This window comes from Mytilus galloprovincialis, chromosome 12 (assembly GCF_965363235.1).
Source record: "Mytilus galloprovincialis chromosome 12, xbMytGall1.hap1.1, whole genome shotgun sequence".
NCBI classification, from domain to species: Eukaryota; Metazoa; Mollusca; class Bivalvia; order Mytilida; family Mytilidae; genus Mytilus; species Mytilus galloprovincialis.
Genome location: NC_134849.1, coordinates 5168996 through 5241084, shown reverse-complemented (window position 1 = coordinate 5241084; position 72089 = coordinate 5168996). Strand labels below are relative to the sequence as shown.

Genomic DNA, 72089 nt, shown 5'->3' with positions numbered 1-72089 from the left:
AATGCCAAAAATAAATGTATCAACAGGTAGTAGGATAATTAGGAGTGACTTCTTTATAGATAAAAATGAACGTGTGTGTGTGTCTCTATACATCCTGTTTGAAAAGAAATACACATTTAGTTATTTTCTAAATTGCTAATGACAAAAAGTGCCAATGTAAACTATATTCAGAGATCTAATTACAACATTGGTACGATAACCCTTACTAATAAGTTGGTTTAAAAGGTGTACACAGATCACATAGTGATTTTCGCGCTTTAAGCACAATATTACCGTAAATATTAGGAAGTGATATACCATTTGTAATAAGTTTTCTACAGGTACAGGCAAATTTACTAATCAAATCTTTGTGTCTATAAAATAATTTAGTAAACGTTTTAAGTAATTTATGATAACGAAATCCCTGAAACTACTTGGTAATTTCGTAGTGTCTGTATGAGAAAATGTTGTATTACATATCAAATGTTTATTGTTGGAAAACAGTAAAATTTGAGATTGGAAGAGACCAAAAAGTGTATATGATTACCAAATCATGTTCTAACCTTGATGAACAAAACTTGTTCATCTTGATGGAAATACTTTCTCACCAAAAACCAATTTTCGATGAAAACCAAACGTATGAACCTGTAGTGCCAGAGGACATTGTAATATCGAAGAGCAATTAGTATACCTTGAAAAACGTTTAAAATGTTAACAACGTTAATACACACACAAACAGTAGAAATATAGGACATTGCGATTAAACAAAGGAGCACAATAAACTTCTGAAAGATTTACTTTTTTGGATAAAAACACTGCAAATGTTAAACAAGATAATTATCATATCGAAATACAAACCTGGACGTCTTGTAAATCCGACATATATGAGAGTATTGACAGAGTTGCCAAAACCGGGTATTGCCCAGCTTAGTGGAAAGTACTTGGACAACGCGGGTTTTACTAGGTTTTATTGGGTAATACTGCGCATTATTGGGTATTGTAAAGTACCGAACATAATTTGAAAGAAAATTCAAACACAAATACCATGCATTTCAGATAAATTGTATTTATAAACATAATTTGATCCTTTAGATAAGTTCAATTGTTGGAGAGTCTTATAATACAAGTGTAAAAATTTGAGAAAGTATTATGCTAGCATATCTGAGACAAGTTTACATGAGGACACATTTGACAAATATTGATGGTAAAAGCATTTCTCGATAATTATCATAAATATCACTCTGTCTAGATGGGTCAAACTGTTAACATAAATCCCACAAATTATTTTTTTAAATGGAAATAACGTATATCAATAATGCATATATATGTAAGAACATTTACTTTATATAATTTATATGTACATAACTGATATCAATAATGAACATAAATATTAAGAAAATTTACTTTTAAATGATTTATATGTACATTTATCTAGTAACTATTCAGATTACATAACGACAATCAGCCTTTCCCTATCTTGATGACATTACCCTGTTAGGTGTTTTTAGCAATATGATTGCATAACAATTTAAATTTACAATTCACTTAAACACTGCAGTAAAATACATTGTTTTTCAAGTCTGGATTCTGAAAACAATGCTTGAAAATTAACAAGGTATCATAAATTTTGCAAATCTTGTATTCGGGTTATACTTATATGAATCTTATATAATTTACGTAGCCACAAACACTTAAATGTGATTGGTCTGGTAATTTCCTTCCTTGTTTTACTCTTCGAACAACCATTTAGCTAAAAAAAACTTTTGTAAACTTATGTTTACACTGCGTTGATTTGAAAAAAACGATATGCATGTGCGATACGTTAAAGGTGAAACAATAAAAAAAAAATTGAGAATTTTTCATGTCAAATATCTAGACGGGTGATAATTATAGAAAATGTATAACCATGTCCAAGACAGGATAAAAACGATACTTTTTACCTACAAAACACAGGACTTGTCAAAATAGTTGTTTACAAGAAAAAATATTTTTGTTTTTAATAAACAAGTCGTTCTTTCAACAGGTATACAATTACCATTCCATCGCAAACACATACCCTTCCTACTGAAGATCAAGTGGTCAATGTATGTTTAAGGTGGTACCCAATAAATAAAGGCAACAGTAGTATACCGCTGTTCAAAACTCATAAATCCATGGACAAAAAACAAAATCGGGGTAACAAACTAAAACTAAGGGAAACGCATTAAATGTAAGAGGAGAACAACGACACAACATTAAAATGTAACATAAACAGAAACGGACTATAATAAGCATTAGAAAAAATCCAATGAGAATAACAAATACTTCATCAAAACAAAATACATGAATTTGGGATATATAAGTACCGTGACACGTCTTATAGTAATGTGAATTCACACTAAAAAAAAAAGAGAAAACAAACAACACAACATAAAAATCTAACACACAGAAACGAACTATAATATAACAATGGCCATATTCCTGACTTGGTACAGGACATTTTTAAAGGAAAAAATGGTGGATTGAACCTGGTTTTGTGGCATGCCAAACCTCCCTATTTTATGGCCATGTGAAATATAACATTAAAATGACAACACAACACTACAGGACTACACCTTCACCAAAATTTATATCGCTCGTTTAATTTTCATAAAACTTTGGCAAAGTATTTACTTTGAGCCCGCAGCAAAAATATAAATATTTCCAAAAAAAAAAATGAACCAACCGTTTTATCAGAATTTAGTTGATTTTTCACCGTTATCTCCCTGTAGTTTTAAATACCGACTAAATGTTGCTAGGGCGTCTTAATTAAAATTGATAAAAAGATTTGATGTCAAAATGAAGTTTTTATCTCGCCTTTTTTCAAAAATATATTAAAAGTAGGGGCCACCAGCCTTTTTTTCACGCTACAGGTTGTGCAGAATTGTCAGAGTTTGTATAGATTATGCATGGAAAATCTAAATTTGTGTGATAAAAAGAAAACGTACTATCAGAACTTTAAGATAAAAATGTGAGAAGATTGATCTTATAAAATGCTTTCAGAGAAGAAAAAATGGGGCCACGGAACTTGTTTTCATATCAAAATAGGTTAATTAATATATCTGAGTTATCTCCCCTTATTTGGAAAAGTTGAAAAAAAATTCAATCAAACACAAACAAGGTGTTTTTGAGAAATTACAGTCGTGATTATGATAAAAAACACAATTTTCTATGTTTATATCAAAAGTATTTTACAAAATTAAATACAACTCTCAAAACTGGTATATTTCATTAAATGTCTAAGTTATCTGCTTCTTCAAAATCCAAGATGGAGGAAGACATCGAAGCCACCTTGATCATGATTTTAAATGAGCAATTTTTGAGGTTTTGTTATATATATTCGTTGGGTTGTTGTCTCTTTGACACATTCCTCATTTTCAGTTTCAACTTTATATTTAAGAAAATAATTGTATCGTTAACAATATGATTATGATAATCTTAACTCAATATATGAAACGTCATTGAATATTTATGATAAAACCCACCGTCTTACTATCTTCTTGTATGCCGGAAAAAGGACGCCATTGAACATCAACTACGTGTAGTCAAAATATGATTTGAATTACATGTAAAAATTTACTTTTTACAATAGGAACTTATTAGAGTTAAGTTTAAGAAGTTGAGTACACTTCCACCTCACTGAGTTTAGATCAATGTGAAAAAGGCTTTATCTGACATTAGTGTTTTGACATTTTATGGTTAATATTAGTGTAACATACTTAATACATGTGCGTATAAAAGAATTGTATATAACTGCGTCTAAGGGATACATGTGTGCTATTGTTACACTCTAGATTTTCATTATGTAACAATTAGGAAATGTTATTGTTATATTTTTATTGAATACAGTAACTCCTGTAAATTTCCCATTTAAGACACAACTACTTAACTTCACGTTATGCCCTGAGTGTCAGTTTGAATACAGTTATTTTTTTTGTATCGAATGTTATTTGTTAAAAAAAATATATTTGAGATTGGAAGAGAATAAAACGTGTATATGATGGCCAAATCGTGTTCTAACTTTGATGAAAATACTTGTTCACGACAAAAAAACTTTTGATAAGAACAAACCGTATGAAACTTTATTGCCAGTGGACTTATCAATATCGAGGAGCAGTTATGATACCTTGCAAAACGAACAAAAATCAAACAACATTGTTAAAAACACGACCAGTAGAGCAATTGACAAAAGAGATGGTATAAAGGAGCACAATCAAACTTCTGAAAAAATTACTACTTTGGATAATAACACAGCAGAGGTTAAACAAGATGTCTATTATAGCGAGATACAAACCCGAACTTTTGTAACTCTGACACATACGAGAGTATAGATGATCAAGCAGTGATTCCTACTAATTGCGCTTTACCACATTTGAACAACATTTGTAAAAACCAAATAACTGTCAAAGGTCGGCGAGAAAAACATTTGGCTTGTTTCTTATTTGGATTTCTTTTGGTTGGTGTCATAGCTGGAACATCTATAATTTTGTTGCTGAAAAACAATGGTATTTATCAATTTTAATAGCATATTTGTTTACCACTCATATATTACTTGCATACCGATTTTATCCTTTTTTTTTAATAAGAATAGAATTAAGATTTCACCAGTTTCTAAAGTAATGTAATAGAGTTTGCAATTGAAATAAAACTATTTGCCTAAATTTCTGTACCGTCCATTATTTACTAGGTACAAGGAACTAAAATTAGAAAGAAAGTCTTCCGTTAATTTTTAATTAAAACATTTGAACAAAGTACCTCATTACCCCATGGAGGCTGGCTGTTATTTGTATTGTAAATTGTAAAACTATGTGTATATTCAGGTTGCACTATAATAAACAAATATATAGATGATATCTTCATCATTTGAAAATGAAGCACAATCCCTTCCGTTAGGGGTTTAGTATCATACCCTTATAATATGTATGATCAGAACATTACCCGTATTATGCCAACAACACTCTAGAAAAAGGGGTCTGAGTGGCCGAGTGGTCTAAGTAGTTACTACTGTAACCACTAGCCAGTCAACACTAAGGTTGTGAGTTTGATACGCATTCGTGCGGGTGCAATGAACTCCATATTTATTTGCTACGATTGTCAGTTTTCCTAGATTGTTGTTTTTCTCCGGGCACGCAAACAATAAAATACTGGTAAAAATTAGCCCAAAAAGTGGTGCTTATAAGTGGCGTTAAAATACCACAAAAAAACATAAAACCAAAAACAATCTAGAATAACATTACTGTGTTTATTTCTGATGCAAAAATTAACACCAAACATGACATCTTACATGACCTGACAACAGTATCGTCACTATATCCATTCTTAATAAAAAGTATTTTTAAAGTTTTGTTTAGCTTTTGGGGTGAATGCCGACATGTATGTGCTTAGTATAGAATATAAAGATTGGATGTGAAACACGTTAGTGTAAAAGCTGTCTGCATTGCTGATTTATAACTTTCTTTTCGGCGACAGTCTTAATTTGTCTCTGTATTTTCCAATATAACTAATTTGACCAGCGCCACATGTAGGACAGATTCTGTTTACACTTCCGGAGCATCTCAGATCACCCTAATCTTTAGTTTTCTATAATGTGTTTTTATATCACTGTTTTTATGTTTTTCCTTCTTCGCCATGGCGTTGTCAGTTTATTTTCGAATTATGAGTTTGGGAGTCCCTCTGAAATTGTTTGGCCTCTTTCGAATCCTATTTCTAAGTGCGTTGCTGTTTAATCTGTTCAGGTCATGGCTATGATTTTACGATTATCAGGATGGTTGCATGTTGATCTTGTAAATTATAAGCTGTGAGTCACAATATGAAGCTTTTTGTTGAGTTAACGCATTGAACGTGATCAATAAGCCTTCATATTGTGTCGAACAGCTTAACTGATAATCGATTAATCGGGCTGTATTTGCATCTTTTGTAAGCGTGTTCTAAGTTTCATCAGCAACCGTAAGTATACTTGCTAATGTGGTGTCAAAGTTATGAACGGCGGTTCAAACAGTATGCCGTCGTTGATATGCCTAGGTCAAAGCGGTCAATTGCGGAAAATGACAAACAGTTTAATGATATGAACATGTCTTTTTATGAACAAAGTTTTTACAAAAGTTTTTGTTGAAATGAAACATAAATGAAATGGCTACTTAGAACGTAATAAGACTAATGAAAAATACCAGGCTTAACAAAACACTGATAAAGCTCATCTTGACAAGTTTTATCCGGTTTTGTTTCTAAAGATTAAATCGTTATGATCATTGACCTTAACCTTTTGTTGAAAGTCGTTAAAGCTTATTTATCAGTTGTACTGATTAATTTATGTGTTTTATTGAATCTTACGAACAACTTTTAAAAACTTTAGTTAAACTTTGAATTTAATTGAACCTTTATTTAATTGATAATGCATAATTGAGTTTGACGACCAAATTCTGTACTTTCGTTTTCAGTAAGCATTCTGTTTTGGTTTATTGCCACGTGTTCAGATGCATTATCAACTTTTGTTAAAATTTTCTATACATGAAAGTATTTCAGATTTAGCTTTCTCTAATTTTTGTGCTATTTTCACATTTCCTGACCGGTGTGAAAAAATTTTTTCTTCTCACTTGTGAAAAATCTGTTCTCGTCAAATGATTAGTCGAAATTTGTTTATGACGTCAAAATGTTTTGTTTTATTCTGAATTTTCGTATTGTGACGTCATGGAAAAAGCCGACCTTGTCTTATGACGTCACATATAAAGAACACAAGTTATTGAAAATCTTTGAAAAAAGAATGATAAAAGTCATCAGAGAAACAGATTCCGACACTATAACTCGTCTTTACGACATTTCTCCACTCTCGACAGTAAAACTATTATTTAATTTTTTTTAAAAGCTCGGCAAGCCTTGCGCTTCAAATAATAAAATATAACTGTCTCGAGTGGAAAAATATCGTAAAACACTTGTTGCAGTGTAGGAATCTATATTTTCATGATCATATGTATCTTTTTACATCATTTAAAAATTGGCTATTTTTAGCAAAATATATTTGTTAATTTCGTAAGTGTTTAAAAATTCATTTCTGAAAACAGCATAAGCGTTTATGCCTTTTTGTTTATAATTTGATATATGAGTACTTTTATGAATATTTTAAGATAGTTAGGAAGAGATTTATATCGTGATACATAGGATAAGGTATTTTATAGCCCAGTCCTAAAGTTCTTAAATTAAATAAATGTGACCAAATCTTGCTTTTGCTTACAAGTACATATACTTTCTTCCAAAATTCATGGAAGAATTGATATTTAAGAAAAAAGTGTTCGTTATCTTCAGTCAGGTTACACATGTCACACATATTTGTGTTTTGTATGTTCCATTGTAATAGTAATTGTTTACATGGGAGGATATAAAGGAGTAATTTCCATCTTAACATTTTATATTTGTTATTAATTAAATAATTACATGTAAATTGTAACATATAATTTATTGGATTGATAGATTCTAGTTTAAAGATATTTTTCCATTTGGAGAATCATACGGGTCTCTACACATTAATGTAATTTAAATGGTTGTATATGTCTTTGAATGACATAGTTTCAATTAACTCTGTTTTTTTGTTAACAGTCAAAGTCAAGTTAAATTTTGTTTTTACAAAAGTTTCAACGATTTGTCAGATTTTAATGTATTAACCCATCGTTTTGGAACAGAGTTTTTCTATTTTAACAGTTCAAAGATCCAATTAAGTTTTGATGTTAATTTCCTTTATATAACTTTTTGTGAGCTATTCCCTTTTTGATCTATAATGTCATTAATGAAGATAATACCGTCTTTAATAAAATTTAGGTAAACTAAACATTTCCTTTAAATTTTATATTTGTACTACCCCACAACATTTGCTGCCTAATATGTATTTAGTTCATAATTGATGTGTTGTTTGTTGATGTTGGTGTATTGTTTGCTATATACCAGCTCTTAAATATGTTGAAGTAAAAAGAGGGTAGTGTATTACTTAAGTTAGGTACTGAGTTTATGTTATCTGGCATCATATGAAATACATTTGTATAAGGTTGTTTTTACCAAATTTGTTGAAATAATATGTTTGAATGACTTTCCAATAGGCAAATTCCCTTTGCCGTTAATCTTTTAACCAATGTATACAAGTTTTTTTAAATCTTTTATGTAGATTTGGGGTATCAAAACAACCGAAGCTAAAAGTAAGGTTGGGTTAAAAAAAGTGACTTAACAACTGTACTTCGACCTATCATTGTTTAATTTCTTTTTTCCCAATCAAGTATTATCTTTTTTGACTGTTTCATTGTTTTTTCAATATTTATTTTATCACATTTATTTTTATTTAATCCAAAGTAGACGCCTAAACTTTTAATTGGGTCTTTACTCCAGTGTGTATTTTTTTTTTATTTTTCTTTACAATGTTTTAGTCTACCTAACCAGATATCTTCTGGTTTAGATTTATTCAGTTTTAAACCAGAAAGCGTTCCAAATATTTCTATTAGGTTCAATGCTTGGTGAATTTCAATTATAGAATTGAGAAAGAGGATTGTATCATCAGCCAATTGGGAAATGTTTAGACTATGTGTTTTTCACAAGTTTAATTTGAAATCCTTCAATGTTAGAATCTTGTCTCACTCTCCAGGCCAAGATTTCAACTGTTATTACAAAAATAAGACAACTTAACGGATATCCTTGTTTTATTCCACGGTGAAGGCTATAGGATCCAGCCGTCATTAGATAGGCATCCTTTAGTATCATTATATAAAGTTATTACCCATTATAAGAATGAATGTGGTACTCCAAATTTTAATAGGGATTGTTACATAAAGGGCTTTTCTAAAGAATCAAAGGCTTTGGATAGTCTATGAACAATAAAATTCCATCTATATTAAATTTTTTCTGAGTAGTCTATTATATCTGGAATCTAGCGAATGTTAAAACCTATGTATCGATTTTTAATACATCCGTGCTGATCACTTTGAATAATTTTGGACAACACTACCTATAATCGCTGCGCTAAGGCATAAGCTTAGTATCTACATTTAATAAAAAGTAAAAACACAAAAATATTGAACTCCGAGGAAAATTCAAAAAGGAAAATCAAAAATCAAAAGGCAAAATCAAAAGTCCAAGCACATCAAACGAATGGATAACAACTGTCATATTCCTGACTTGGTACAGGCATTTTCTAATGTAGAAAATGGTGGATTGAACCTGGTTTTATAGCTAGCTAAACCTCTCACTTGTATGACAGTCGCATCAAATTCCATTACAAATTGATTGGCCTACAGTTATCTAATGATGATGGATCATTCTTTTTTTATATAAAATAAGGTAACACATATTTTTTTCATAACATGTATTATATACTTTCACTGCGGATTCTTTTATGTATGACTAAAAGGTACGATAAAATTCTACACTTAAACCATCCAGGGGATTTATTTAGTTTCATATTAAATATAGCATTTGTATATTCTTCTACTGTTAGGTTGCCACCCAATAGTTTGCTCTCAGTATTGGATAGTGAATGATCTATCTTTGTTTCACTTATATAATAGTTTATTTCTGAAGGGTCTGGTTCAGTACTTTTATACAAATTGTGGTAGTAGTTTTACCAAGAATAAGAATATCATATGCATCTGTAACTATATTAACTTGATCATTTTTAAGGGCAGAGATAGTTTTCTTAGTTTGTCTTGATTTTTCAAGACTTTAAAAATATTTTGTGTTTTGTTCCCCCTTCTTCTGCACATCTGACTCGGGATCTGATTTGTGCACCTCTAGTTTCTTTTATATATAAATTTTGTAAATTGTTTTCTACATTATTTATTTCTATTTTCGAATGTTCAGAATTACTTGATTTTTCGTATAAGAATTTTAACTTATTTTCTAAATGTTTAATTTCATTTTTACTTTCAGCAGCCTTTCGTTTGCAGTATGCAATGGTTATCTCCCTTACTTCAGTTTTGAAAATGTCCCAAGTAACTCTAGGATTATTATCTGTGGTGAGTATTTTTTCTTTATGAGTGTCAATTAGTTTAATCATTATTTCCTTGTATTTTGTATCATTCAGTATACTGTTATTTATCTTGAAGAATCCTTTGCCTTTATTTTGAGCTTTAAGTATTGTATTATTTGTGTCGAGATTGCTTGATGATCTGTATGAGATATTAGTGCAGGTCTTATGTCTGCAGATATTATGAGAGGTCTTATATCTGGGCTTATTATAAAAAAAATCAATTCTGCTTGCAACACTTTTATTGTTTTTTCTTCTCCATGTGAACTGGCTAGTGTTTTGATTTAATTGCAATACTCATATAAGAAGACCCTATATCAGTACTGAACGAATACCAATGAGATGAAGAACAACGATCAAAAGTTGTTGACGTATTTTGTAAACTATATTAAAAATTAATCTAGAGTTGTCTCTCTTTGTTTGTTGTTAATTATAATTCACAAAATTAAAATACTACAGACTTTCTGTATATCATACTCATTTGTGTAGAGGTTCCATCCTCTGTATTTCAATTACAACTTATACAAAAACAATCCTTTGAATTAAACAAACATTTTATTACACCTACTTGTGTTTACATTTTCATTACTAGAATATACATGTTTACTTTGTGGCATTACTTCGGCTACAGAGTATTCTATAATATTTTATTGAGGCGCCAGGGTGACTACCGATTACCTATACACAATGGCTATCAGCTGACCTATGTTGACATAGTGTCGTAAAACCCCTGGTAGTTAAACACGGTTACACCACCACCTACCATGGGGAGTGACCGAGGAAAACACTCGTATTACCAATGCTCCAGTTATTAGTGCCCCACCTGTTGGCAGATGTACGCCTCCCCTCTAAAAGATGAGGTGGAGGAGGTCCCAGAATCACCAATCTGTAGACCCAACCGTTACCACTAACCACATTTCCAAACCTGCAAATTTTAGAACTTATCAGGCCCAGAGCAAGGGCCGAGTGAAATAATTCCCCAATCACTACCAGTCTCCCTGGACCTCCCCCCCATTCAAAATTGACTCTGCGCCTAAGGATAGTAGAAGATAATTAATTTCTTTAAAATGTCTTGTTTTCTTTCCACTTAATAAAATTGTTAATTACTAAAAACTAAAATTAATTCTGGATGCTTAAATCACAATAGTCCATAATATGTTAATAAAGTGCTTAATAACGGAAATGTCCAATTCATAAAAACGCAAGTTTATTCGAAATTATCCTGTATTGGTCCAATACTATGAAGGTCCTGCTTGGATACTGGTAACCATAATATTCCAATCAAATACAGCAAATAAGTGTCTGAAAATATAAAACAAAAACAGCAGCAACTATTCTCATAGGGAGGGTGGGCGGGTTTTAAAAAGTTTAACTTATTTGTGTAACACCTGCTTTCTAGTCGACAGCAAATTAACAAGTGCCCGATACGGGAATACCAAAATTCTAATTCAAGCTGATACGGGAATTCCAAATTTCTTATTCAAGCTGCGAGCGCCCTCTATGGCCATGCCGAATATGGAAATGAGCTACAGGCTGCAACACCCACGCACCCACACAAATATTTGATTGAATTAAACCAGATTATTGAAAATATAAAATTTTTATAATCTCTATTAATTACAGTACTCATATAAGAAGACCCTATATCAGTACTGAACGAATACGAATGAGATGAAGAACAACGATCAAGAGTTGTTGACGTATTTTGTAAACTATGTTTAAAAATTAATCTAGAGTTGTCTCTCTTTGTCTGTTGTTAATTATAATTCACAAATACCAAAATAAAAATACTACAGACTTTCTGTATATTATACTCATTTGTGAAGAGGTTCCATCCTCTGTATTTCATTTACAACTTATACAAAAACAATCCTTTGAATAAAACATACATTTTATTACACCAACTTGTATTTACATTTTCATTACTAGAATATTCATTTTTACTTTGTGGCATTACTTTGGCTACAGAGTATTCTATAATATTTTGTTCAGGCGCCAGGGTGACTACCGATTACCTATACACAAGGGCTATCAGCTGATCTATGTTGACATAGTGTTATAAAACCCCTGGTAGTTAAACACGGTTACACCACCACCTACCATGGGGAGTGACCGGGGAAAACACTCGTATTACCAATGCTCCAGTTATTAGTGCCCCACCTGTTGGCAGGTGTAGGCCTCCCCTCTATAAGATGAGGTGGAGGAGGTCCCAGAGTCACCCATCTGTAGACCCCACCGTTACCACTAACCACATTTTTTAAACCTGCAAATTTTAGAACTTGTCAGGCCCAGAGCAAGGGCCGAGTGAAATAATCCCCCAATCACTACCAGTCTCCCTGGACTGCCACATGAGAGCCCAAGTCAGCTACCAAATTCTCACCTCCACAAAATTTTCATTATTGAATCTTTGAAAAAGTTGATTTTGTTGTGCGTAGGAAAGACTCACCCCCCCCCCCCCCCCCATTGTATATTGTATATTATTTAAGAAAATCTGATTTCCAGTTTGTGACAAATGAGGTCCATCTCTTCTGTATAAAGACACTTCATTTGCCCTAAAGTTCTCATGTAATATAGCTTTACCCCCGTTTTCTATAGCAAAGTTTTTGACCACTAAATTCCTCTTTTTCTGTTCTGTTCTATAATTGCACCCGCATTCAAAGGTGCAAAATGCCAGTATCGCACTGTAGCATTGAAGACCATATTATAATAACCTTTTTGAATAAAGCCTGGTAACCTAGGGTAGACTATTTTACATTTTCAATTAAACCCTTCCCTGTCAATTCTAAATCTGTCAACTCATTAGCTCCACAGTGAATAATAATAAAATGAGGAGATGGTGAAAAAAAAAAGATTCTCGTTTGCATCCAGTAGGGAGGGAGTCCAATTCTTAAAGAGACTATAGATAATAACAAGAGGAAACAAGGAGTTATCGTTCATAAACTCGGAACAGTAACTTATCAAGTCCAAGTTGGAGATTTAGTATGGAAGAGACATATTGATCAGATTCGTGAATTCGTACCGCAGGAAAACAAAGACATACCAAACATACTTGTAATTACCATATCTGATATTGACACTGGATTCATTTCAGTACCAACATGTTATTCAAACCGCGATACCGAAAACTCCGAAAATAACAATGAATCCGAACAAACTAAAATAACCTAAAATAAAACAGTTGAAAATGCTAATGACACTAGTACTATCGTTACTAACCGCACAGAAAGAGTAAGAAAGGCACTAGAGAGACTTATTGAAAACATGTGACTGTAAATATTTGTGGTTAAGTTAGTGTAGTGATATAACTGTAGGTTTAGGATTTCATAATTGAACATTTAATATATATACAGTAACGCTTGTAGCTATCTAGTTCAATATTGAGTGCCAATTGAATTTATTACTTTCATTCACTTGAAATTAATCTTGTTTATCTTGATCTTCTTGATTAAAAGGGGAAAGATTATTATGTTTACATTATACGTTATCACTATTATAGTTTAATTGGCTCATAATTTAAAATAATGACAGTTAGGAATTTATAATCATCAAATTAGCGGGTGTTGTGTATTTGTCCTATAACCCTGTGATTGCACTGACACACTGTTTTGTACTGTGGGAGATGTTATGTGTAATAGCCAATATTCACCGTGTATATTTCCCCAAGATAAATTTGGATTTTTTTTCTATTTTAGCCTAAATTGCTCGTCCTAGGTGGCCCAGTTTTCTGACCTCGTTGCCGCTTATCTTATATCGCGTATATATTTTAACAATTCCTGTGTCCGTGTACTGTATTTCTCAATGTAGACACTAAAAAGAACTATGAATGCTGAAGTCCATTCATTTATGGACAAATAAACACTCGACGATCTTTTTTCAATGCAAATTTTCCCCCTTTTTAATTTCAAATCGCCCTCGTCTACCTCTTCCATTGCTTTTTGCGTTCTCAAAAGAGAATGAAGCTCAATAAACTTTCCCTCCCAATTTTTTCCCTTAATTTTAAAAGGCACGTATTCCCCCACTGTGTCATGAATGCTAGATTCTTGTGACGGAGTGAAATCAATGGAATTACTTGCAATTTCAAAGTTTTGGTGTAACGGGTCGTGCCTTAAAGCGGGGAACGCTCGTGCATCCTCCTCCGACTCATTACCTGATGGAAATCAGTAGTTTCCACCGGTCCTTCTGCCACCACGTGTTCAACCCCTTGTGTTTTCTTGGCAGTTCTTTTCCGGACAGCACCGGGGATTTCTTCGTTCTGCCCTCTCTGTCCTTCTGTCCTGCTAGCCGCTCTACTCCTCCTTCCCATGGTCCTTGATGGCGATCCCATGGCATTTCTCTTGTTTGGCATCTTTTCTTTTTCTTTTAAAAAGTTTAACTAATTTGTGTAATACCTGCTTTCTAGTCGACAGCAAATTAACAAGTGCCCGATAATATGTGCCGGAATTCCAAAATTCTAATTCAAGCTGATACGGGAATTCCAAAATTCTGATTCAAGCTGCGAGCGCCCTCTATGACCATGCCGAATATGGAAATGAGCTACAGGCTGCAACAACCACGCACCCACACAAATATTTGATTGAATTAAACCAGATTATTGAAATATAGAATTTTTATAATCTCTATTAGTTCTCTCCAAATATCAATAAGTTTATATATTTTTTTTATTAGTTGCTTTAAACTGTTGACAGGTTTATTTTGATTATTACAGCTAATACTTTTTCTATCATATGATAAGTTAAACTTTCATTCATGTCACCCCCCATTATTAATATTCCTAAGCGGTTATGATTAATGATATTGTTTACTTTTTTGAAAAATTAGTTTCTAATTCGACGAATGTTAGGAGCATACACATTCAGTAGTTTAAAGATATTACCATCAAGTTCTATATTAATGAGTATTATTCTTCCATCATTATCTGTAGTTTCATTTATAGTTTTATGTTTTATGTTCACTTTGATAAGAATTGATACACGTTCGGTTGTGAATTTCCGAAACTATGGTACAGTTTGCCTTTTATCTCATTGTTTATAACAATTCGTTTTTTTTTTTTTTAATAAATTGTGATTAAAATATGAATAAAATATTACACTTTTGATTTTTGTACCATAGGTTTAATCTTTCTCTTTTTTCTTTTTGCCCTAAACCTTGACAGTTTAGGGAACATGTTTTTCTATGTATATATTTTTAGTTTTTCACTAATAATAGACGTAAATCATTTCTATATTACACATATCTTCAGAATTATACAATAGAGACAATAGGTCAAGCTTAAATAATAGATAATGGGTGATGTCATGTTGTTTATACACAAACTTATAATGTTTACATACACATATAAATTATACAAATTGGGTTAACTTTCTAAATAACATAGTGTCATGCGTTTAAAACCAACATTAATAACAATCAATATTATGTTGTATGAGATAGTCATACATGTATACTTTATATTCCAAAAAGGAAGAAAAATCCACCTTATCATTGTTACATTTATTTTTATTTTCAGGTTGAGTCTGTTGCATATAAGAAATTTTTCCAATTGCACAAATTTACATTTTGGAGTTTACATGATACGCAATTCGGAGAATTTTTCCTCGGTATAAGGAAAACTGTGAATTTGGATATGAAGTAAAATCTTAGTGATATGACAACTTAACCAGATTGACTGGTTTTTCCTATTCTCCTTGCTTAACAATTGTAGTTCGATTTTAAATATCCTGTGAAAAAACAAGGAAGAAGAGCACAAGAAGATGAAATGAGTGTGCAATGTACGACGTACGTTTGTTGGAATTTAACAGACATAATAGTCTTGGATTTGTGGTAGTGATTGGATTATGTCTGCGTGAAAATGTGATTCTAAAATTTTCCTGATCTAATCTGAGTGTCTTTGCATAAAGAACTGCTAATGTATCATAACATTTTTTTGGCATAAAAAATTGTTACAGATTTCGTTAACAAAACATTTGACAGCTTTGATCCAGTTTTTGATATGACATATAATTGGTGGATGATGTATGGAAAGGAGTAGGTTCAGTAAGACCCCTTTTTGGCCCCAAAATATAGCTGTTTTACAAAATTGTTAAAATGTAAACCTTTATTTATTTATTGGACAGTAGAATGCTTCTGCTACATAAATATGGGCTGTTTTTGACAATACAATGCACATATATCCGGTACTAGCACCATTAAGTCATGCTAAATTACTGAAATCCTCATAATTCTAGCATTTTAGTTAAATTTTAGACGGTTTTCGTGTAAAACGAAAGTGGCCGCATTCGTGTTCATCCTTAATATTGAAATGTAAGTTGTATTTTATGATAATACATAACATATATAAAGGTTGAGGATGAACACGGATGCGGCCACTTTCATTTTTACCAAAAACCATCTGAAAAGTGACATTTTTCGGCATATTAGGTAGATTTTTCATATTTGAGCTTGAATCGGATCGTTTTTAATGACTAAATCTGTTAAAATCATTCACATAAACTAATTAATTCAAATAAAATAGACACTTAAGTGTTTAAAAAGTGGTCAAAATCTTTCGTCAGATGAACCTGAAATTTGAGGCCAAAATCGGTCCTTACCGGACCTACTCCTTTGTTTGTCATAAAGTTAATCGCGGATTTTTAAAAAGATAATGCTATTTAGTATCAAAAATAAATTACATCTATATCTATAATTTTGTATTACTCTTTCATGGGAATATGTATAATCTACTATTATACCATATCCGTTTTTTTTTTATATAATATAGATAAAAACAACAAAAAGGACAAACAATTACATATATAAATTTCCAAACACAATGATTAATTAACAGATATTTGGGTGTTATTTACACAACATAAGGGGGGATATAAACAACAGTTTATGTTTCTTTAACTTAAACTACATTGACCTGAATTTGTATCATCATCAATTGAGTTTATGCCCGATTGGTTTTGAATAGAGACAGATCGTTCATGTACTTCATCAGTTGGTGTTGTTGCTGGACGCTTTTCACTACGAGAATCTGGTGTACCTGCGCTAAATTGAAACATCGTTGTCTGTATGTTTGACTTTTTACCTTTAGCGTCTCCTGTTTTTTCCCTTCGTTTTGTTGATTTCTTTTTTTTTTCTTTTTGAGGTTTTCGACTTCCTCCAAAATATCATTGATTTTATTATCAAAGGTAAAAGTAGATTTGGTTATTTTCTTTTAGGCCTTTCCGAGCGCACTTGATACCTCTTGTGTATTGGTATGTTTTGATGTTGATCGTGGAGTTGCTTCATTTATGCTTTCTTCTGGTTGATCATCAATATACTCTGTATTTGATAGATCACTGTCAGCGTCACTTTGAGAAGAGCTGCTACTTTTTGTATCATTATCGTGAGGCATGCTGTTACTCTCCTTGTTTTGAGCATCAAAACTTGGACAGTCTGCCTGCTTATGACCTGGAAGCCTGCATTGCTTACAGACCCAATTGTTCTGACAGTCTCGAAATTTTTGACCATTTTGTAAGCATTTGTTACATACTAGAGTGTCGTTTGAAGATTGCATTTGGTCTTTGTGAAAGACCATAGCTCTGTATGTTCCTAATATGATTATTCTTGGTAGTTTTTTTTTCTAAAGGATCACTAAAAAAGAATGCGATCTCAAGTTTGATAGTTTGTCAGTGACCCATCTACACGAAGTCGTTCTCTATTTAATTTATGAACATTACATTTGCCTTCACTTACGATAGCTCTCAAGATCTGAACGTCGTCAGCAGAGCAAGGTACACGCTTTACTCTGACACGTAGGTAGAGTAGTGTTGAGTAATAACTTGATTTTGGGTTGGCACTATAAACATTAATTAGCTTGTGTCGCACAGTTATGTTATTGGTGATGAGAGTTTCTCTGTCTATATCAGAGTCTGGATAGATACGCCACATAGCCCTAACTCGATGTAGACCTTTTAGGTTGCTTTTTGGTATACATGAGTCAATGGAATTGTAAAGCTCAAGGTGTGTAAGATATTGATCAGGACTTAGTGTCACATCGCCAAAGAGGTCAGTTTCCAGAATAAATACGGGTTTTACAGAACTGAGTGTTTCGTGAGTATTGACATGAGGTCCACGAGTCAGATAGTCTTTTGGTATAATACCTGCTTTGACTGCATCAGTGTAAGCTTTGGATGAGTTTGTGTTATGCCTGACGTCATTGTCATTTTGTTGTTTACTTGTGGTAGCCATGTTGAATTTTTTTTTGTCTTGATTACACATTCAATTTTAATAATCACACATTATATGTACATCACTACACTTTCATAAGTTTGGTTTGTCAAAAATGTCTTTAGAAATCTTGTATTTACGATTATATCGAAGTTTTTGTCAGAGTTCAAAATTTTCCGTGGATTAGCTTGAGGCCGCTTACGTCATGTGGTGATAGTCGAAGACACAAATTTTTTTATTTTTTGGGGGGGGGGGGGGGGTGTAGAAAAAAGGTAAATTTTAAACGAAAAATATACTTATGATAAAAATTATCAAGTGGCGAAAAAAATATTGTTTAAGCGAAAGTGGTGGCGAAAAAATAATTGACCCAGGGGAAACCCTGTCCCGTATATAATGTTAAGGCTTGCCTGGTTACATATCCTAAATACAACCACATCAGTCCCGTACACAATGTCAAAGCTTGTCTCGTTACATATTCTAAATACAACCACACCAGTCCCGTACACAATGTGAAAGCTTGTCTCGTTACATATTCTAAATACAACCACACCAGTCCCGTACACAATGTCAAAGCTTGTCTCGTTACATATTCTAAATACAACCACACCAGTCCCGTACACAATGTCAAAGCTTGTTTCGTTACATATTCTAAATACAACCACACCAGTCCCGTACACAATGTCAAAGCTTGCCTCGTTACAAATCCTAAATACCACCTTACCCGTTTCGTACACAATGTCAAAGCTTGTCTCGTTACATATTCTAAATACCACCTTACCAGTCCCGTACACAATGTCAAAGCTTGTCTCGTTACATATTCTAAATACAACCACACCAGTCCCGTACACAATGTCAAAGCTTGTCTCGTTACATATTCTAAATACAACCACACCAGTCCCGTACACAATGTCAAAGCTTGTCTCGTTACATATTCTAAATACCACCTTACCAGTCCCGTACACAATGTCAAAGCTTGTCTCGTTACATATTCTAAATACAACCACACCAGTCCCGTACACAATGTCAAAGCTTGTCTCGTTACATATTCTAAATACAACCACACCACTCCCGTAAACAATGTCAAAGCTTGTCTCGTTACATATTCTAAATACCACCTTACAAGTCCCGTACACAATGTCAAAGCTTGTCTCGTTACATATTCTAAATACAACCACACCAGTCCCGTACACAATGTCAAAGCTTGCCTCGTTACATATTCTAAATACAACCACACCAGTCCCGTACACAATGTCAAAGCTTGTCTCGTTACATATTCTAAATACAACCACACCAGTCCCGTACACAATGTCAAAGCTTGTCTTGTTACATATTCTAAATACAACCACACCAGTCCCGTACACAATGTCAAAGCTTGTCTCGTTACAAATCCTAAATACCACCTTACCAGTTTCGTACACAATGTCAAAGCTTGTCTTGTTACATATTCTAAATACAACCACACCAGTCCCGTACACAATGTCAAAGCTAGTCTCGTTACATATTCTAAATACCACCTTACCAGTTTCGTACACAATGTCAAAGCTTGTCTTGTTACATATTCTAAATACAACCACACCAGTCCCGTACACAATGTCAAAGCTTGTCTCGTTACATATTCTAAATACCACCTTACCAGTTTCGTACACAATGTCAAAGCTTGTCTCGTTACATATTCTAAATACCACCTTACCAGTCCCGTACTCAATGTCAAAGCTTGTCTCGTTACATATTCTAAATACAACCACACCAGTCCCGTACACAATGTCAAAGCTTGTCTCGTTACATATTCTAAATACAACCACACCAGTCCCGTACACAATGTCAAAGCTTGCCTCGTTACAAATCCTGAATACCACCTTACCCGTTTCGTACACAATGTCAAAGCTTGTCTCGTTACATATTCTAAATACCACCTTACCAGTTTCGTACACAATGTCAAAGCTTGTCTCGTTACATATTCTAAATACCACCTTACCAGTCCCGTACACATTGTCAAAGCTTGTCTCGTTACATTTTCTTAATACAACCACACCAGTCCCGTACACAATGTCAAAGCTTGTCTCGTTACATATTCTAAATACAACCACACCAGTCCCGTACACAATGTCAAAGCTTGCCTCGTTACAAATCCTAAATACCACCTTACCCGTTTCGTACACAATGTCAAAGCTTGTCTCGTTACATATTCTAAATACCACCTTACCAGTCCCGTACACAATGTCAAAGCTTGTCTCGTTACATATTCTTAATACAACCACACCAGTCCCGTACACAATGTCAAAGCTTGTCTCGTTACATATTCTAAATACAACCACACCAGTCCCGTACACAATGTCAAAGCTTGTCTCGTTACATATTCTAAATACAATCACACCAGTTTCGTACACAATGTCAAAGCTTGTCTCGTTACATATTCTAAATACAACCACACCAGTCCCGTACACAATGTCAAAGCTTGTCTCGTTACATATTCTAAATACAACCACACCAGTCCCGTACACAATGTCAAAGCTTGTCTTGTAACATATTCTAAATACAACCACACCAGTTTCGTACACAATGTCAAAGCTTGTCTCGTTACATATTCTAAATACCACCTTACCCGTTTCGTACACAATGTCAAAGCTTGTCTCGTTACATATTCTAAATACAACCAACCCAGTCCCGTACACAATGTCAAAGCTTGTCTCGTTACATATTCTAAATACCACCTTACCAGTTTCGTACACAATGTCAAAGCTTGTCTCGTTACATATTCTAAATACCACCTTACCAGTCTCGTACACAATGTCAAAGCTTGTCTCGTTACATATTCTAAATACAACCACACCAGTCCCGTACTCAATGTCAAAGCTTGTCTCGTTACATATTCTAAATACAACCACACCAGTCCCGTACACAATGTCAAAGCTTGTCTCGTTACATATTCTAAATACCACCTTACCAGTCCCGTACACAATGTCAAAGCTTGTCTCGTTACATATTCTAAATACAACCACACTAGTTTCGTACACAATGTCAAAGCTTGTCTCGTTACATATTCTAAATACAACCAACCCAGTCCCGTACACTATGTCAAAGCTTGTCTCGTTACATATTCTAAATACCACCTTACCCGTTTCGTACACAATGTCAAAGCTTGTCTCGTTACATATTCTAAATACAACCAACCCAGTCCCGTACACAATGTCAAAGCTTGTCTCGTTACATATTCTAAATACCACCTTACCAGTTTCGTACACAATGTCAAAGCTTGTCTCGTTACATATTCTAAATACAACCACACCAGTCCCGTACACAATGTCAAAGCTTGTCTCGTTACATATTCTAAATACCACCTTACCAGTTTCGTACACAATGTCAAAGCTTGTCTCGTTACATATCATAAATACAACCACATCAGTTCCATACACAATGTCAAAGCTTGTCTCGTTACATATTCTAAATACCACCTTACCAGTCCCGTACACAATGTCAAAGCTTGTCTCGTTACATATTCTGAATACAACCACACCAGTTTCGTACACAATGTCAAAGCTTGTCTCGTTACATATTCTAAATACCACCTTACCAGTTTCGTACACAATGTCAAAGCTTGTCTCGTTACATATTCTAAATACAACCACATCAGTCCCGTATACAATATCAAAGCTTGTCTCGTTACATATCATAAATACAACCACATCAGTCCCGTACACAATGTCAAAGCTTGTCTCGTTACATATTCTAAATACCACCTTACCAGTTTCGTACACAATGTCAAAGCTTGTCTCGTTACATATCATAAATACAACCACATCAGTTCCATACACAATGTCAAAGCTTGTCTCGTTACATATTCTAAATACCACCTTACCAGTCCCGTACTCAATGTCAAAGCTTGTCTCGTTACATATTCTAAATACAACCACACCAGTCCCGTACACAATGTCAAAGCTTGTCTTGTTACATATTCTAAATACAACCACACCAGTTTCGTACACAATGTCAAAGCTTGTCTCGTTACATATAATAAATACTACCACACCAGTTCCTTACACATTGTCAAAGCTTGTCAACTGTATAAAAAAAGTAATGTTGTAGTTATACGTACAGAATATCATTCATCATCCTAACAATTCAATTCAATTCAAATCTTTATTGGCATAAAACTACATATTTATAGTATGTGACACACCATAACAAAATGAAAATAAAAAATAACAACAAGATCATTAATATACACAATAAAAGTAAATATTTTAAGAGTCCCCTGTCCTCAGTTCAATAGACTGTTTTAAAAAGGATCTTAGCTTATTTACCTGAATGTGTGAAATTGGGTTGAGTATATATGTTATTTTATCTATGTCCTTTAAATTTATAAAGTGGATATTCTCATTTATCAAATAATCAAAATAAACTTTTCTATCATTATGGTTTTTATTACAATATAAAAAGAAATGATTTTCAACTTCAATTTGTTTACAGTTTTTGCATAATCTTTCTTCTCTTGGTATTTAAGTTATCTTCCCTTTTCTATTAATAAATTATGGTCACTTAAACTAAATTTTGTTATCAGTTTTCTGAATTCAAGTTTTGAGCAAGTCAAATATTTTTCTTCTGTATTATTTATTTTTTAAATGTTTATAAATAGTAAGTTTGCTGTTATCCTTTATATCTGATAATTTATCATTTACTAGTTTTTCATAAAAATGCTTCTATTTTAATTTTATTTGTTCTCTGATATTTTAAGTTATCTTTTGTAAGGAATATGTTTTCAAAGTTTCCAAATCCATACCGAGATTATTTATATCGCTTGAGCCGAAAGTGAGAAAAGCAATCGAGTTGAGATGACAAATGATTATCTGTTTATCGCTAGTTACTCATGACGGCGTTGTTAATTACATTGACAACGGGAAGGTGGTCCTTAGTTTTAGCGATTACTCATATATCACTACTGTGCCGAGAAAGGATAGTATCAGTCAGTAAGACTTAATGAAAATTTCGTACAATAGCGATAGCAATTATTATCTATCATGTCTATATTTATGTGATATTTTCAATTTTCAGACTATATTAAATATATATTTATCCTTGGAATTAAACCTCTCGAAAATACAGACAATACAGACAAACCTAAACTCTCATTATTCAGTTACCTGTTCGTTTTTATCTGGTTTGTTTTTAATGCAAGTGGATTGTTAAGCATCGATATTTTATACAGCATTCATGTTTGCTGTGTGTTTTCAGTTTTCAGTTCTTAAGGGTTAAACACTTTGTTTTGTAACTATTTACCTCAAATTAACCAATCAAAATCTTGCATTTTAACATAAAGGTATGATAATAGCTATCAAAGGTACCAGGGTTTTAATTTAGTACGCCAGACACGCGTTTCGTCTAAATAAGACTCATCAGTGAGGCTCATATTAAAATATTTATATAGCCAAACAAGTACAAAGTTAAAGAGCATTGAGGATCCAAAATTCTAAAACGTTGGAAGTTTAGCATACGATCATTTGGAAATGAATCAAACAAATAATGAATAACGTACACAAATCTTAAAAAGTACATGCTAAATTTGAATTTGAACGTAATACACCTTCAGTTGTTGATCATAATTTGAATATTTTACCATACACTTTAAACAAAAATATCTAGAAAGCTTGAATATTGTAGGATGTAATAAAAATAAGCCAGCAGGTATTTCCGGTAGTTACATCGTAAAGGATGTTGACTTCTTTTGTTTTTGAATTAATGCTAGATTATATTCAGAATCCTCTAGTTTTTCCTATGTAGTCTTTTCATAATGTTACTCCATATCGAACTCCGAAACAGCGGTTACGTCCTCTTTACTACGCTACGTTAACTTAAACCACTGCCACCAACTTCTAACGCTAATGATAGTTTTAGCAAAGCAACGTCACCAGGGTTTCGCGGAGTTTGACTCCATATGAGTTAGAAAGCAATATTTGGAAATTTTATTGCATTCATTACTATTTTTCCATAGGTTATAAAATAAAAAGGTATCAAAATAAATGTTTTAATAGTTAAGAAACATTCACATCCTGCCAAATTTTTAATGGATCATATCTCGAAAACAAGCACACGTCGCCTTTATTTTTTCTTATTTTTTCTTTCCTTTCTTCATATAATTTTAAATAAAACAGTTTTTATTTTTAAACAGAGTAGCTAACATATTTTAATACTGCTGTAAAATTCACACAGCTAAACATCGAACCTGAATCATTTTAAATGGACATCTATGAGAAAACCATGCAGATGGTGCTCCATGCAAAGTTGTTTGATTTTGATGAAACTTTGCTGACATGTTCAGGTTGACCTCATATGAAAGTCATGCAAGTTTGAAGCCCTTACACTGCTGGTAACCATGGCAACGATAGGGATTTAGGGTATTTTCGAGTTTATTTATAGATGCATTTACTGAAATGCATAGATTTCATAAATTTCTTAAATAGAAATAAATACTATAATACTTCTGAGTGTTTAAATACTTTAATAGCACAGATAGGATGTGTATGAAGTATAAATAACATAATTTTATTAAACATAATGATATATATAGAAAATAAGGGTGTGGCAAAACACATAAAATGATAAAAAATATGGCCTTTTCATCAAATCACACTAAAACAGACACTACAGCCCAAAAGTCGCTTTAATTTACCCTAAATTTCAGAAATGCTTTGCATTTTCTTTGGTTCAAAATATTTTGAAGGGATTTCGGTTGCAAATTAATTTTATAGATTTTATTGATCATTTAGATAGCCTCCCCCCCCCCTTTTTTTTGGTATTTTCGCAATAACTTGAGGAAAGTCTCATATTTTAATGAAACCAAGCATTCAAAAATAAATACTTGAATTATACAGATTGTAACATGCAATATAGGTAAATCAAATAGAAAATTCAAAGTGAAATGGATTTTTGTGTCACAAACAATAGTAAGCATTAGGCCTAAAAAAGGGGGGGAGCTGCCAAAGACAATTTTTTTTGGGTATTTTTTTTTATTCCTTATTCCTTTAATACACTTGTCCCTATTACTTTAAAGAGTAAAATCCATTCATTTCTTCCTAGTAATCCCATTTTTGGTTATTGCAGCTTTCTTATTACTTAAGTTTTATTCTGGTTACTCAAAACTTATATGAAATTCAATGTCAAGTTCATCATATTGAAAAATCTTACGCATTGACATTCAGAAGTTGTGTCTGACAGGTAAACAAAATTAAAACATGTTGCAACCTTTTACTTACATGCTGGTTACCATATAAGTCATTTTGATCATGAGTACCTGAGACAGTGTGGATAAAATCTGAATATCTATTGTACAAAGGGAGATAATCCAATAAAAATGCTGTTTTTTTAAACCTTAAAATTGCATGTACATATTAATTTAAACTAACAACATACGCTTCATCAATTTAATAAAATATAAACATATCTCTATTTGGTTATCTGGTGAGGGTTAATAGTGCATTTGAGCATATACTAATGGTTTGATTTTGTTGTAGTACTTTCTAAAATTCTCCTCGAAAAATGTCTAAATTTATATATTCTCTTTTAGCATTGATAAATTTTTAAATATCTCAATCTGTATAAATGATCATAAATGTTATTTTTTTTTATAGCATTAGTATTATATTAAAAAATCAATGAAAATGATACAATAACACTAAATGGTGCTTACATGCAAGAATAAGATTATTATAAACATACATAAAAGTTAATTCGAATTGACTAAGCAGCACAAGACAATTGTTGCATTAGGTATGGAATTTAGTGTAGTATTAAATAGTTTCCATACTATCTGATAAACATTGACATACATGTAACTACATGAACTACGAAAGGTAATTTACTAATAATTCAATCAATAAAACTAGTTAGTCAATCTAAGTAACAATTTCTGACAAATGAAAACATTATAATGTTTATCAAATGGCCAAGTACATTCGTAATCTTCTTGATTGTCTTCAATATTCATGACCTTTTAATACAGAAGTAATTTTAGACTTCTTCTTCGCTGATGAGAAAGCCATTATGATGGTGAGACAGTGAGAACACTTTCTTTCCTTGCAAATATCTCTCTCTTGTGTTGACCTGGTTGTTTTCAAGACTTTGGCGAGATTCACATTGCCGTTTTTTCTTTTTTTCAAAGCATATTCATGTGTTCCATTTCAATTTATTTTTGTTTGAGCTTGAAATTTTTTGAACAACAACAGGAAAAATCAAAGACAGATCGGAGCCTTATTCAAGTATCTGTAATATTATCTAAGTTTTTCTTCTTCATAAACTTGTTAATCAACAAAAATGTGTCTCAGCAATCAGTCTTCTTTCATGAACTCCAGTTATTTTTGGATCACCAAATGTCTGTAAAAAATAATAAGAAAACATAATAAGAAGGCTAGTATAGACACAACATTTAAACTTGATTCACATGATACACTTCAGAATTTGGATTGTGATGAATTATTTGACACATCATACATGTAGGTTTCTGACACAGAATAAATGTGGTAAAAGAACTGATGATTTTGAAATTGGACTTATGCCAATATCCAAAATCTAATCTAAAAGACATGATTAGATTTATCATATCAAAGAACCCCATATATTCAATTTTTAATGAATTTAAACAAAGTTTAAGTTTGGACCCCAATTTGAATCAACTTAAAAACAGCCCAAATCATAAATCTAAACATGCTAAATGCATAACATTTAGCATTGACAAAAAAACCTTCAGTAATATTTTAATAAACTAACAAAGTTTTTTTTGCCCCTGTGATCTTTTGTTCAATTTGAAAACAAATATCAAAAATCTAAACATATAAGAAGTTTTTAACCCAAAAAAGTACTTAAAAAAAAAATCAAACTAAGTTTAATTCTGGATCCCTTATACCTTGATAGGGTCCAATTTAAAGCTTTTAAGACAGGCCCCAAATCAAAAAAAAAATATGACTTCAATACACTGTTAAATTTTTCATAATATCAAAGAACACCAATTATTCAAATGTTTTATGAAATCAATTTAAACTTTGGACCCTTTTGACCCTATATCTAATATGGACCAATTTAAAAACAAGCCAAAACATTTAAAATTGGTAAAACAATAAGAATTGAAAACAAATATATATTTAATTTTACAGCTAATTTCATAAGGCATGTAAATCTAAGTCTTCGGTTAGCTTGCATGGTTTGTTTGTATATTGTGCAATTGCAATTGACAGAACGTCTAATCAAATTTAAAAGTACTCCATAAAGGTTCAAATATGCCTATATATATTGTTTGAAGATATCAATCTTAATTACAAAGCTTGAATTAGTATTTATACAAACAGAGCAAGCAAACCTACCAAAGCTTTACTCTTCACGTATTAGGAAAACAGCTCTAATAATGCTAAAAGCGCTTTTTCAAAAAAGAAAAATACAAATGTAGTCTTCAGATTTACAATATATGCATGTATACTATAAATGACAATCTTTCAAGCTGACAAGTCCAGGTTTAATTATTATAAAGAGAACAATTCCAATGATGAGTAATGACATTTGTGTTGTGTAAATTGTACTGACATGGCCCTTATTTGATCATAAAATAAGAATTTGAGTCTTCTGTGTGTTAATTTTACTTTTTGTTTACCATATTCAACTTTTAAAATGAAGGATTAATCTAATTTATTGATTATTTATCATGTTTTTACAATAATAAATGTAACTGGTCAATTTCCAATTTCTATATATGATTATATTTCACAAATACTGCCACAACACAGGTCTTATTTGCTGTCTATTTATCAATCTCTTGTTATGACTTGTTGAATTCATTATTATCTATTATTTCATATATTTACCTATATGATCTCCTCTCATATCTGCTTTCATTTTATCATTATTTTTGTGCTTTTCCATCTTCAACATTAACCTGTTGATAAAAAATAAAATATTGTATATTTGTGCATTTGCATGATCAGTACAGTGAGTTACATCTACATGTACATTGTACATTGAGTTGGCTTAACATAATGCATTCACAGGTTCATTGAAAAAAAAAGTTTTGTAGATATGATAATTAATTTGTGTAAATGTCATTGAATGCTATGATATCAATCACACACTCAAGTAATTCATTTCTAAAGTATTGTTATTTTGAATTTATTCTATATGAGTAATCTGTAATGTTATAATCTCATGTTGCCCCTTCTGGGACCTTTAATTTGGAATACATTTGTAAGCATAATCTATTCAGATTCTATTTTATTAACCAATAGAAGTAAATACATGTACAAGTTCTCTTTCCATGTTTATAACTGTGATACATGATCTGCGCTAAGGAAATGTTAAGAAAAAGTCTCACAGTAATCAATTTTAGAGAGAAAAAAAACCAGTTCATAGTCTGTAAAACATTTTTTGAGTTTGAGAACCATATATTTTATAAATCTAGTTGCATTGTACAATGTTCATGTAGCACTGGTAAAGGAATGAATAAAGACAGGAAATTCACAAGTCTTTAGGAGCTATATTGTGACTTTAACAGTGCTTAACAAAATCTGTCACAAAAATCTTTAGGGTAGGAGATAAAAATAATGGTAGGTAAGGGTAGTGCGGTTAACACACATACTTTTTAGTTGGCCTAAATGTACAGTAGTTTTCGTATGTTTATGTAATTTATACGTGTTTCTCTTTTCTTCTTTATTTTGTATAGATTAGACTGTTGATTTTCCCGTTCGAAGGGTTTTACACTTGTAATTTAGGGGTCCTTTATCATGTTTATAGCTTGTTGTTCCATGTGAGTCAAGGCTCTGTGTTGAAGGCCGTACATTGACCTATAATGGTTTACTTTTATAAATTATTCTTTGGATGGATAGTTGTCTCATTGGCACTCATACCACATCTATCTACTGAATGTTTTCTATTTCAATGGGTTATATTTAAAAACAGGGATTTGAAGCAACCATTATTTTTAAATTAGGAGAAAAAACCCTGAGTCAACAGACTCTATTGACAATTTGGCAAACAAACTCAGGGCGAACAGACCTGATACCGGAGGGCTTTGTAAAAGAATATATATTTTATCATGATTATTATAGGTTTCTTGAGAGAGAGAAAAAAGTTTTTCTATTAAAATTTAGAAGGCAAACACATAAATCATTTAGTTTCAGAAGAATTTTAAATCATTATAAATGTATGTCAATGATAATTAAATCAGTGTTTGCTTCAACAAAATTATGTAAATACCCCCCCCCCCCCTTCCCCCCCCCAAAGACAAATGGTCAATGCTCTTCTTCCTATATTTATGAGTTGATGTGATGTTTCTACAGTAGGTATTTTATGGTGTCAAAATGCTTTTACTGACCAAAAAAAAATTAACAAACTTACCAGAACCAACTGAAACTGAAAGTTTTGCTTTGGAATTTCCTTTGCTAGATTTGGAAGGGTCATGAAAGGATGGCATTCTCATTTTGTCTTCTTGTCTACTGCAATCCAACTCCTGTCTATGTTTGCAGCATATGCATTTTAAAATGTGAGTCTGAAACCTAGACATGATAGTGATAGTCTAGACATGACTCTAGACTATCTGATCAGGATCAGACTTATCCCAGTGGCAGTGGGAATTTCTTTGCCACATGGTTTGCTATGTCTTTGTTACACTTTTTCAATAAAATTAAGTTTTTTGGTACACCATATTCATCAAAAATACCATTATTCTGCACATTTGTTGATTTCCCTCCTTCTGTTATTAACACTAAATCTACCTTTTATTGTGAAGAGTTTTGCAAAGGGAGATAATTTTAGGTATATTTTTCAGTTTTTCATCTTTTATTCAAATAAGTTTATATCAATTTGCAACGCAAATCCCGTTAAGGAATACTAGTTTGTAGTGAACCATAACGTTTAACAAAATATTGTTTCAATTTGAGTGACTTTTGAGGTTTTATGGACATTTTCAGTACAGGCTGAATTCAAATTTTAGAAAAACACATTTATGTCAATAAAAATAAAAACAAAAATAAAAGTTGAAATAAGATCCAAATTACAGTTTATTTTAGTAGAAAGTCTGAATTTTAAGGCAAAACAATTTTTTTTGTCATATAATACTTTGAACTATTCAATAAAAAAAAAACCAAAATGTCCATTTTCAACAACATTTTCCAGCAAATTTGGTACTAAAATAGAATTGCCCTGTATTCACATAATTTGAGATAAATTGTCATTTTTTAACCATAGAACTATTAGATGTACTTAATACTTTACTAGGAACCCAAAATCAGCTGAAAATTCCACAACCCCTTTCATAATTTTTTTTTGATTTTGCATGGTTTTCTCGTAGACATCCATTTAATTCTTTGGATTTTAATGATTTTCCAAATATAATAGGACTTCAAGCCAAATCATATTAAAAGCATTCATAATTATACGTATTTTTGCATGAAATCATTGTCATGACTTATTAATTTCAATGTGTGTATCTTAATAAAATTTTTATCCTTAATTAATGGAAAAAAGTTTATAATAAAACCTCCTTTTGAAAAATACGAAAACGTCCCTAAATAAAACAACAGTCATAACTTGACATAAAGTTGGTGGTAACTTTGTCATTTAATCAAAAGTAAAGATTTGTTTCATAGTCAATCAGTCCTAATATTCCACCAATTATTTTCAGAAGAAAATGTAAATAAAACAGTTTAGTACTTTATAGAAGTCTGGGAATTGAAAAGTCCTTGCAGATTAATATCGTATTGCTGTTTTGTGTTTTTTTTCTTTCTTGACAGTTACTTTTGAATATATTGTTTGTAAAATTAAAATGTAGAAAGATATGAAAATAAAATCACAAAAATACTAAGCTTCGAGGAAAATCCGATGCCGAAATCCCTAATCAAATAGCGAAGTTAAAAGATCAAACAAATCAAACATTTTCTTATTTAGGAAATAATGGATTAAATCAGGTTTTATAGATAGCTAAACCTCTCATGTATGGCAGTCGTATCAAGTTTCATTATGCTGATAACGATGTGCATATAAAACATAGAGGCAAAATAGGCAAACATGTCATAAATAAAGGTACAACAGTCAACCGTTAAAAACAAACATATATATAACAAAAGGCACAAAAGACATAAAGAAATAACACACCAGAAACAATGAGATACAAGAATACAAAAATAGTATATATTTTTTCTATATGTCATTGCCTTTCTTCAAAGTACATCAGACAGGTTGAGACATGTTTCATACTAAGTGACAAAAATATTAATATCTACATCATCTATATAGCAAGGTTATTCACCTGCATAATAAATGTTATAATGACTCAAGATATAAAACAAACCGTCTGAATGGTAACGAGCGGCATCAAATTTAATACTAACTTTTCCTTTAGACGGCATTTCCATTGTTGCAGTTAAAACTAATTAGTGAGAAACTTTAATGAAAATGTTCTGTTTTATTTTCAGCCAGTTTTTATAGAGTTCAGGATCATTTTCAAATTCCAGCCATTTTTTTTTTTAGAATTCAGGACCATTATCAAATGTCAGCCGATAGTTATGGAATTTAGAAACATTATAAAATTCCAGCCGGTTTTTATAGAATTCAGGTAAATGATTAAATTCCAGCAGGTGTTTGTAGAACTCGTGAACATTATCAAATTCCAGCCGTTTTTTTAAATAGAATTCAGGTACATTTTCAAATTCCAGCAAGTTTTTAATAAATTTAGAACCATTATCAAATTTAAGCTGATTTTTATAGAATTAAGGAACATTATCAAATTCAAGCCGGTTTTTATAGAATTCAGGAGTATTATTATTTGAATTAATTTGCACCGTTACCTGTGTAAACTATTTTATATATTAATTGAAACAGTTAAAACATGGCTTCAATAAATGTTTCATAAGAAAGTTGTTTAAAATACATATTAAAATATAAAACAACAAGAAATGATTTAATAATGATAGTAAATTTTTCTATATGTCACTGACTTTCTTCAAAGTACATCAGACAGGTTGAGACAATATTTCATACTAATTGACAAAATTATCAATATCTACATCAGCTATTTAGCAAGGTGTTTCACTTGCATACTAAATGATTTAATGACTCAAAATATAAAGTACTAAACAACCCGTCTGCTTGGATACGAGAGGCATCAAAATTCATACTTACTTTTCCCTTTTACGGCATTTTCACTGTTGCAGCTGTTAAAACTAATTAATTGAAACTAGTGATCCTCTTAGAAACTTTAATGAAAATTTTCTGTCCCATTTTGTATTATAGCTCACAAAGTGTTCATTTATACATCGTTGAATAAAAAGAATAGTTTGAGCTTTTCTAAAGAAGGTTACAATTCAGAACGATAATATTTTACATAATATCCTTGAATCCTGTCAAAATGTACGTTTATAATCAATCAAATTGAAGCCAGTTTTTATAGAATTAGGAAAATGATAAAATTCCAGCCGGTGTTTGTTGAATTCAGGAACCTTTTCAATTTTCAGCCAGTTTTTATAGAGCTAAGGAACATTTTCTAATTCCAGCAGTTTTTATTTTTATAGAATTCAGGACCATTATCAAATTTCAGCCGATTTTTATTGAGTTTATGAACATTTTTTAATTCCATTCGGTTTTTTTTTTATAGAATTCAGGACCATTATCAAATTTCAGCCGATAGTTTTGGAATTTAGGAACATTATAAAATTCCAGCCAGTTTTCATTAAATTCAGGACCATTATCAAATTAAAGCTGATTTTTATAGAATTCAGGAATATTATCAAATGTCAGCAGGTGTTTGTAGAATTCATGAACATTTTCAAATTCCAGCCAGTTTTCATTAAATTCAGGACCATTATCAAATTAAAGCTGATTTTTATAGAATTTAGGAACATAATCAAATTCAAGCCGGTTTTTATAGAATTCAGGAGTATTATTATTTGAATTAATTTGCACCGCTACCTGTGTAAACTGTTTTATATATTAATTGAAACAGTTAAAACATGGCTTCAATAAATGTTTGATAAGAAAGTTGCTTAAAATACATATTAAAATATAAAACAACAAGAAATGATTTAATAATGATAGTAAATTTTTCTGTATGTCACTGACTTTTTTCAAAGTACATCAGACAGGTTGAGACAATATTTCATACTAATTGACAAAATTATCAATATCTGCATCATGTATTTAGCAAGGTGTTTCCATTGCATACTAAATGCTTTAATGACTCAAAATATAAAGTACTAAACAACCCGTCTGCTTGGATACAAGAGGCATCAAAATTCATACTAACTTTTCTCTTAGACGGCATTTTCACTGTTGCAGCTGTTAAAACTAATAAATTGAAACTAGTGATCCTCTTAAAAACTTTAATGAAAATTGTCTGTCCCATTTTGTATTATAGCTCACAAAGTAATCATTTATACATCGTTGAATAAAAAGAATAGTTTGAGCTTTTCTAAAGAAGGTTACAATTCAGAACGATAATATTTTACATAATATCCTTGAATCCTGTCAAAATGTACGTTTATAATCAATCAAATTGAAGCCAGTTTTTATAGAATTAGGAAAATGATAAAATTCCAGCCGGTGTTTGTTGAATTCAGGAACCTTTTCAATTTTCAGCCAGTTTTTATAGAGCTAAGGAACATTTTCTAATTTCAGCAGTTTTTATTTTTATAGAATTCAGGACCATTATCAAATTTCAGCCGATTTTTATTGAGTTTAGGAACATTTTTTAATTTCATTCGTTTTTTTTTTATAGAATTCAGGACCATTATCAAATTTCAGCCGATAGTTATGGAATTTAGGAACATTATAAAATTCCAGCCAGTTTTCATTAAATTCAGGACCATTATCAAATTAAAGCTGATTTTTATAGAATTCAGGAATATTATCAAATGTCAGCAGGTGTTTGTAGAATTCATGATCATTTTCAAATTCCAGCCAGTTTTCATTAAATTCAGGACCATTATCAAATTAAAGCTGATTTTTATAGAATTTAGGAACATTATCAAATTCAAGCCGGTTTTAATAGAAATCAGGAGTATTATTATTTGAATTAATTTGCACCGCTACCTGTGTAAACTGTTTTATATATTAATTGAAACAGTTAAAACATGGCTTCAATAAATGTTTGATAAGATAGTTGCTTAAAATACATATTAAGATATAAAACAACAAGAAATGATTTTATAATGATAGTAAATTTTTCTATATGTCACTGACTTTCTTCAAAGTACATCAGACAGGTTGAGACAATATTGCATACTAAATGACAAAATTATCAATATCTACAAAATCTATTTAGCAAGGTGTTTCACTTGCATAATAAATGCTTTAATGACTCAAAATATAAAGTACTAAACAACCCGTCTGCTTGGATACGAGAGGCATCAAAATTCATACTTACTTTTCCCTTTTACGGCATTTTCACTGTTGCAGCTGTTAAAACTAATTAATTGAAACTAGTGATCCTCTTAAAAACTTTAATGAAAATGTTCTGTCCTATTTGGTAATATAGCTCACAAAGTATTGATTTATACATCTTTGAATAAAAGGAATAGTTTGAGCTTTTCTGTAGAAGGTTAAAATTCAGAAACGTTAATATTTGACATAATATCCTTGAATCCTGTCAAAATTTACGTTAATAATAAATCAAATTGAAGCCAGTTTTTATAGAATTAGGAAAATTATAAAATTCCAGCCGGTGTTTGTTGAATTCAGGAACCTTTTCAAATTTCATCCAGTTATTATTGAGTTTAGGAACATTTTTTAATTTCATTCGTTTTTTTTTTATAGAATTCAGGACCATTATCAAATTTCAGCCGATAGTTATGGAATTTAGGAACATTATAAAATTCCAGCCAGTTTTCATTAAATTCAGGACCATTATCAAATTAAAGCTGATTTTTATAGAATTCAGGAATATTATCAAATGTCAGCAGGTGTTTGTAGAATTCATGATCATTTTCAAATTCCAGCCAGTTTTCATTAAATTCAGGACCATTATCAAATTAAAGCTGATTTTTATAGAATTTAGGAACATTATCAAATTCAAGCCGGTTTTAATAGAAATCAGAAGTATTATTATTTGAATTAATTTGCACCGCTACCTGTGTAAACTGTTTTATATATTAATTGAAACAGTTAAAACATGGCTTCAATAAATGTTTGATAAGATAGTTGCTTAAAATACATATTAAGATATAAAACAACAAGAAATGATTTTATAATGATAGTAAATTTTTCTATATGTCACTGACTTTCTTCAAAGTACATCAGACAGGTTGAGACAATATTGCATACTAAATGACAAAATTATCAATATCTACATCATCTATTTAGCAAGGTGTTTCACTTGCATAATAAATGCTTTAATGACTCAAAATATAAAGTACTAAACAACCCGTCTGCTTGGATACGAGAGGCATCAAAATTCATACTTACTTTTCCCTTTTACGGCATTTTCACTGTTGCAGCTGTTAAAACTAATTAATTGAAACTAGTGATCCTCTTAAAACCTTTAATGAAAATGTTCTGTCCTATTTGGTAATATAGCTCACAAAGTATTGATTTATACATCTTTGAATAAAAGGAATAGTTTGAGCTTTTCTGTAGAAGGTTAAAATTCAGAAACGTTAATATTTGACATAATATCCTTGAATCCTGTCAAAATTTACGTTAATAATAAATCAAATTGAAGCCAGTTTTTATAGAATTAGGAAAATTATAAAATTCCAGCCGGTGTTTGTTGAATTCAGGAACCTTTTCAAATTTCATCCAGTTATTATTGAGTTTAGGAACATTTTTTAATTTCATTCGTTTTTTTTTTATAGAATTCAGGACCATTATCAAATTTCAGCCGATAGTTATGGAATTTAGGAACATTATAAAATTCCAGCCAGTTTTCATTAAATTCAGGACCATTATCAAATTAAAGCTGATTTTTATAGAATTCAGGAATATTATCAAATGTCAGCAGGTGTTTGTAGAATTCATGATCATTTTCAAATTCCAGCCAGTTTTCATTAAATTCAGGACCATTATCAAATTAAAGCTGATTTTTATAGAATTTAGGAACATTATCAAATTCAAGCCGGTTTTAATAGAAATCAGGAGTATTATTATTTGAATTAATTTGCACCGCTACCTGTGTAAACTGTTTTATATATTAATTGAAACAGTTAAAACATGGCTTCAATAAATGTTTGATAAGATAGTTGCTTAAAATACATATTAAGATATAAAACAACAAGAAATGATTTTATAATGATAGTAAATTTTTCTATATGTCACTGACTTTCTTCAAAGTACATCAGACAGGTTGAGACAATATTGCATACTAAATGACAAAATTATCAATATCTACATCATCTATTTAGCAAGGTGTTTCACTTGCATAATAAATGCTTTAATGACTCAAAATATAAAGTACTAAACAACCCGTCTGCTTGGATACGAGAGGCATCAAAATTCATACTTACTTTTCCCTTTTACGGCATTTTCACTGTTGCAGCTGTTAAAACTAATTAATTGAAACTAGTGATCCTTTTAAAAACTTTAATGAAAATGTTCTGTCCTATTTGGTAATATAGCTCACAAAGTATTGATTTATACATCTTTGAATAAAAGGAATAGTTTGAGCTTTTCTGTAGAAGGTTAAAATTCAGAAACGTTAATATTTGACATAATATCCTTGAATCCTGTCAAAATTTACGTTAATAATAAATCAAATTGAAGCCAGTTTTTATAGAATTAGGAAAATTATAAAATTCCAGCCGGTGTTTGTTGAATTCAGGAACCTTTTCAAATTTCATCCAGTTATTATTGAGTTCAGGAACATTTTTTAATTCCATTGGTTTTTTTTTTATAGAATTCAGGACCATTATCAACTTTCAGCCGATAGTTATGGAATTTAGGAACATTATAAAATTCCAGCCGGTTTTTATAGAATTCAGGAGTATTATTATTTGAATTAATTTGCACCGTTACCTGTGTAAACTATTTTATATATTAATTGAAACAGTTAAAACATGGCTTCAATAAATGTTTCATAAGAAAGTTGTTTAAAATACATATTAAAATATAAAACAACAAGAAATGATTTAATAATGATAGTAAATTTTTCTATATGTCACTGACTTTCTTCAAAGTACATCAGACAGGTTGAGACAATATTTCATACTAATTGACAAAATTATCAATATCTACATCAGCTATTTAGCAAGGTGTTTCACTTGCATACTAAATGATTTAATGACTCAAAATATAAAGTACTAAACAACCCGTCTGCTTGGATACGAGAGGCATCAAAATTCATACTTACTTTTCCCTTTTACGGCATTTTCACTGTTGCAGCTGTTAAAACTAATTAATTGAAACTAGTGATCCTCTTAGAAACTTTAATGAAAATTTTCTGTCCCATTTTGTATTATAGCTCACAAAGTGTTCATGTATACATCGTTGAATAAAAAGAATAGTTTGAGCTTTTCTAAAGAAGGTTACAATTCAGAACGATAATATTTTACATAATATCCTTGAATCCTGTCAAAATGTACGTTTATAATCAATCAAATTGAAGCCAGTTTTTATAGAATTAGGAAAATGATAAAATTCCAGCCGGTGTTTGTTGAATTCAGGAACCTTTTCAATTTTCAGCCAGTTTTTATAGAGCTAAGGAACATTTTCTAATTTCAGCAGTTTTTATTTTTATAGAATTCAGGACCATTATCAAATTTCAGCCGATTTTTATTGAGTTTAGGAACATTTTTTAATTTCATTCGTTTTTTTTTTATAGAATTCAGGACCATTATCAAATTTCAGCCGATAGTTATGGAATTTAGGAACATTATAAAATTCCAGCCAGTTTTCATTAAATTCAGGACCATTATCAAATTAAAGCTGATTTTTATAGAATTCAGGAATATTATCAAATGTCAGCAGGTGTTTGTAGAATTCATGATCATTTTCAAATTCCAGCCAGTTTTCATTAAATTCAGGACCATTATCAAATTAAAGCTGATTTTTATAGAATTTAGGAACATTATCAAATTCAAGCCGGTTTTAATAGAAATCAGGAGTATTATTATTTGAATTAATTTGCACCGCTACCTGTGTAAACTGTTTTATATATTAATTGAAACAGTTAAAACATGGCTTCAATAAATGTTTGATAAGATAGTTGCTTAAAATACATATTAAGATATAAAACAACAAGAAATGATTTTATACATCTTTGAATAAAAGGAATAGTTTGAGCTTTTCTGTAGAAGGTTAAAATTCAGAAACGTTAATATTTGACATAATATCCTTGAATCCTGTCAAAATTTACGTTAATAATAAATCAAATTGAAGCCAGTTTTTATAGAATTAGGAAAATTATAAAATTCCAGCCGGTGTTTGTTGAATTCAGGAACCTTTTCAAATTTCATCCAGTTATTATTGAGTTCAGGAACATTTTTTAATTCCATTGGTTTTTTTTTTATAGAATTCAGGACCATTATCAACTTTCAGCCGATAGTTATGGAATTTAGGAACATTATAAAATTCCAGCCGGTTTTTATAGAATTCAGGAAAATTATCAAATGTCAGCAGGTGGTTGTAGAATTCATGAACATTTTCAAATTCCAGCCAGTTTTTATTAAATTCAGGACCATTATCAAATTAAAGCTGATTTTTATAGAATTTAGAACATTATAAAATTCCAGCCGGTTTTTATAGAATTCAGGAAAATTATCAAATTTCAGCAGGTGTTAATAGAATTCAGGCACATTTTTCAAATTCTAGCCAGTTTTGATTCAATTCAGGACCATTATCAAATTAAAGCTGATTTTTATAGAATTTAGGAACATTATTAAATTCAAACAGGTTTTTATAGAATTCAGGAGTATTATTATTTAAATTAATTTGCACTGCTACCTGTGTAAACTGTTTTATATGTTAATTGAAACAGTTAAAACATGGCTTCGATAAATATTGATAAGAAAGTTGCTAAAAATACATATTAAAAAGATATAAAACAACAAGAAATGATTTAAAAATGATAGTAAATTTTTGTATATGTCACTGACTTTCTTCAAAGTACATCAGACAGGTTGAGACAATATTTCAAACTAAATGACAAAATTATCAATATCTACATCATCTTTTTAGCAAGGTGTTTCACTTGCATAATAAATGTTATAATGACTCAAGATATAAAGTACTAAACAACCCGTTTGCTTGGATACGTAAGGCATCAAAATTCATACTTACTTTTCCCTTTTACGTCATTTTCACTGTTGCACCTGTTAAAACGAATTAATTGAAACTAGTGATCCTCTTAGAAACTTTAATAAAAATTGTCTGTCCCATTTTGTATTATAGCTCACAAAGTAATCATTTATACATCGTTAAATAAAAAGAATAGTTTGAGCTTTTCTGTAGAAGGTTAAAATTCTGAAACGTTAATATTTGACATAACAATCTTAAATCCTGACAAAATTTCAGTTAGTAATAAATCAAATTCAAGCCAGGTTTTATAGAATTCAGAAAAATTATAAAATTTCAGCCAGTTTTTATAGAATTCAAGAACCTTATCAAATTCTCTCCGGTTTTTTTCGAATTCATGAACATTTTGAAAGTCCAGCCGGTTTTTGTTAAATATAATTCAGGACCATTATCAAATTCCAGCTGGTTTTATGGAATTCAGAAACAGTATAAAATTCCAGCCGGTTTTTATAGAATTCAAGAACATTATATAATTCCAGGCGGTTTTTATCGAATTCAGTAACGGTTTTAAATTCCAGCCAGTTTATATTGAATAAAGAACCTTTATCAAATTCCATCCGGTTATTATAGAATTCAGGTACATTGTCAAATTCAAGCCAGTTTTTATTAAATTCAGGACCTTTATGAATTTCAAACCGATTTTTATAGAAATTAGGACCATTATCAAATTCCAGCATGTTTTTATAGTATTGAGTAGCATTATTACTTGAAAGAATTTGCACCACTACCTGTGTAAATTGTTTTGTTTTTCAATATATGAATATTTCAGCGAAAATGTTAATTGAAACATTTTAAACATGTTTTCAACAATTATTTGATAAGAAAGTTGCAAAATATATTCATTAACATATAAAATAACAATTAATGATTTAGTAATGATAGTAAATTTTTCTTTATGTCATTGACTTTCTTCAAAGTACATGACATGTTTTATACTAAATGACAAAAATATGAATATCTACATCATTTATATAGCAAGGTGTTTCACTTGCAAACTAAATGCTTAAATGACTCAAAATATAAAATACTAAACAACCCGTCTGCTTGAAAACGGGAGGATCAAAATTCATATTAACTTTTCCTTAGACGGCAATTTCACTGTTTTAGTTAAAACTAATAAATTGAAACTAGTTATCCTCCTAGAAACTTTAATGAACAAACTAGTTATCCTCCTAGAAACTTTAATGAACAAACTAGTTATCCTCTTAGAAACTTTAATGAACAAACTAGTTATCCTCTTAGAAACTTTAATGAACAAACTAGTTATCCTCTTAGAAACTTTGATGAACACTGTCTGTCCCATTTGGTAGTATAGCTCACAAAGTGTTCATTTATTCATCGTTGAATATAAAGAATAGTTTGAGCTTTTCTGATGAAGGTTTAAATTCAGAAACGTTAATATTTTACATAAACCCCTGGAATATTGTCAAAATTTCAGTTAGTAATAAATCAATTTCCAGCCGGTTTTTATAGAATTCAGAACCATTAATAAAAAATTACACAGTTACCTGTGTAAAATGTTTTGTTTTTCAATATACGAATAGAACATTTGATATGTTTATTGAAACAGTTTAAGTATGTCTACCACGCGCTTGAAATATTTAAATCAAATTGTCTCGAGTGAAGAAATACCGTAACATACTTGTTGTAGTGATGGACTCCATATTTTCTGTTGTGTTTTAAATAGTGGATTTATGGTTTCCTAAATTCTGGAACTGGCATATGAGTTACTTCTTGTAGTCCTTTGCTTATTTGTATATCATTGTCATTTGACTAAGTTTATGTTGTTACCATTTTCTGACAGCGGACTCGGACACCTTTTAAACTGAGTTAAACTTTGCTTATTTGGTATAGGGGAAGGGTTGGGAACTCTCAAATTATGCTAAACGCCCCTGCATTTTTTGGCTTGTTTAAAGTTTGGAGCCTCTTGTCTTTGTTAGGCTTGTATTTTCTTTTAATTTTAGTTCATTTAGACGTTTTGGATTTCAGCATGCCGTCCATTTTCTCTGAACTAGTACCATTTGTATTTACTGGCAAGGAGAAACCATTATGGTTCTCAATTTTTCATGCTTTGGAGACCTATTGGTGGCCTTCGGCTGTTATTTGTTCTGTGGTCGGGTTATTGTATGTTGTCTCTTCAATATGTTCCCCTTTCCAATTATCAATTTTAGTTATTAAATAATACAGCATATAGTTTTAAAAGAAGACAACATCTAGTTTTGACAGTAGACAACATCTAGTCTTGACAGTAGACAACATCTAGTTTTGACAGTAGAAAACATCTAGTTTTGACAGTAGACAACATCTAGTTATTACATAAGACAACATCTAGTTATAACATAAGACAACATCTAGTTATTACATAAGACAACATCTAGTTTTGAAAGAAGACAACATCTAGATTCGAAAGTAGACAGCATCTTGTTTTGAAAGAAGACAATATCTATTTATTACATAAGACAACATCTTGTTTTAAAAGAAGACAACATCTAGTTTTGACAGTAGACAACATCTAGTTTTTACAGTAGACATCTTGTTTTGACAGTAGACAACATCTAGTTATTACATAAGACAGCATTTAGTTTTGAAAGAAGACAACATCTGGTTTTGACAGTAGACAACATCTAGTTTTGACAGTAGACAACATCTAGTTTTGACAGTAGACAACATCTAGTTTTGAACGAAGACAACATCTAGTTTTGACAGTAGACAACATCTAGTTTGACATTATACAACATATAGTTTTGACAGTAGACAACATCTAGTTTTGACAGTAAACAACATCTAGTTTTGACAGTAGACATCATCTAGTGTTGACAGTAGACAACATCTAGTTTTGACAGCAGACAACATCTTGTTTTGACTGTAGACAACATCTTGTTTTGACAGTAGACAACATCTTGTTATTACATCAGACAACATCTAGTTTTGAAAGAAGACAACATCTAGTTTTGACAGTAAACAACATCTAGTTATTACATAAGACAACATCTAGTTTTGAACGAAGACAACATCTAGTTTTGACAGTAGACAACATATAGTTTTGACAGTAGACAACATCTAGTTTTGACAGTAGACAACACCTAGTTTTGACAGTAGACAACCTCTTGTTTTGACAGTAGACAACATCTAGTTTTGACAGAAGACAACATCTAGTTTTGACAGTAGACAACATCTAGTTATTACATAAGACAACATCTAGTTATTACATAAGACAACATCTAGTTTTGAACGAAGGCAACATCTTGTTTTGACAGTAGACAACATATAGTTTTGACAGTAGACAACATCTAGTTTTGACAGAAGACAACATCTTGTTTTGACAGTAGACAACTTCTAGTTATTACACAAGACAGCTCATAGTTTTGAAAGAAGACAACATCAAGTTTTGACAGTAGACAACATATAGTTTTGACAGTAGACAACATCTAGTTTTGACAGAAGACAACATCTTGTTTTGACAGTAGACAACTTCTAGTTATTACACAAGACAGCTCATAGTGTTGAAAGAAGACAACATCTAGTTTTGATAGTAGACAACATCTAGTCTTGACAGTAGACAACATCTAGTTTTGACAGAAGACAACATCTTGTTTTGACAGTAGACAACTTCTAGTTATTACACAAGACAGCTCATATTTTGAAAGAAGACAACATCTAGTTTTGACAGTAGACAACATATAGTTTTGACAGTAGACAACATCTAGTTTTGACAGAAGACAACATCTTGTTTTGACAGTAGACAACTTCTAGTTATTACACAAGACAGCTCATATTTTGAAAGAAGACAACATCTAGTTTTGACAGTAGACAACATATAGTTTTGACAGTAGACAACATCTAGTTTTGACAGAAGACAACATCTTGTTTTGACAGTAGACAACTTTTAGTTATTACACAAGACAGTTCATAGTTTTGAAATAAGACAACAGCGAGTTTTGACATTAGACAACTTTAAGTTATTACACAAGACAGTTTATAGTTTAGGCTTTTAAAAGTCAATAATGCAAGGTGTAAATAAGAAAGTTGGTCAGCCAATTAGAAAATCGATTGACCTGCCAAGTGTCTAAAACGTTATTTAAACAATGACAAACGAACTTCTATTCATCTTTGTTCTTTCCACTTTTGGTTTTAGTCATTACCATTAGTGGTTAAGGTGCACTAAGGCCTACATTTACCTCTACATATTATAATAGGACTTATTGCTATATATATTTAAATAATAAGATATACACCAAAGAAATGAATATAATTCCAAATTGTTAAACAATAAAAACTAGAGCTGATCATATCATCCTTTCAATATGCGAATATGCCGAAATAACATAGGAAGAGACAAATTAAATCCTAAAACAATAGAAAAGATCCTACCTGAGAGTGATATGTATTCATTATGATCCCATGTACACTGACGTTTGCGGATTTATAAAGATATATTACGCAATGTATTTCACTATACGTTTTAGAATTTAATATAACGCTTCTTTATTTGTAGTATCAATTTTGCTGATACTTGATTTGATGTCATCACTTGAGAAATGATCTGACATAAATGTATTGGATAATAAACTTATTCTTTCTCACAAATATACCGTTGTCAGATTTGTTTATATACATATTGATCTTTATATTTTTTATTGCAACAAAATGATATAACTCATCCTTAGACAAGATGAAGAGAGAATTAAAACAATTAGTAACAGCACGTAAAATCAAATTAAAACAGTCGGACAAAGCAAACATACATGTAATGGTATGATTGGTCGGATTAAAACAGTCTGACGATTTGTAATGTTATGTGTGGTCGTAATTGAACAAAGTGTATGAAAATTCAATACATAACGTGTAAGAACGGACTTACTATATATACTGTAGAAAGTCTTTACTCCATACAACATTTCCTGAACTGTCTTTTAATACTACACTTGGGATAGCAAAAGCAATGCAGTCACTTATTGTTATAACTACATCTTTGTTGGTGATATCTTTTTTACCTTCCATTGAAAGTAAGTTTTTAAAGATTGAAATTGTTTTTGTCATACTATTTCAAAATTATTTGTATTTATTTTTCACCGTAAGCATAATATATAAGGTATGATTAAACACCTTTAACATGTAAGAAAACATATATACGCTCATTATCTATACAATTAAGTCAGGGGTCTGTAATTCAGTGGTTGTCGTTTGTTGCCGTGAGCATATTTGTATTCCGTTAATCATTTTGTACATAAATTGGGTCGTTCTTCTGATTGGCTGACATCGTTTTGTTTATCATATCATAGACAAAATTTTGTCATTCCTTAAAAACATTACATTTATTGCATTTTTTTGTGATTATCAACCGACAAAAAATAACCAACCACATAAAATTAGAAAAAAAATTTAAATATTTTGAAGCGAAAGTTTTAAATAAGGATTTCGTAGGTTCTACATACAACCTAAGTCGACTATAGCTAAAACAAAATGTATTTCTTCCCTAGTGTCGATTTATTGCGATTGTATAAATTAATGTGTTAATGAATCGTTTTGAAGTGATCAATGAATATATTTTTTTCAGTGAAACCGAAACGTTGCCACCAAAAAACAATTACCGGTAAGTAATTATCTATTTAATACTTTTGCATGTTATTGCTCATAATATGCATGATATAGGTGTCATATCAATAATTCACAAACTTGAATTTTGAACATGTATTTGATGTAAGCTTGTTATATCTAAGGGGTGTTAATTTCAAAAATATAAGACGTGTGTATATATATCACTATAATAAATAAATATTTAATCTTTTCTCTTTTTGTAAGAAGAGCAATTTATTTTATTAAAATAGGAAAAGGTGGCGTTATTTAAAATTTTCCAGATGCAGTGAAAATATAGTAAACATTCAGAAGATGTTTTGTAGTTATTCATTTCGAATGAAATCTTAATAACGTCTTTTTATATCATCAAATAGTCCATTTGCCAATTACCGATTTGATTCTGTTATTACTCACTTTTAAAACAAATTACTTCCCTTTGTCAATCAAGATTGTTTCTATGTCGGACAAAATTGGCTTTTGTCAATGCACAGCATGATGGATTGAAAGTGATGTATCGGCGGTTTAACTAATTTTTCATGAACAATAATCTCTGATGTCAAAAGCATTTAGCTTAACAAGAAATTAATGTAATTAAAAGATTTGAAAACCTTTCGCGACGATTTATATTCGCGTTATTTTTCTACTCGCGAAAGTCGCAAAAATAAATCGCTCGAGAAATGAGTTGGTTTAAAGTTCAAATGTAAAAGAAGCCCTTCTTTGACTTAACAACGTGTTTTAGTTCATTGTTTACTAAAACTTACTAACAAATAACAAGAAATAAAACGTTTGGTGAAAGGGAAATATATGTTGACCAATTTGAGGCAATAATTACTTGTCCACGATCTTGCATTGAAAGTTTATGATAAATGAGCTCAAAAGTATATGGTATTGGCAGAAAAAACAGGGGTTAAATTTAGTAGCTGTTGACATCCGAACGATTAGGTTCTATTGCAAAACATTAAACTTATTTGATAATTTGTATATAGTAAGCCATGAAACTTACGGTAAAGTATTTAGAAAGTTGTAAAAATTGGAAAAAAAGTTGGTTGATCATAAAACGTTTTGAATTGGTTGACTGACACCTTACATGTCAATCAATCAGATATTTATGTATTCGTTATTCTTAAGTGGTTTCAATGAATAAATATGAGGGTTAACCCTGTGTGTATTAGAAACCTAAATTAAAAAAAATGCGTAAAAGCAATGGTACATTGTCGGCTCATCTGCATTTCTTTACACATTGGATTCGTCCATTAGATTGACAAATTTCTGTCTGTGGTGAAAGGCGGTCTTCAGAAATACTGTGAAACTGTTTACGCGGTAGTGGTATGAACCATATGTTGATTCTAAAAAAACTGTCATGAGGTTCTGGATAATTCTAAATATCGATATTTTTCTGAAATGATTCTCTCAAATCTTTGATTTTTGAACACTTTATACAACCATTGTACAAATTGAAAAATCGCCTAAAAACATAATCTACAATACGTTTCAATATAAAAATGATAGTATACACTTTAACTTTAACTTTGGTATACCATAGCACACATTTTGTTAAGGGTGAATAAAATGATAAAACATGCTACTCCGAAAAACAAGTGACCCGCATGCTCATATTTGTTGATGTTAGCGCCATTCATATGGGAAAAACTGAGCGTCTGTCCTTGCTGACTTTTACCTTTATTTGCGTTTTAGTCGGAGTTCCTTCGGGAACTTTTCAAAAAAGAAGCTCAAAGAAGCCACATCATTGAATTCCCCATTTAGATATATTGATAATGTTCTTTCTACTAACAATCCACACTTTTCTGATTCGGTTTCATCAATAAACTTTTCAGAACTAGAAATTAAAAAAAAAAAAAAAAAAACAGACACGGCCGCTTTCGCCGCTTAAAATGTAGACGACCAACACCTCGAGTTTGACATACACGGATATCTCAGTACCAGAATCTATGACAAATGAAAGAATTTTAATTTTGAAATTATAAATCTACTCCACCATAGCGTCAAATATATAAACTTCACCTTCATATTGGATATACCTTTCCTAGTTCATTCGGTCGTCAAGAGCTTGTAGCTAATATTCAAACTCTATACATGTGTCTGAGCAAAAAAAGTTGATAAACCAGGGTCATGTTAAAACACTTTTTTCTTAAAAAGTTCATCGAGATATACCACGACCTTGTTGGTAATTATTTCGTATCAACTTCACAAATAATACACAATGGCCTTGAATTATAGATTTTAGGTAATGATGTTTTTCATCTTAATTACTTGTTAGAGTTTTCTTTATTTTGTGGTTTTAAATAATTACTTTAAATTAATTTTTGATATGTGTTAGCGGTATCATTTTGGCGTGGTCCGGAATTTAGATATTACGCCATTGTGTTTGTATTTTCATCCGTCGTTTCTGCTTATTTTGCTTTGTATTTATGCCTATTTCTATTTCTTTGTCGATAAGTTTTTTTTATAGTGATTCAAATAATTACACTTTATTGACTGCTGTGTTCCATTTTTTTTTAATATTATAACCTGTAATGTCTGTTGGTTTTGCGGACACATGTTTCTCAATATAATGGAACTTTATGCAACAGTCATACGAGTAAGAGTTTGACTAGCTATAAAACAGGGTTTTGTATTTGAAGAGAAAGTGCAATAAATCTAGCTAAATGTAAAAAGAGGCAAAACTGAAAACAAAAGTATTGAAAGTTTCCTTTATTGTAGATGTTGTTAACTGTCCCGAACCCCCGACTAAAACTTGTACCAATTGGACCATAACTTGTGTTGGAGAAGGGAGATCCGTTGGCAGTATATGCAACCTTACTTGCCCTGCTGATCACAGACTGTATGGGAGTGACACCGTTCAATGCTTGGAATCGGGCGTATGGAGTCAGATAAATACTTTTTGTAATTTTTTTTTTATAAGTTTATTATTCTACATATTATTCAAAACTATAAATAAAAAGAATTGCCGCATATATAATTCATAAAAATATGTCTATTTATTCTCAGCAAACATTTACATTTCTTCTCCGACAGTCACCAGGTCATTTACTGATGTCAAACGAAACGTTATCAATGGTGCCATTATTTAACACTACAACAGTCTTGATGAGTTTTAAGTATCTTGCAATTTGTCAGCGTAAAGGCAGATATAAAAAATATACTTTCTAAAATAACATATCCACAGTTATTACACTTCATTCATTTTATATCACAGATTTTTATCTCCATTAAATCTGGCACGAGTTAAGATTACATTTAACGGCTATCTTTTTCTTAAAAATTAGGGTATCAAAACAGTGTTGTTATCTTTATGTAGAACCATACGTTATGTTCGCTTTGATGATACCAAATATAATCGAGTTACAAACGACATGTGGGCTGACAAATGATACAATTTCATTCGTCATACTCTGGAGTGTTATAAGTTGGAGTTTCATTATAGAGATATAATTTGTCCTTAATTAATATGTAATTCGAATTATTTTTTATTCAAATTAAATTAACGATACAAAGGGGATTAATGCCGGTAGTCTGTTCTAGGTTGTTATCGAGGGATATCGTTATGTCTATTTATTCTATTTTTATTTTTTTTTATCAGTCGAACACGATATTGCTCAAACATACAGTACTAGATTTTACATCATGCATAACTGTTATAATTAAGATGCATCTATTATAAAGTATTGCTTTTCATTGAGTATAGTATTCGAGCATACATCACATTTGAGATATGCTTACTCTTCCGGAGCAACACCTGGTAATTCTTTGGGTTTGTTACAAAGACTTCTGTTTCCTATGTTGTGTTATGTCGTTTGATTTGTTTTGTTTTTAGCCATAGCGTTGTCATTATTCGACTGAGTTTGATTTTTCGTTTGGTATCTTTCCCCTTTTTTTTATATTTTAAATTTGTATGTATATATTAGGACGAAAAACAAATTAGAAGAATGACAAGATAAGTGTGACTAACAAATTAAAGAGAATACTATATTCAGCTTCTGTCATTTTAAAGAAGACTTTCCGTTTCGAATTTCCCTTTGAGTTTGGTATCCAGAAAGATAACCAATGTTACAAAGAAGCATCAATTTATCTATAAAAAAAGATTAATAGGGTGAATACGAAAAAAAAAAACAACCCAGAACTATATGTACCTTGAAACCAATTTAATTTATTTCAACAATTCAGACTTTTCTTTTTTAGGTGTTCCCAATGATATTATTCCCTTTGCCGAGTTTCGGTCATTCCAAAATTCCAACTATCTTTTTGTTGAAAAACACAAGAATTACCTCGACGCACAGGTGAATCACTTATGTTGTTTGTTATTTTCGTTTATTTTTTTCTCAAGCTATTAACATGAAATACATTAAAATAAATAGAAAATAAAATGAGCTGTTGTGCTGGATACATTGCCTAAAACGATAGCTTAAAACTCAAGATGTTTATTTTAGGTAGATCATAGATATATACTTCTTGAGACAGAATTTTCTTATTGTTTTGCCAAAATGAAGACTTTACTATGCTTGTTTCAAAAATATAATATATAGTATGGGTCCCCGTGCTATTTTCCAAGCTATGAGTCACTGAAAAGTACATAAAGTTGGTTAGATTGTTCATGAAAAACACATTTGTGTGCATAAAAAGAAATCTATTGGATAGAATTTTGAAATAAATTGCAAAAAGAACAGTTTTATAATATATTTTAAGAAAATAAAAAGAAAAAATGGTGTCATCGAACTTGTTTTCTTGCTAAAAGTAAACAATACAAATTTCCCTATCAGTTTAGGATACATTTGTTCAATAAAAGAGTTATTTCCCCTTAAATGGCTTAGAAAAATTGTTTTAAAGACACAAAATTTGATATCACCTTGCTTTCTTTTTATAAGTAAACAGTCTAACCATTAAATTGAGAATCTGTTTCCAACTTTCCAGATTTGAGCAAATAACTAGACCGATTTTGTTCTACGATTGTACAATCCAAGATGGCAGTAAACCATGGATCTACCATAAAACATTATTTTTACTTTATCACTGTAATATAGTATCCATATACCTTCATAACGTTTTGTAAAGTTGTGTCCTAGGCATATTTGTATTCTTATTTATATTTTGATAACATTTTGTAGGCATCTTGTTCCTACATGTGTGGATATCTTGTGGAGATCAATACGGAGGAAGAAAACATCTTCGTTGATTTACATCCAATGGGAACAAGTAAGCAATCAGACAATTATCTCAGATGTGTATTAATGAAATTGAAAATGGAAATGTGGGATGTGTCAAAGAGACTACAACCTGACCAAAGAGCAACAATCAGCCGAAGGTCACCAAAGGGGATTCAATGCAGCGAGAAAATCTGGTACCCCGAGTTAACCCTCTGCTGGCCTCTAAAACAAATTGTGTACTAGTTCACTGAAAATTCAGACGATTACCTCAGATTTGTATGAGTGCATTTAAATGAAAGTTTGATAACTTCTATGGTATTTAGACGTCACATTTACATCACAAAATTGAAGGGATGTCAAGAGATCTGAAATTGAATACTCGAGTACTCGGTCATGATACTCGAATAAATCTTTAACGTCTAATGAAAAGTTTTGATATTTGTAGGTATTTTGTCATTACTTTTGATAAACCTATTATTATATAATGACATTGCATGACAACTTATCGAAAGACAGGATTGTTGCAAAACTCAAACTATATGACTACAAAAAAAACTTGATCCTTGTTTATGTGTATCGCTCATCTTCTTTTAATCAATAACGGACTGCCGTTTCTAAAACAATAACCTATCATATTTGCAGTCATTGGTTGTGTGTTCATGAGCTACATCAGAAACATGCAAATAAAAAACCAAGGTGTAATACCAACATTGAAATTCCCCTATTAGTCTATGTTAAATTCGCACTTTTCAAAAAATATTGCATAATTTATCTTCGTTTCAAATAAGGAAATACTTGGCATCAGTAAAGTTTAATCTTATCCAGTACTAAAGAAAAAATATCAAATAACATTTCATTGCATATAATTAGGAAATAACAATCACTGGAGGTTAACCAATCAAATTTCCCCCTTTATTTAACATTTGTGCAAGCTTTACTAACCATAAAACCTCAAGTTTCCAAATTATTCTATAGAACCCCAAATAAAAAAATAATGGTGCTCTGAAATACCCAAGATATATGAGCCAGTCCATGCGAAAAGGTACAAAAAGTCCTTTTGGTAAACTTTACAGGACATGTTATCAAAGTTTGTTATAGTATTTTTGAAAAACGATTTTATCCGAAAAAAATTACATCAATGTAAACATTCATAAGATTGTCAATTCTATCCCGAATTTGTCAACTAAAACAGAAAAAGACGTAGAAATATCTGAATTTTTGGTATTTGAGCAAGTGTTAAATCATTTGTTCTCCGGACTAATGCTATACCGACCAGAACCTATAAAAATCTATCACACTACAGAGACAAAAGTCAATAATTTCCGTCAGTTCTACAGGTTTAAAGAAAGTAAGACAACATTAAAACATGAGGGAAAATACAAAAACTATGAAATCTTGTGTTTTAGAAATTGAAATTTAAGTTAAGTTATGTTATTCATTATTTAAGTTGTTTAATATTATATAAATCAACCTTAGTTGCACGGGATTCGAACCGTTGCCCGGTTTGATTGCATTGATATCCGCATCGTAAGCGAGAGCCTTATCCCCACTGCTACCAGGGTTAACATTATCAATTGGCAAATCAAGCCATTTAAACTGTACTTTGAAAATGATTGAAATATATGAAATAATTCACTAAAAATCTTGATAAAACTAAAGGGGGGGGTCTCAACACTCGCAGGTGCGTGTAGCTCACAGCTTGATGATATGAGGGAAAGTAAATGTGTTTTATAAATCACAAGTCTACTACCAATAATTATGCACACTTTTTAGAATTTCGTAAATTTTTCGTTTTTGTACCTTTTCGCATGGACTGGCTCATATGTTTATGACCCAGCAATGATTTACTTGCAATAAAATGTTGGATTAATTACCTAAACCTGCCAAATTCAAAGGAATATTTTTTTCGACCTGTTTTCGTATGCAACCGAATTTGGACGTACCATAATTTAGTGGTATTACACCTCAATCAGTCATTAAGTCTGACTTGATAGATAATCTGTATGATCTTTTCCTGTACAGTTGGAATTTTTTATATACATCTTTTCTGATAATTTGTCAAAAAAATATAGGAATGAATTTTGATTTTCATCTTAAATTAATTATACTAAAGATATCCAATTTTAAATTAAACAATGATAAAGTTTCATGTACTGTGGATTCATTAATATTCGTTAGATACCAATTTTCGTGGATTTCGTGGATACAGGAGAACCACAAATTTAAATATTGAAAAAATATTCAAATTGTCTATAGGAATGAGTGCAGACTTTAAGAAAACCACGAAATCAAACAAATAGTACATTAAATGTAAATCTCATACCAATCACATTTACTAAGAAGTCTTGACTATTTATCAAACAAAAGTGAGTTTACGACTTTTGAGTTATTAATTTACGAATGTGTAAGTCCTTGTACAAACAATGTTACCATGGTTACAAATGTCTCAGATGCGTGAGGTTTAGTACAAGGCATTTTGATTTTGTTATTATTAAAAATGTGGTCTGGGCACAAATGCCTAAAACAATAAAGGTTACGAAATCCTATTGTAGAACAAATTTATCGTTGGACATGTAGAAAAATCCGTCCGTTAGGAACAAATCTTGTTTTTTTAACACTTGAATATATATTTTTTGCAAACAATCTTAAAGTTTTGTTACATAAAGTCATGTGCATGAACAAGTCCTCAAAATAAATTGAACGCCTGAGTTCTGACATAGTTTTCAAGTGATGAAAAAAGTGATCACACAATTTGATTTTTATATTTGAATGATTCCAAATAAACTGTAAAATTTATATTTTGTGTGGAGGTTAATACCTATAACCATTTAGATTTTCACTTAAATAATCTTCTATCCCTCAGAAGTTTTTCCCAATGTGATAACTCCCTTCTTCGGAGTGACAGACAATCCCCATTTTTGATATGAATAATAAATTGACACAAGAAAAACATGTCTGTCTTCAAATTACTCTAAATAATTCTGCAGTGAAACTATCTGACCCAGGATTTGTTACCTTCTGATGATTCGTTTGCGTTATGCGTTTCCCATAAAATATTTTTGATTGTTTTAAGATTTCTTTTGATTTTCTGCTACAGTATTTTCATCAATAACTATTTTTTTTAATAATTTTTTTTTTGACAACGTGTTGTGTTTTTAAATTACAAAAGAAATTATTTGGCCTCCCATTCTGCTTGTATCCATTTGGTTCCTGACCTAACATATAGACCTTTAACTTTGTCTTGTATCAAAAGTCTAAGCTGACATTTATTGCTTCTATTTCATAGATTGTCCTCTGTACTTACTTTATTTTCTAAGCATTTGTATTTCCTCAGGAGGCTGGGTTTCATGTTTTATCCTTTCTTTCATTTAAAAAATTGAATAAAAAATAGTCGTACCTCTAATCTGAAGGAAAAGGGTCTCCAAATATCATTGGTCAATAATTGCAAATTGTATATCTAAATTATAAATACCATGTTAAGCATCCCTCTATGCACTGACATTGCATTAGTAGTTTTACATGTTCATCAACTTTGAACTTGTTTGGCTTTAGAACTATTTTTATCTGAGCGTAACTGAAGAGTCATATGTAGACGAAACGCGCGTCTGGTGTATTAAATCATAAGTCTGGTACCTTTTATAACTATTCTCTAGTATCTTTTGCCTCTCTTTTATCGATATTCCTTACATTTTCAATTTTATTTGTTTGTAGGTGATGCTTGGATATGATTATATTCAAAAGATGGTATACAGTTCAAATGGCCATCTGGAAATACGACAACCACAAATCAATACGAGAATTGGGTTGAGGATCCAAGTTTCAGTTTGGATATTGGAAGTTGCGTGCAAATATTTCAAAACGATGGACGTTGGAGTCGTACAGAGAAAATGTCTTGCGATTTGGGGAAGAATTTATATATCTGTGAATTCTGATAGACTGTCCTATATTTATCTTGAAATTAGTATTGTGTACTTGTTTTTAATATTTCAAGTTGATCAGTTAAAATATATGTTACTATGATATAATTATATGTGTCTATGTACAAAACATGTATGAAAACGCATGTAGATACATGTATGTGAATGTATCTATTTGTAAAGGTAATTATAGAAAATAAATTGTATTAAATGGCTATGTATAAAATAAGATAAGTTTACTGTATATTCTCCCTGGATAACAGTTATAAATGTATGTAACAGGGATACTTGATGGAATGCTGTACATTAAGTAATTTGTGAAAACAGCAAAGAGTGCAATAAAAATTTATGAATGTTAAAAAATACTCAACAAAACAGAAATTTCAGAGATGCCATTAAATCTATGTATTGCAGAAAACAACACGAATGTATTCACAACAGTACGTATACCTTCTGATTGATAATTATTCGATCAAAGAAGTTTGCAGGGTTTAAGGTTTTGTGGCTATGTATTCAAATATATTTAAGAAAATAATTATGGTGTGCTGTTTGCCGATAGATACAAAACAATAATAAAGAGGTAACGTTAAAGAAATAGCATACAAAAAATATCATCCAAAATATACATCTTCAACCGAAGACACTAAGAAACGGACAAGCACTCATGCATGATGACAAGCTGCCAGTAACGAAATAAAATATTTGCCGCAGTTCAATCTCAATTTAAAATAACATTAGTTGTAGCTTAATGTTAAACATATCACATTATGTACAGTCTTCTTAACATAAAGATTCAGCACCCCCCCCCCCCCCCCAAACAAAAAAAAAGAAATTAGTATTTAATATAGTCTGTCTGGTGTCTTATTGCATGTACTGTAAAACTCAACACGGTTAAGCCTGTAATAGCAGATGCCCAATTTACGAACAATATAGATAAAAAAAAATACTTTACCAAAAGCTATATATGATAATCTGATTTGGTTTCTTTCTCTGAAAATGTCATCATCAAGCTACTTGATTTCTTCATTAACAACAAATGTGTTACGTCTGTAGGATGTGTGTTTCAACAAACACTCGACATTCCGATGGGAACCAATTATGCCCCACTTCTTGCCGACTTGTTCGACATTCTCATGAGATCCAATTGTAATTCTCTTATTGTACTTTGTACTTGTTTGGCTTTTTAACTTTTTTGATCTGAGTGTCACTGATGAGTCTTATGTAGACGAAATGCGCGTCTTACGTTTTAAATTATAGCCTGGTACCTTTGATAACTGTTTACACCACTGGGTCGATGCCACTGCCGGTGGATGTTTCGTCCCCGGGGGTATCACCAGCCAAGTAGTCAACACTTCTGTGTTAACCATTGTTAACATGAATATCAACTATATGGTCATTTCCCCCTGTTTACAGAAGTATGCTTTTTCAATATACTAAGTCTGGTACCTCTGATAACTATTACTCCCGACTTGTTACTTTATTCACTATTAGAAAATGGCGGATGGAAACTGGTTTTATAGCTAGCTAAACCTCTTACTTGTATGACAGTCTCATCAAATTCAATTTCATTGACACCGATGCGTGAACAAAACAAACAGACATAATAGGTAAAAATGTCAATAATACAGCAGTCAACATTGTGCTATAATCCTTATTACTAAAAAAACAAACAAACATGTAACAAAGGAGAACAAAAAAAAAAAAGGAGCATACAGACCAAGCATAAAAGTAAAAGTAAAAGACAAGAATACACAAATTAACCATAGTAAAATAACAGAATGACGGGATGTCTAAGTACAGAGCCACGTCATATATGTTACAAAGAAAGAAAAAAGGCAATAGACAAAGCACATGGCAAAACTGAAAGACGAGCAACAAACTAGTTTTCTAAGTGACACCAAAAGGAATATAGACAAAGCACATTAGCAGAATGAAAGATGAGAATACGATAATATCATAAACAATAATGATAGAATGTACAAGTTCAAGTATCTTAATACCAATAAAAACAAACAAATGCTTAACAAAGATGCACAAAAAAGACATATATCATATGTAACAACCTCATCCATTGCTTTTGTGTCTTTTAATTTTATTTATGTATGTTAAATCTACACATAAACGGTTGAAATGTTTAAGCACGGGAATAAATGGCCTGATCAACAGTGTTCTAACTTTGAATCGCTCGTATGAAGCCAGAATGTAAACGGTAGAATTATAAAATAATGTAGTTCAAATTATAAAAATAATATATGTAAATTAAAAGTTTAAATTTCCTTCTTGCTGCTTGTCTATAGGTTATTGTGTATTTCTTCTAAAAAAAAATCATCGTCATTATGTATAAAACAAACACAAAAGGGTATATAGGAAAAGCATTATCAACTATTATAGACCAGAATGAAAAAACTATAACAGAACCATAACACAATAGCGAGATGTGTAAGTTCAGAGCCACGTCTTATGTATAAAAAAAACCACAAAAGGTCACACAGACAAAGCAAATATGATAGAAAATGCAAACAACAATGACTGGATGTAAGAGTACAGAGCCAAGTCAAATGGATATCCCCAAAAGAGAACAAACGGTAAAAGTGATATTAGGAAAAACAAATAGAAGAACACTATAGCACATATTAAGGTGGTACCTAACACTTTCATTAACATTTATTTGGCTTGTTTAATTTTGATAAAATTTTGACAAAGTATTTACTTTGACCCTTTAACAAAAATATAAAAATTTCAAAAATTTTGAACCAACCGTTTTGTCAGAAAAATTACACTGGTTATATAGCAGTTTGACAAGCACCAATCTTGATCTTTGTGAAGCTTATTATTCCCTTTACAACACAACGTAGTTAAAACGTTTAGCTGACTTTACAGAGTTATCTCCCTGTAGTGTTAGGTACCACCTTAAGATGATAAACAACGTCAGTATGTAGAATCTATACTTCAAGACCATCGCGTATTATTTGTGATACGGAATATATATAAACAAAGTTTTGGTACCTTCCGATAATCTTTTTTTTTTAAAAAGTCTTGAAGGCATTACACAAAGAGTTCCAAGCGGTAATATTGGAATGTTCTCTACGAAAATTTTACAAATACCATCACGAGTTAGTTGTCTGTTGTAAAACATCTGTCTTAAAGATGAGGACTGATATGTCTTTATTTTCGTAACCACAATTCCGTCAATCTTTCCTCAATTGTGACCTTCCGACTTTATATTCAAATAACCAATGATAGTAACCAAGCGTCATAATCCTCTATGTTTTGTATATTATCAATTTCATGGGATTTTATTAAACATGTTTTGTTTTAGTTATATGGAAAGGTCAGATGAAAATAATTTTCTAATCTTAAGAATAGGATATCATAGATACAAGAATAAGTGGTATGAGTGCTAATAAGACAAATCTCCATCCAAGTCACAATTTTTAAAAGAGACCATTATAAGTCAAAGTAAGGTCTTCAACATCGAACCATTGCTCACATCGAAAAATAAATGTGTATAACGGGTCCCACGAATGATTGTCTTTATGTTTAGGCCCCATCTACGATAGTAGAGGGGCATTATGTTTTCTGGTCTGTGCGTCCGTCCGTTCGTCCGTCCGTCTGTCCTTCCGTCCGTCCGTTCAGGTTTAAGTTTTTGGTCAAGGTAGTTTTTGATTTAAGTTGAAGTCCAATCAACTTAAAACTTAGTACACATGTAATCTATGATATGATCTTTCTAATTGTCATGCCAAATCTGAGTTTTGATCCCAATTCCAAGGTTTAGTGAACATAGAAAATGATAGTGCAAATTTCAGGTTAAAGTTTTTGGTCAAGGTAGTTTTTGATGAAAATGAAGTCCAATCAACTTGAAACTTTATAAAATTGAGAATGGAAATGTGGAATGTGCCAAAGAGATAACAACCCGACTATAGAAAAAAACAACAGCAGAAGGTCACCAACAGGTCTTCAATGTAGCGATAAATTCCCGCACCCGGAGGTGTCCTTCAGCTGGCGCTAAACAAATATATACTAGTTCAGTGATAATGAACGCCATACTAATTTCCAAATTGTACACAAGAAACCAAAATTAAAATAATACAAGACTAACAAAGGCCAGAGGCTCCTGACTTGGGACAGGCGCAAAAATGCGGCGGGGCTTAACATGTTTGTGAGATCTCAACCCTCCCCCTCTACCTCTAGCCAATGTAGAAAAGTAAACGCATAACAATACGCACATTAAAATTCAGTTCAAGAAAAGTTCGAGTCTGATATCGATGTCAGAAGATGTAACCAAAGAAAATAAACAAAATTACAATAATACATAAATAACAACAGACTACTAGCAGTTAACTGACATGCCTGCTCCAGACTTCAATTAAACTGACTGAAAGATTATGATTTCATCATATGAACATCAGGCACAATCCTTCCCGCTAGGGGTTTAGTATCATATACCATCATAACATATATGTGAAGAACATAACCCGTGTCATGCCAACAACTGGTTTTTGAATAAATGTGTTTAGCTCCGATGCAAAAACCCTATAAGTGAATCAATATTAACGCCAAAATATGCAATCTATAATGACCTGACAACAGAATCGTAACTATATCCCTTCTTAATAAGTATATTCAAAGGTTTTGTTAGTTTTTGAGGTGAATACTGACACCTTTGTGCTTGATAAAGAATATTTCCATAAAAAATTGGATGTGAAATACCTGAACGTATAAGAAGTCTGCATGTTGAGCTATATTTACTAATGATGTCCTTATACCGATGATAAAATTTAGTAAATGTTTGACTATTTGTGATATCGAAAACCCTGGTGTAATAATTTTTCAGTAATACATAAATTTCTCTCGTTAAAATCTAAAACATTGTTACATACACGAGCAAATCGTACAAGTTGAGATATATAAACACCGTAAGATGGTGACAAGGGAACGTCACCATCTAAAAATGGATAATTAACGATAGAAAATGAAAAATCATCTCTTTAATCATAAATTGTAGTATTCAGCTACCGTTAGTGATATAGATATCAAGATCGAGGAAAGGACAGTGGTTATTGTTAGTATTAGCTTTATTTAAAGTAAGTTCAACAGGATAAATTTCTTTAATATACATACTGAAGTCGTCATTATTGAGAGCCAAAATATCATCCAAATATCTAAAAGTATTATTAAATTTATTTATCAGATGTTGTTTCGATGGGTCTTTGCTTATTTTTGTCATAAATTGTAACTCATAGCAATACAAAAACAGGTCCGCAATAAGTGGTGCACAGTTAGCCCCCATTTGAATTCCGATAATCTGACGATATACGGAATCCCCAAAGCTAACAAAAATGTTATCCAGTAAAAATGCAAGGGCATATATAGTATCAAATAGTTATCAAAGGTACCAGGATTATAATTTAGTACGCAAGACGCGCGTTTCGTCTACATAAGACTCATCAGTGACGCTCATATCAAAATAGTTATAAAGCCGAACAAGTACAAAGTTGAAGAGCATTGAGGATTTAAAATTCCAAAAAGTTGGCCAAATACGGCTAAGGTAATCTATTCCTGGGATAAGAAAATCCTTAGTTTTACGATAAATTCAAAGTTTTGTCAAACATGTCCAATTGATATAATTTTGTTTTGTTTATTGCTACTTAAAAATGACCTAAAAGAGTTTGAACATATATATTCACATTCTGACTTTTTAAATGCCCATTTAATTAGGTGTGTACATGTTCCCTAAGATATGATCTTTATAATTTAAATGCCAAATTTTTACCCCAATTTCACGGTCCACGGTACATAGAAAATGATAGTGCGAGTGGGGCATTCGTGTACTATATTGACACATTCTTGTTTGTCTATATTGTGACATGTAGACATATGTTTGTTTATGGTGTGACATGTAGACAGTTGTTTGTCTATGGTGTGACATGTAGACAGTTGTTTGTCGATGTTGTGACATGTAGACAGTTGTTTGTCTATGGTGTGACATGTAGACCGTTGTTTGTCTATGTTGTGACATGTAGACAGTTGTTTGTCTATGTTGTGACATGTAGACATTTGTTTGTCTATTTTGTGACATGTAGATAGTTGTTTGTCTATGGTGTGACATGAAGACAGTTGTTTGTCTATGTTGTGACATGTAGACAGTTGTTTGTCTATAGTGTGACATGTAGACAGTTGTTTGTCTATGGTGTGACATGTAGAAAGTTGTTTGTCTATGGTGTGACATGTTGACAATTGTTGTGACATGTAGACAGTTGTTTGTCTATGGTGTGACATGTAGACAATGGTTTGTCTATGGTGTGACATGTAGACAGTTGTTTGTCTATGTTGTGACATGTAGACAGTTGTGTGTCTATATTGTGACATGAAGACATGTGTTTGTCTATATTGTGACATGTAGACAGTTTTTTGTCTATATGGTTACATGTAGACAGTTGTTTGTCTATGGTGTGACATGTAGACAGTTGTTTGTCTATGGTGTGACATGTAGACAGTTGTTTGTCTATGTTGTGACACGTAGACAGTTGTTTGTCTATGGTGTGACATGTAGACAGTTGTTTGTCTATGTGGTGACATGTAGACAGTTGTTTGTCTATGGTGTGACATGTAGACAGTTGTTTGTCTATATTGTGACATGTAGACAGTTGTTTGTCTTTGTTGTGACATGTAGACAGTTGTTTGTCTATGGTGTGACATGTAGACAATTATTTGTCTATGGTGTGACATGTAGACAGTTGTTTGTCTATGGTGTGACATGTAGACAGTTGTTTGTCTATAATGTGACATGTAGACAGTTGTTTGTCTATGTTGTGACATGTAGACAGTTGTTTATCTATGTTGTGACATGTAGACAGTTGTTTGTCTATTTTGTGACATGTAGAAAGTTGTTTGTCTATGGTGTGACATGTAGACAATTGTTGTGACATGTAGACAGTTGTTTGTCTATGGTGTGACATGTAGACAATTGTTTGTCTATGGTGTGACATGTAGACAGTTGTTTGTCAATGTTGTGAAATGTAGACAGTTTTGTGTCTATATTGTGACATTTAGACAGTTGTTTGTCTATATTGTGACATGTAGACAGTTTTTTGTCTATGTGGTGACATGTAGACAGTTGTTTGTCTATGGTTTGACATTTAGACAGTTGTTTGTCTATGTTGTGACATTTAGACAGTTGTTTGTCTATGATGTGACATGTAGACAGTTGTTTGTCTATGTTGTGACATGTAGACAGTTGTTTGTCTATGTTGTGACATGTAGACAGTTGTTTGTCTATATTGTAACATGTAAACAGTTGTTTGTCTATTTTGTGACATTTAGACAGTTGTTTGTCTATGGTGTGACATTTAGACAGTTGTTTGTCTATGGTGTGACATGTAGACAGTTGTTTGTCTATGTTGTGAGATGTAGACAGTTGTTTGTCTATGTTGTCCCATGTAGACAGTTGTTTGTCTATGTTGTGACATGTTGACAGTTGTTTGTCTATGTTTTGACATGTAGATAGTTGTTTGTATATATTGTGGCATGTCGACAGTTGTTTGTCTATGTTGTGACATGTCGACAGTTGTTTGTCTATGGTGTGACATGTAGACAGTTGTTTGTCTATGGTGTGACATGTAGACAGTTGTTTGTCTATGTTGTGACATGTAGACAGTTGTTTGTCTATGTTGTGACATGTCGTAAGTTATTGGTATATATTGTGGCATGTCGACAGTTGTTTGTCTATGTTGTGACATGTCGACTGTTGTTTGTCTATGTTGTGACATGTAGTCAGTTTTTTGTCTATGGTGAGACATGTAGACAGTTGTTTGTCTATGGTGTGACATGTAGACAGTTTTTTGTCTATGGTGTGACATGTAGACAGCTGTTTGTCTATATTGTAACATGTAGACAATTGTTTGTATGTGGTGTGAAATGTAGACAGTTGTTTGTCTATGGTGTGACATGTAGACAGTTGTTTGTCTATATTGTAACATGTAGACAGTTGTTTGTCTATTTTGTAACATGTAGACAGTTAATTGTCTGTGGTGTGACATGTAGACAGTTCTTCGGTGGAAGATAAAATTTGTCTATGACCTTTACCGTCATGTGATATAACCACAACATTGTTTGAATCGGCTCCCACTACATAAACAGTTCCATTTTTGTCTACGGAGATACATTGGGGGCCTTTTAAAACTCCTTTCCCTCTGAATTCCCATTGAATCATACCTTGGAAATCACTGCATGTAACTGTGTTGTTATCAGGGTTTTTATATATAATATGCTTATTAAAACTTGTAACATATGAATATCCCGATATGCCAAGTTTTCTGGATCTTATGGAACCTATTGTTTCATTATCGAAATTGATCGTCTTCAACCCATCATCCCCTGCACAATATATCGATGTTCTATCATTCGTTAGCACCGCGCCTTCCTTTCTATATCGAACGCCGCAACGTTTACGAGTGACTTTCCTTGTCTCAATATTAATTATGTTGATAAAATCTGAAGAAGCACCAGAAGTAACAACAATCATGTTGTTTCCAGTAAATAAGATATCAAAGCATCTATCTAGTTTCATTTCAAAATCCTTGGTGCCGTAGTTGTTGATCGCTATCACTTTATTTTGTCTGTAACAAGTAAACATCATCCTTCCATCAGGTAGTATTGTACATCCTCTGACGTATGTGGCATCCATATCAACGGTCTTTCGTAAGGTCAGTTTCAAATTGTCAATGGACTTTGGTGATTGAACAGCAATTTTCTGTTGAGCCTGTTGGTCCTTCTGTCTACTTATCATTAGTTTGTTCGGCTTATTATCAACGATTATTCCTCCAAAGGATTTAAGATCAGTCGCAATATTCTGTAAAATCGTTTCAATTTTCAAAAATATTTGTGAATGATTTAATTTTTCGCTTTTAATTATTGACTGAACAAAATTTTCTTTCTTTGCTAAATCACTCTCCATATCTTTTGTTGCCAGGAATATTTGCAATTCGGAAGCATACTGCTTAATATTTTCTAACCCAGCTTGAAAATCTGCAATCTCTTTTTCATGCTTTTCAACTTCGTTCAGTAGCTGACTAATCTTCTTAGTCTCTGTCTCCTCTGATGTATCAAGGTTTTTCAGCAGTGTCTGATGTAGTTGGTCTAGATGATTATTGATTGAGGTTTTAGCTTTATTAATCTCCATTCCAATTCTCTTCTTTTGTTCTTTCAAAGACGCTAAATTTTCTTCACGGTCTTTTCGAATTCTTTTGATATGCTCTTTAATCTCATTCATAGTCTTTTCGAAATCTTGAAATGCATTTGACGACTTAATACCGCTTACGACATCATCTATGTCTTTTAAATCTTCAAATTCTTACAAAATATTTGATACTTTTGATCATGTTTCTTACAGGACTGAACGATTTGAATAACGTTGCTTGGTAATTTCTGGTACTCAGCTATCGTCACGATATCATGATTACGTGTCCCTTTGGATAAACTGTGATAGTCCTTACAATCATCACAGAGACCCTCTTCACAATCTGAACACCATATGACTGACTGTTTACTGATATCGCGTAGTTCACACACTCCACAAACACTCCAGTTGGATGCCATTGCTCTGAAATGAGACCTTTTTTTAAGTTAAAATCAAAAGACAACTTGCAATCATATATTGTTATATTTGTCACGCAAAAACACTAATCTGAATAAGATACAGATTTCATTTGAAGCTTTGTAAGAGAAACTTGGCTCCGCGTGCTTCAGGTTTATGCTTTTATAATATACTAGATTATGGAGTGTGTGTCCGAGCGAGAACTTCTCTAGTTCATTACTTTAGGAATATTTATCAAAAAGTAGTACTTCAATATTCATCCCCATTTTACTATTTAGTCAGACATCAGTCGCTACCCTGATATACCCTATCTTTTTGGGTAATTAATACGGATAGCGTTTGACATCAACAGATTGATCATTTTTACATAACTTAATTCATTGTATGCTGGTTCATATTCTGGACGCCAGTCTTTGCTCCTTTTCTAATATAATTCACAAACAATAAATAACATATCAAGAACCAATTCTGTTAACATTTTGGATATTGTTTCTAAAACTGTGAGAAAAATCCGTTCTCATGGTCGTAGAAAAAATCGCAATCAAAGAAAATTTCGGACCAATCATACCAATTTGATAATACTGATCTCCCTCTTATTTGTTATATTTACATGAAATCTACCCGGAAATTTGTGTTTAATTATAGCCAATCGTGTAAAGATGTTAATATCAGTGAAAATACACCTACTTCTTGTAATTGCAGTAATTCCGAATACATTTATGGACCCATTTCCCATGTTATAACAGGAGATCTTAACATCGTTCAAGACCGAGTAAAGGACCTAAATATCGTCCCCCGTCAATTATTAATTGGAATGAGTGTCGTGATATCATCCACGACTCACTCCGTACTTACTGTTTGAAATGGATAAAACGGGAAAAAGCTGACGAAAAATCTATGGACTTTTTTTTAATTCAGTAATGAACATAGTTGATATACGTATTCAACATTTTAAAGAAAATTTTACTCTTAACAATAACCACAATAAACCTATTTCTCGTATCAAACATAAACTTAAAGAACTAACCAAGAAATTTGTTTTTGTCCCGGCCGATAAAGCTGCTAATAATATTATTATTGTTTAACGTAAATTTTACATTTAGGTTCTGCAAAAAAAATCACCGATTCACCAACATTCCAACTGACTCCATTTTCAGAAAACGACATCTGTAACAAACATACACTTTTAGCTACCGCTTTACAAGCAGAACCAAAAACAATGAAAGTCCCAACTATGTATTGGCTTCCGAAGCTACACAAAACACTTTACAAATATAGATTTATTTCGTCTTCAAGCCATTGCTCCACTAATAAATTATCTATTCTTCTTAACAGTACACTTGGTACAATCAAAAGCCTGATAATAAATTGTTCAAATAAGGCCTTCGAAAATAGTGGAATTAATTACTTTTGGAGTGTCAAAAACTCTTTGGAAGTACTTGATAAATTGCATGCCTATATTGTTGATTTTGAATCTGTTCAAAGTTTTGATTTTTCTACCCTATATACCACATTGCCTCACATTCTCATTTAGAAAAAATTCACTAACCTAATTAAATGGGCATTTAAAAAGTCAGAATGTGAATATATATGTTCAAACTCTTTAAGGTCATTTGTTAGTAGCAATAAACAAAAAAACTATGTCAATTGGACATGCTTTGATACTATATCTGCCCTTGAATTTTTACTACATAACATTTTTGTTCGCTTTGGAGATTCCGTATATCGTCAGGTTATCGGAATTCCAAAGGGAACTAACTGTGCATCACTTATTGCGGATCTGTTTTTGTATTGCTATGAGTTACAATTCATGACAAAAATCAGCAAAGACCCATCGAAACAACATCTGATACACAAATTTACTTATACTTTCAGATATTTGGATGATATTTGGCTCTCAATAATGACGACTTTAGTATGTATACTAAAGAAATTTATCCTGTTGAACTTACTTAAGATAAAGTTAATACTAACAATGACCACTGCTCTTTCCTCGATCTTGATATCTATATCATTAACGGAAAGCTTAATACTAAAACTTATGATAAAAGAGATGATTTTTTGAAAAATTATTACACCAGGGTTTTCGATATCACAAACGTATCAAAACATTTACTAAATTTTATCATCGGTATAAGGACATCATTCGTAAATATAGCTCAACATGCAGACTTCTTATACGTTCAGGTATTTCACATCCGATATTTTATGGAAGTATTCTTTATAAAGCAAAAAATGTCAGTATTCACATCAGAAGCTAACAAAATCTTTAAAAAGACTTATTAAGAAGGGAAATAGTTACGATACTGTTGTCAGGTCATTTAAGATTGCATATTTTGGCGATAAGGTATAGATAGCGTGAAATTCTCACTACTCAGGCATCGGATATAAATTCCTATTATATTTTGATCGGACAAAGCTGCGTATATCCGATAACCCAAACGAACGCACCCATTTAGCAAGGGTATACTGTGGGACGGGAGAGGTCCAGAGATGTCAATATTTATATACCCAAGTGAATCATTTTGTTTTGAATTAAAGTAGATAAAGGTATACATTAATGTGATATTTACCAAATGAATATTGTGAAGGACCGTATATGCATCTAGTTCTGTCCGATTAGAAGTTCTGAAACAAGCTGTTTAAAAAGCTAATTGTTGGAAGAGTTTAACTTACTGTTTTCTAAGGTCTGATCTCTCCGAATCTATTTCATGAATACTGACAGATCAAAAACATCAAGTATATATAGCAAGAAGTTGTTGGGCAGAATATTCATTGGTCAGTTATAAATGAGGTCTGTATGGGGTTTTAATTGCCTCATTAATTAAATAAAAAATCGTTATTTTGAAAAGTTGGCTTAAAACGTTTTTAATTTTACCCCCTAATTTTTGTAAAACTATCATTTCGTGTTATTTTAATGCTAAAATATTATGATAAATAAATAATTATATGATGTAATTTAAATCGATCCGTTTTCATTGCAATTTGGTAACTGTTAATTGTATATATCAGTCTGAGTACTGTTTAACTATCATTTAAGTTGAACATATTTAGACTCGTCCAATTCAGGGGATTAAGGTTTCTACAAGTGCTTTTTATGTACTTTTCCTATGTTTTTATTATGTCAATAAAAGTTCAATGATAAGTTAATATTGACATTAAAAGACCTCCTCACAAATGGGGTTGTTCAAATCCCCTTGCACTTCGGGCTCGGGGATCTAAACATCCCTTTTTGTTCGGAGGTCTTTTAATATCAATATTAACTTATCATTAAACTTTTACTATTACTAATAATGAAACGGCATCAAAACATTGTTTAAACGACCATTAGAAATTATAAGGCAGTTGATTTTTATGTTGTTTTTTTATTGTTTTTAGGAACAAATTTGAAACCTTGTGTCTTTGAATTATTAAAGATGATTAGTGGTTTATTAGGATCACGGCAAACACGCTGTACATTGGACAGAGAGTACGAGGAGGTTCAATGTCATGTTAGGGAATGTTGGTGTGTTGACGAAAATGGAATTGAAAGAATGGGAACACGGGAATTCATGAGAACCTGGCAGAAATCACTTGTTTGGGAAGGTATTAAGATTTTAGATAATAAAGGAACTAAATATTCATTTTTTACTGAATAACTCCTGTACAATGCGTAGTCGAGTCCATATAGAATACAACAGTTTTTTCCCCTGGCAAGGTTAAATACGAGTTATAATCCCCCAGGGTACCAGTTCATGATCTCTTGGCATCCGTCGTCCGAGGTATGTCAGCCGCTGTTGTCCTTTAACTTTTACCAAAATATTCTCCTCTGAAACTACTGGGCCAAATTTAACCAAAATTGACACACTCATTACTAGGGTTTTAGTGTAAAACGGTTCCACTTGACAACCAAGATGGCCATCATGGCTAAAAATAGAACATAGGACTAAAATGCAGTATTCTGCTTATATCTCTGAAACTAAAGCATTAGGAGCATACATGACATGGGGTAAAGATTTTCGGATGAATCAGACAACCTGTTGTAGGGTTGCTGCCCCTGACTTGGTAGTTTTAAATAAATTTTGCACTTCTTGATTATAATTGTGAATAAAATTAATATCGACATCCTAGGGTCGTTTTATAAATAAACATATGTATAAAGTATCTCTTTTGTTTCCATTCATGTACAAACAGCACAAAGGTTGGTGCATCTTGTGTTATTTTTACGATCAAAGGGTCTCTAAAATACTTATTTAAAATAAAACCTTCGGATATTAGTCGATAGATCATGTTCTGTCATCATCCATTCAAAATTCGTAATTGTCCCGTAGTAATTGCAGAAGTCAGGAAAAGGACAAATTTAAAAGAGTCATATGTGGCGTTACCATGAATTTTAGAAGCCATTAATAATGACAGTTGTCATCAATTCGTTTGATGTGTTTGAGCTTTTGATTTTGCAATTTGATTAGGGACTTTCCGTTTAAAATTTTCCTCGGAGTTCAGTATTGTTTTGCCACTTCAAAATAAAGAATTTCGAACGTTCGTCATATTTTATTGTCACCCCCCCTTTTCCTTCCTAAAACTCAAGGCACAAAATTGTGATGTTATAAATATTTGACAATTTCGTGCGTTGATTTGGAATTTTATTGGAGTTGTCAATACTTAAATGTTAGCAATATCTCCGTTATTATACCCCCATAACACTACCAAGCATTCAAATTGAGTATAAAAAGATGTTATTATATTTAACAATCATGCATCGCACTTGTTGTTTAATGCTTTAATCGCCTGAGAGATTAACAGTTTATTGTTAGTTTTGCTTTAAAGTTATGATTTCTATGATATGTTGTAACGTTTTCATGAAATGCATTGGATAATGTGTTATGCTTATCGTTGGTAGTCCAAATAATTATAAAAAATGCTTTTCAATATCATCATTGTTATTTTTCCGAATATGCCTGTTATACTGAGTGTGATTTTGCATTGCTATACGACGTGTCTCGGTATTTTGTATCATGATAAAATAGACATGATCTAGCATGTTAATGCTTTTTTAGGCTTGTAATGTTTCGGCAATGTGATCGAAAGAGGTACAAACTCCTATTCCGAGAGGTTCAACATTAGATCCAAGAAATTCATTATCTAACTGAAGTAGTGTTTAAAGATTTCACATCTCCTTTTTGTATTTAAAAGAACCAAGTGCCACAAGAAGACTAGGAACTGATTACCTTCCGAAAAGTGTGCTTTTATCTCTGGTTTTTGTATAAATTCATTTTCCTCAATTGTTAGTTTTTCCTGATTGTAACCAACCGAATAGGCCTTGACGGTGCTAAAATTAACAATACGACCTGTGTCCTATATGGAGCAAAATCTGCTTACACTTCCGGATCATCTGAGATCAACCCAGTTCTTTCTTGGAATCATGTTGATCAGAATGTTGCGGGAGTTTCTCGCTACATTGAAGACCCATTGTTGACCTTCGGCTGTTGTCTGCTCTATGGTCGGGTTGTTGTCGCTTTGACACGTTCCTCATTCACTTTCTCAATTTGATGTTGTTTTTTTTTACTGTTGTTTGTATATTTCTTTTTAGCAATTGCGTTATCAGTTTATTTTCGACTTGTGAGTGTGTTGGCCCTTTGGTATGTTTGAGTTTTTGATTAAGGACTTTCCGTTTTGAATTTTCCTCGGCGTTCAGTACTTTTGTGTTATACTTTTTGGTATCCTTTGCCTCTTTTGATGCAAAATATTATTGTTTACCCGTGTTTGCTTTTTTGCCATACATGTCAACTAACTGTTCTGTATTGCCTCCTATTAATCCACTATTTAGTAAAGGACAGAGGAATTTTACAAAAAAAGATAAAATGTAAAAAGTTGGATGCAATTTGAAGTGGGGTCAAACGTCAAAAGGATTTTTGTCAAATATTCAACTCGAACAAACAGGCGAAAACATGTCATTTCGGCGAAGAAGAAGACGAACGTCTCTGAATAAAGAAAGAACCTTCCTGAAAAACGAATACTGCAAACTTATGTCGATATTTGAGACAACATTCTTTTATCTTGATTCAAACATCTGTATTCATAACTTGGCGCCGATTCACATTTTTATCTAGGTTATTTGTGTGTTTACTGGACTGCTGACTTATAAAAAATTACAAAATATTTTTAAAAGTCTATCTCTTTTAAACATTTCATTTCTGTTTTTTTATTATTTGAACGGTTAACGTTGATAATCTATTTAAATCAAATATTTTTTTTAATTATAAAAACGGACTAACCTTTTCTATTAACACCAAAGGAGTAGAAAGAAGTAATCAAGCAAAGGTGCACATCAGAAAAAAATGGTTTAATCCTACAGAATAACAATATATGAACTGCATATGTTTCTATAATAATTAAAAAATTATCAAAAGATAATTTAAATCTGATAGGAATTTGTTATCATTTATGTATAGATCGAAAGTAGTGATAACTTATACCATACGAATCATCTGCTATCACAGAGTGGGTCAATTATCCTAATTAAAATATGTGTTGTTTATCTCTGAGATGACTCACTTCTCAAATTTATGCATGAAAAAACGCTGAAATTTTATAAGAGCGATTTTCACTCACCACCAGGGCACATTGATGTCAATCGTAGCTCATCTACCAGACGAAGATTTTGATTTCGTAATCATATCTTGGCCGTCATTGCATTCCTCTAAAAATCTATACTTTTCTGTAAAAGTAAGTGAAACTTCTATGATGCCACTGTTTGAAAATACGCACATTGGTATATTTGATGAATAAGATGAAACAAGTGGTTAACTTTCTAAATCCCGGACAAACATCAATATTTGCTGCAGACCAACCACTTTTGGTATTGGCTAAGCAAATTCAGTGGGAATGGCCAGATATGTTTATCGCTATATTTGGTGGAGTGTACATTCACATAGCTTGTTCTTAAATTCTGGGTGATATATTGCATGTTACTGGATGGACGTAAACTCCATCGCAATTTTCCTTGTAACATCCGACATATCGACCTCCTCTATGTCTGGATTTGCAATGGATGTCTTAAGGAAAAATCGATATCGATTCGATATCGTATCGAATATCTGAGTATGTCTTTGTGTATCATGGATGTTTAAATGAAACGTCGGTATCGATTCGATAACGTGTCGACATTGATGATATCGTTGATATCGACATCTGGGTACATTTTGGACATGATTAAAACTGTCCTTGTCATAACTTTTCAAACTAAGTCACACGTATTTTTTTACTTATGAATTGTCCTGTATTGATAAAGTTGATTTACTTCACTCTATCAGTTTGCTATAGACTTGTGTAGACAATAAGGAAAATAACAAACAGTTTAATGATGTGTAATTTTCTTTTAATTAACAAAGTTTTTACGAAAGTTTTTGTTGAAATGAAACATAAATGAAATGGTACGTATAACATAGTTAAACTCCTCAAAGATACCACGCTTATCAAAGTATCAAAGCACAGAAGTGATAAAGCTGATCTTAAAAGACACTCAAACCTCTAATAGAAAAAAGTTAAATACCAACAGCCATTTTAATGTGTACAAAATGTAATTTAAACCTGGTGTGATAGCTAGCTTAAACCCTCAAGTGTGTGACAGTCACATAGTTTTATTATATTAACAACAATATGTGAGAAAAGCAAAGACTTAATAAGCAAAAAATGGCAAGACTAGGGTACAGCAATCCAAGTTTATATAAAAGTGCTATAAATAAAGTTACAAAAGACACATAACGACATTTAAACACAAATTTCGAAGGGAAACTGACAACATTACGTAAAAAAGAAAAGAAAGACAATAAGGTAAAAAAAAACTCTTCATAGAAAATTTTAAAAAGTCCGAGCAACACGAACCACATCAATAAGTCCAGAATCACTTAAGGTTTTCGGAAGGGTAATACAAGTTTTTGAAGACATTAACAAAGATAATTATGCTGGCTAGACTGTCCCTTTTAACTGTCTCTAAATAATTTAAAAGAAATCTGCATAAATAATTATCGTGTGAATTTTAAGGTAGCTCTTATTGGTTAATTTTTTGTCTAGGAGTAAAAGGTTGGGTAAGAGTGGTCGAATCATTAACTAGTTTTATAAAAAAATATGTCCCGTTTTGATAAACTGATAGATATCAAAGCACACAGAAAGTAACAAATATCCCTTCCGTCTAGTATTTACAGTAACGAAAAATCAAAACGGAAAGTCCTTATACTCAGTAGCTTAATCATATAAGACAGATGGAAAGAATGTCATATTTGTGACTTGAAACAAGCATTTCCTTGTGTCAAAAATTGTGAGTTAAAGTTGGTTTTATGGCTAGCTAAACCTCTCACTAGTAAAATAGCATTATTTTGGCAACAATGTACGAGAAAAACAAACATACAATGGACATAATATGTAAA

At 31.6% G+C, this 72089-nt stretch overlaps 2 long non-coding RNA genes across 2 annotated transcripts; one reads left to right on the top strand and one right to left on the bottom strand.

Annotated features, from left to right (window-relative positions):
• Nucleotides 1–24693: 24693 nt before the first annotated feature.
• LOC143053926 (uncharacterized) lies at nucleotides 24694–29941 on the bottom strand. The gene is made up of 3 exons (XR_012971506.1): nucleotides 29555–29941; nucleotides 28030–28100; nucleotides 24694–26551 (listed from the first exon to the last, which is right to left on the bottom strand). It is a non-coding gene; the product is annotated as an uncharacterized LOC143053926 (long non-coding RNA).
• Nucleotides 29942–44341: 14400 nt separating this feature from the next.
• Nucleotides 44342–47902, top strand: LOC143055021 (uncharacterized). Its single transcript, XR_012971913.1, has 3 exons — nucleotides 44342–44439; nucleotides 44991–45026; nucleotides 47732–47902. It is a non-coding gene; the product is annotated as an uncharacterized LOC143055021 (long non-coding RNA).
• The last annotated feature ends 24187 nt before the right edge of the window (nucleotides 47903–72089 follow it).